Raw genomic sequence first — 57,840 nt, forward strand, 5'->3', positions numbered from 1 at the left:
ACCCAATTAGAGGGTGACAATAAAAAATGCGCACGAGTCTTCCGCGTCTGCAAACAATTATTCGAATCCGGCGAAGGCGCGATGCGTTTAAATATAAATTTATTTTTTATTTAGACAAAAAGGCAGTTTTTCTTACCTTAACCGCTTCAACCTTCATACAACGGATGGACTTAGCAATTGTGTAACTATTTCCTAGTGCCGACGAATTTATGGTCACCATGGGATAAATTGAATAGGTGATAAAAAAATATAAATCTAAAAATAATTAAGGTTGCTCCGTGCAATGTGTGGAACGGTGAAAAGAATCACATAGAACATGTGTGTTCCCAGAGGGGGCAGAGACGTTAGGTGGAGGGAGAGGTACAGGGTGTTAGTGACATCGTAACGTATACTGAGGGGGATGATTCAGACCATGGTTCTGAGTTAATATGAAGTGGAATTTTCCGTTGCAAAATTAATGTTTATTTTTAGTTTTTCTTTTAATTTGTTACAATTATAAAACTTTTGCGATGATTCTACATTCCCGAGAAATGCATTTTCGGTGGTATATAACCTAACCTGTATTGGGCTGGTTTTCTCTTCGCAGGTTGGAAGGTCAGACAAGGAGTCGCTACTGTTAGGTAAGCGGACCCTGTGAAAAACGGGATAATGCTAGGATGAGATGATGATGATGACCATGAACTCTCCACGACAAACTCCTCAGACAAATAGGCGCTTACCAGGGCGCTCTCATTAGAAAATCCTCGTAGCCCAATTTGTCCGGTCTTATTAGTGACTGCCGCACGAAGCAAATGAAAAAAAAAAACCTTTGGAATTGGCTTCAGAAAACTTATAGCCATAAGTATATTTTTTTAAATTATAATATTAGCTATATATTTGTCAAATCTTCAGGTTAGGTAAGCGGACTCCGAAGAAGAAACAGGACAATGCTAGAGAGCTGATGATATTTTGTTGGCAATAGGCACACTCCTACTACATGGGACTTAACCATAGCTGGCGAGGAGCGGGTCATAATACTGTACAGCCATGAGCAATATAATGTACCCACTTTAGGACTCTGTCGCACTATCACATTTGACATTTAATGAGACTTACGGTTTAATTTGACAAAAAAGATAATGTGACATGGTACCAAAGTGTATACATATTAATGCTCGTGACCGTACACCTCTGCTTACCCCTTTCGGTATACAGCGTGATATTGTTTTATACGATCCCGATGACCCGATTACTCTAGCCATAGAGGCAGCCAATCAGCTCGCGACACCAAACACTTTAGGACCCCGATACCGACCCCGCCGGCGTGGTCGACGATTTCCCTCAATCAGCGCTTGTCGCTATCAACCCACTAAAGTCGATTAATTCGTTCAAATATTTTTCCTTTCAGACGACGCCCTGAGTCGAGGTTTGCGCAAAACTGTGCACCCTCAGGCCTGTTGTCTGAAAGCCTTCAGCGCTCCTCATTTGTCTGGCCAAGTAGTTAATGCCATCTGCGGTAAATCTACAATAAGGCACGTCAAAAAAAAAGATGCTATGTTATGTTACAATAAATAAGTCAATGAATGAGTCAGAAATTTTATAGTTAATCTTTTTTATCAGATTGGAGCTACAATAAACTTGACTCATTCTTGCTTATGACCTCATGAAACATTGAAAGATTATGTTTTCATACAAAAACTTGGGTTAAGAGTTATAGTAGTGGGTTTAACGAGGTTCTGCATGGATTCCCTTGTTAGTTTTGAATAGCTACCGGCCTCCGTGGTCCAGTGGTTGAGTGTTCTGCTCACGATCCGGAGGTCCCGGGTTCGAATCCCGGTGGGGACAAATCACTTTGTGATCCCTAGTTAGGTTAGGACGTTGCAGAAGTAAGATGATCCGTGCTTCGGAAGGCATGTTAAGCCGTTGGTTACTACTTACTAATGTAAGTACGTAGTCGTTACTTGAGTCACGTCAGGGGCTTTTGGCGGCTCAATAATAACCCTGGGACCAGGGTTGATGAGGTTGGTCATTCACCTCACAACCCACAAGATAGAAGAAGAATAGCTAATGCTACATTAAGAGTAGATAAAAACAAAAATCGGTATATAAGGTGAAGGTTGCTACTCTGAACCGGCGTGCGCATTTGAACCCATCGATGAATGTGAAGGAAGAAAGAGAAGTGTGTCAGGATCGAAGCAAATGGTATTCCATAGTCTCTGCTAACCCCGGTGGGAAATAGGCGTGAGATTATATATGTATGTAAGTATACCCAATCAAAGAACATAAGTGCAGTCACTGAGCCCAGCGAATTATTTGTAAACCGTGGTGAAATTATGAACCATTAGTTGTCGTAATTATAAAATTTATGTTTTTGTAGGTGCTTTTGGACTATTAAAGAAACGATATCTAACCAGGAGGTCTTAAGTGCAACCAGTTAATTTAATATTTTACAAGAAACTGATTGGACATTTTTTGCTTTCTTTTTTCGTTTCTGTTGTTTTTTTTCCGTTTGTGCAATACATTATTTATGTTATGTTATGTACGTTTACGCTTTACAGCGGATCTCTAAAATGAAACAAAAATAACTTAATACCATAAATCTTTTGGCGTCATTGTAGTAACCTTGGGGTTTGCGAAACAATGGTAACAGATAGAAGAAATACAGATGTCAGGTCAGTTGGACTTCCGGATACTAACAAATGGGTTTCGGTGTAAGAATAGTTGTGGATGAGAGCCTCGTTTGTCCGGCCAAATAGTGAATGCCAAGCAAAACCAATCTGCGATAGAACAAGGCAAAAAAAGGAAGAAGAAATTGATACAAGTGCCCCTATTCCTTTCGCTTCTTTAAATTTATTTGCAGTGGAAATAAGTACTTACAATCAAAGAGCAAAAGTTCAGTCACTGAGCCCAGCGAATTATTTGTAAACAGTGGTGAAATTATGAACCATTAGTTATATAAAATTTATGTTTTTGGTGTATTTGGTCTCATCATCATCAGCCGTATGACGCCCACTGCTGGGCATAGGCCTCCCCCAAGGATCTCCACGACGATCTGGTCTATTACATTATTATTCATCATCATTATTATGGAACAAATTAAAGAAAATATTAACATCGTGTCTTATAGGGAAGTCAAGGAATTGGCCTTTGATAGACTGGAATGGAAAATGCTACACCGACAAGAGCGTGGCTCTTAAATTGATGATGATGGTCTATTACAGAACCGACATGTAACCAGATGGTCATACGTGCAACCAGGTAATTATTTTGCAAGAAACTGATTGGAGTTTTGCAGCTTATCGTACCTACAGGGCTCTTCTCTCCTTCTATCGTGTGGGTTGTGAGGAGGATTACCAACCCCATCAACCCTGGTGTCAGGGTTATTATTGAGCCCCCATAAGCCCCTGACATGACAGGGCTCTAGTAACTAGGGTTTAGAACATACATACATAAACTCATGCCTATTTCCCAACGGGGTAAGCAGAGACTATAGAATTCCATTTGCTTCGATCCTGACACACTTCTCTTGCTTCCTCCACATTCATCAATCGCTTCATACACGCACGCCGGTTCAGAGTAGATCGTATTAAACCTTTTCTAAGGACATCTCCAATTTGGTCATCGTAAGTCCTTCTTGGTCTTCCTCTGCTAGCCCTACCATCAACCACCATCATAGGGTTTAGATGTTAGCGCATAATCATAGTTTTCATATATACAACAATAAATTGGCAACACTGAATATAATAGACAATGCGGTCGAAGGCCGTACAACGTAACAATAAGTTTTGTTAACAATGATTCAAGATGCTTGATATCAGATCGCTATCTTCAAAACTTTGGTGTGGGTCAGAAGATTTGGCGGTGGAGATTCTAGTGGCAAAATAGAGGTATATGACGGTAAGAAAGACATCGTCGCTTCGTAATCTTCTATCCTGTGGGTTGTGAGGTGGATTACCAACCTCATCAACCCTAGTGTCAGGGTTATTATTGAGACGCCAAAGGCCCCTGACATGACTCATGAAATGACTACGTACTTACATCAGTAAGTAATAACCGGGACCAAGGGTTAACGTGCCTTCCGAAGCACGGATCATCTTACTTTTGGACAATCAGGTGATCAGCCTGTAATGTCTTAACCAAACTAGGAATCACAAAGTATTTTTTGTGATTTGTCCCCACCGGGATTCGAGCCCGGGGCCTCCGGATCGTGAGGCCAACGCTCAACCACTGGACCACAGAGGCCGTTACATATAAACTTACATACATACACACATACACATACACACTTAGGGTGGTTTTAATAAACTAATCTCAGCTCAGACTGCCTTCAAGAGAATGCTCAAGTATCTGCTTTTATATAAGAACTGTCACATTGACCCGGGACCTCCAGATCGTGAATACAACGCTCAATCACTAGACCACGGAGGCGGTTACTAGACATTTGTTTTCAACGTATTTTAGGAATAAAATAACATGCAAAGGTGATCGAAGATTCTGACGGACAGCTTAAGTTCTTTACCAACTTTGTGCCGCTCACTCTTAAAACCTACACCATAGCGTTATCTAGTACATAGTAAATTGCAAACGGTAGGCTAGGGGTAAATCGTTTAGACCTTCCATTATATGTGCTGCCGTAGCCTTAACTGGACACTGATGATTTATAGGATTATATACCACATATATTTAAATCATCTAGAAGAGAGGAATGGCGATTACTCCACCGACAAGAGCGCAGCTCGTAAATGAAGAGAGAGATATTTAAACTCTAGAAATTCATAAAATTTAATATAATATTTTTTATAATAATATATATTTTTTTTTAAAAAAAGAACGTCTAGGGCCCTGTGCCGAGGTTTTTCTTGCAGCTTCTTTTCCCCGGCTATACAGGTTGTGAGAAGCTGCAGTAGTTTAGGCGGATGAGACGTTCGTTATGTAAAAATTGACGATTCAAAGTGTAACTATGTTACCTACTGAATAAAGATATTTTTGAATTTGAATTGAATTTGAATATTTTTTTATACTGTAGGTTAGGCTGTATGGCTAAATTCCCTTGCTTTATCTTACGGGAAAATCCGAGAACAAAATTAAAAACCGACTTTGTCTCTTATATGTGACTTTTTGTAATTATTTCTTTTTATTTTGGTGCAATAAAGTGTATTTGTATTGTATTGTATTGTGGATCATCATCTTCCTAGCAATATCCCGTTTTTCACAGAGTCCGCTTACCTAACCTGAAGATTTGACAGGTCCGGTTTTTTACAGAAGCGACTGCCTGTTTGACCTTCCAGTACGAAGGAAAACCAGCCCATAAGTTAGGTCACATACCTCTGAAGTTCATTTCTCGGATATAATGTGGGTTTAACTGCAGACATTAACTGAAGGCTAATTATAAATCTCCTAATTACAAGTAATTACACGTTACAAGTATTACGTGGTTACATGTTATGTGGAGACCTAAAAAAAAAACTTGCCTAACCTTTCACTGTCATAAAATTATGTAAAGTACAATTAACAAACATTTGACGTTCCCAAACTAGGGCTTTTAACTACTTAATAAGACTCTCGTGTCACAAAGAATGTTTTCGCAATTTTTATATTTGTATAATCCTAAAATTAGCAGAAGTCGGTGGTTGGTGGGTGGTTTCTAGTAAGAAACTAAAAAGTCTTCTTCTATCGTGTGGGTTGTGAGGTGGATTACCAACCCCATCAACCATGGTGTCAGGGTTACTATTGAGCCGCCAAAGCCACCACTGACTTTGACTTTATTGAGATTGAATTTTGAATTCATATTTGGAGAATGATAAAAGGCTAACTAAAAATGCCTAAACAGGGATTCAAACTGACAACCTTCGTAGTTGACCGCGTTCCAACTAGATCATCCATAGATCGTCACATAGTTATCACACTAATGTATTTTCCACCACACGATTGTGATCAAGCGATGACAGTGCGCAACCTTCGTTCGTGGCATTCACGCACCATGGTCGCTATTTGTACTATGACATAATTTAACTCCACTACGCATGTAAATATAAACAGTGTTATGAAACATCGGCCCCGATTCCTGCAGACATCTCTTAATTTTACTTTAAGTTATACCTGTCATTTTCTTATCCGCCGAAAAGGAAAGGGACGGATGATTGACAGCTCTTAATTTTAGGAAGAATGAGTAAATAAATGAATAACCCGGGCGAATTTTTAGACGGTTGTTTTAGATTTGTGCTTAAAATTGACGTGTGTTCCATAAATTTTATGCTTGTCGATTACCCGTCCCTTTCCTTTTCGGCGGATAAGAAAATGACAGATATAACCTAAAATAAAATTAGATGGTATATAATTGGATGGTATTAGATGGTGGATGGTGGTGATGGTGATGGTAAATATCATCTCCCTAGCATTATACCGTTTTTCACAGGGTCCGTTTACCTAACCTGAAGATTTGACAGGTCCGGTTTTTTACAGAGGCGACTGCCTGTCTGACCTTCCAACCCGCGCAGGTCATATACCTCCGAAAATGCATTTCTCGGGAATGTGGGTTTCCTTACGATGTTTCCGTTCATCGCTAAGCACGTGATAATCATTTATGATCCCAACATGAATTCGAAAACAAATTCGACAATCATTGGTTTAGGCCTGTGCTGGATTCGAATGTTTACCCCACCTATATAGATAAAGGCAGGAGGATGCAGTTAGAAAGAACAAAATCCCACTGTCGGATTTTACGACATGCCCGAGAAGACAAGCAGCTGATGTTGTATGTTTTTTATTTGCTTCCAGAACAACAAATACGAATATAATAAGCACTTATTTTATATTAGAAAATAAATCAAGTTATTAATATATTCGAGGCTTCGTGTTCCAACGTTTCAAAGCTAAAACATAAAATTACCAACTTAAATTCTCTGTATTTGAGTTAGAAACTCAAATAATAAAATTTTCGGAAGGCCGACTGACTATCAGACAGATCCCACATTATACAACCTTTTGTTTTCAACAATTAATGTTATAATGACTACGGCGCGTTGAATTCACATTAATTTTCGACAAAGCAAAGTTTACTGTTTTGTTAGGTTAACGCCAGGTGCATTGTGTGGTGGTATGACCTTTTTAAATACGCTAAATATTACAGACAGTTTAGTATCATTTACCACTACCGTAGATACAGCGCTTGATACAAAAATGCGGCGAAAACTTGGCGCTTGTTTAGCTATACATTCGTACACAGCGGTATATACATTCAATAAAATCGTGTCAAATTAAGAAAGTACGCATCGTCTTATTACGTATATTAGCGCGTGGTGCTTCCTAAGGCGGTCGGGTTATACTGCAAGAATGTTAAATTGACCTTCAACAAGTTTATCCATGATAATTACGTTGAATAAATGATTCTGATTTCTAAGTCACGTGCTTTCCGAAAAGAACTATCACGAATTCACGAAAAAGCGGATACATATATGAATAAAACTCACCTTTATAAGACACAGGGGGCTCTCTCCCATAACCAGGTCTTCCATAGTCCCCAATGACCACAGGTCTTGACGTGATCACTTCTCCATTCGGCCTCACGACGTAACTCGGCACATTGTTGGGTTTGTCCAACTCATATTCGTACACTGGTTTTACAACTGGTCTGTCATAGGCATCAGTTCTGTTTGGTCTGGGCTTTGAGTTCTTGTGGTCTTCTGCGCCGTAGCTTCCATCAGATCCGTCAGGTCCTAGGTCTCCGTCCGGGCGGTCGTTATCGTAACTTGGTTGGTTATAAGATGGTCGGTTGTCATAAGGGTTGTCTTCAGTCGTGCCATAAGATGGCTTATTGCCATAAGATGGGTTGTTGTCGTATGATGGCGTGTTACCATAAGATGGCTTATTGCCATAAGATGGCTTGTTGCCATAAGATGGTTTGTTCTCGTATGATGGCGTGTTACCATAAGACGGCTTATCATCAGGCCTGGATCCATAAGATGGGGTGTTGTCATAGGGTGGTTTATTGCCGTATGATGGCTTGTTACCATAAGATGGCTTATCGTCATAAGTAGGTTTGTTATTGTATGATGGGGTATTACCATAAGACGGTTTGTCGTCAGGTCTGGGACCATATGAAGGCGCACTGTCATATCCTGGTCGTAATGGTTTATTGCCATATGGTGCCTTATTGGGTTTATCATAAGATGGGCTGCCATAAGATGGTCTGTTGACATCGTAACTAGGTCTTTCATCATATGAAGGACGATTGTAAGACGGTTTATCATCGTAAATTGGTTTTGACGGTCTGTTACCATATGAAGGAGTATCATCAGGTGGTGGTCTTCCATAAGACCCTCCATATCCAGGTCTATCATCGTAGGAAGGCCGATTATCACCGTAAGGTTTGGTATCACTAGGTCTGACACCGTAGCTCCCTTGATAGTCAAACGACTGACTACCATACGAAGACTGTTGTGAAGAATGATAATCTTGGAATTGACCTGAGCTTCCATAAGACGCTTGATTGCTTCCGTAAGAGCCCTGGGTAGATCCATATGATTCTTGACCGATGTATGATGGTTTATTATTGTAGGAAGGTCTATCATATGAAGGTTTCTGATAAGTTTCCTGAGGTTTCTGAGTTGTTGGTGATCCATAACCGCTTGATTGAGATTGGCTTCCATAAGATTGCTCTAAACTAGTTTGACTCGAGCCATAACCAGAACTTAAAGATCCGTAATCTGGTTTCTGAGGCTTGTAATCAGGTGGATCTTGAGAACCGTAGCCCGGCGAAGGTCTTTCGTAAGGTTTTTCTGGTCTAGAATCTTGAAGGCCATAGCCAGAACTTGGACTGTTTTGAGGTTTATAAGGTCTGTTAGAATCTGAAGGACGATTGTAATTGTCAAGTTGAGTTATGCTTCCACTGCCATAATATTGGGATTGAGTACTTTGTGAACTTTGACCGTAGCTACTTTGTCCATAGGTCTCATGCTCGCTTTGGCTTCCATACCCATAATTTTGACCATAACCTTGACTGGAGCCATAAACTGGTCTATCATTCAACGGTTTACTTGGCTTATAGGGTCTGGGCGGGTCATAAATTTCTACATATATAGAATTATCATTATATTGACTTTGACCATAGTTGCTAGCATATTGACTGTTATAATCATAACTTGGTCTGTCATAAGGTCTATAAGGATAGTCTATTGGTCTATAAGGTTTGTATGGGGGTCTTGGTTCATCATTTGGGCGGTAAGGGTCAGGTTTTGTTGGATAATCCAGAGGTTTTGAAGGCTTATTGCCGTATCCAGGTAAAGCATCATCTTGAGGTCTTGAAGGTCTTCTATTTGGCCTTGTTATGTAAATGTACTCTGGCTGCTCAGGCCGTAGCGGCGGAAGATTAGGTCTATGAGGTCTTATAGGCTTTGGACCATAAATATCAGGAATATCATCAGATGGACGCGGTGGATAATGAGGGTCTGGTCGAAGAGAACCAGGGTATTGTGGTCTTCCATCGAAATATAAAATGTCATAAGGATCGTTGTAAGAGTTATTCTGAAATGGCCTTGCTGGTCTGTATGGGATATCTTGCGGTCGATGAAGACCGTAACTTGGAGGTCTATTCAAATCCACCTGAGGGCCGTTATAGTCATCAGGTCGGTCTACGTGGTTCAAATATGGCGGTTTATAAGGCCTGTTAGGGTTATATGGGCGTTCTGGTCTGGTTGTCTCGAAAGGCCGCGAGTCGAGTGGGATGTCGTCAGCTAGAGGAAGTTTAGGGTCATCAACCTCTGGTCTGAACACTGGGCGATGTTGGGAACCTTCTACTTCGTCTTGTAAGGGTTTAAGAGGAGAAGGGGGAGACTGTTCACATTGGAACCTTCGGACGTAGACATCATAGTCAGGGTGCCGATTCAGCACGCCCTTTTCTTTGAGTTCCTTTTCTCCTAAATTGCTGAGTTCGCAGGTAGCGTTGCCTTTTGCTCCGACACTGAAAGGAAAATGTAGAGTAGTTTTTTACTTAAATAATACACGACTTGTCACAGATTAATAAAAAGTATCACAAGTTCACATTATAACTCACTTCAGATTAATAAATGTTACTTAATTAAAAACATAACTTACATGTGTATGAAATGTAGCTACTTATTAAAAAAATGTTTCAATTCAAATCGTGGGAACCAGTATTTCAAATAGATCATTGATATTCAACAATAAGCGACCTCTATCGTCTTGATCCTTTACTAACGATACAACGCCATCTCTTGATAAAGTTCAAAACTAACTCACCCGTAATCATACGCCTGGCACTGTTTGTCTTGCTTGCAGATTTGCTCACACTCCCTGGTAGTTAGTTCGGAGACATTTCGATAGATGGCGTTAGTTGGCAATTGCTCTCCGATGGAAATGCGTTCGAAGCAATCTGTAAATGCAAAGGGAAAACATTTTGGACAATGGTAAGCGAATTTGGATTACTTTATATTCTCACAGCTATTGCAAATGGTATGAATTGCTATGAAACAAAATATTATGAGGTAATTATTGTAGAGATACGCGAAATGTGAAAGACTGTGTGGAAATAATGTTGGAGAATTATGAGAATTTCGTGATGTTGTTTCTGTTCTAAACTAGGAGTAAATAAAAATAAAGATAGATTGCGTTCAGCGGTCTATCTTCCTGAGCACGTCTTTAAAAACAACAGTGGTTGTATCCATTCCACCATGATCATCAATTCTCTAGCGTTATTCCGTTTTCACAGGGTCCGCTTACCTAAACGGAAGATTTGACAGGTCCGATTTTTAAAGGAGCGACTGCCTATCTGACCTTCCAACCCGAAGATGATTGATTGATTGATTGATTGAAGTGCTACCTTTGGAAGGCGTACGTGGGGCCGAAGCCAACCGGTAGAGGCCCCTTAAGACAATTTAATCTAAATGTAATGTTACACCGACCGGCGATTATCCCTATATGCACTATGGGAGTGTACCCAAAGACAATCCCCAGATCGCGTAATACCATTGCAGATTATGGGAACAAAGGGAACTGGAGCTACTGGGACCGGGATACTGGGGCTATGGGGAGTTATTATTACAATTTATTAGTGCGTGTGTGAATGTTTGTAGCAGAGATAGTACTTCGATGACAAATGACAGAAATCGGTGGAAAGGAATGCATGTTGTGCCGCCTACACTAAGAACGAGATAAGGAAGAAAATTCCTAAATTTGTATTTTTCTTGTTTTTGGTTTACCTTCCCGGGTCCATGTGTGTTATTATAATAATATTTTATTTATTTATTATTATTACAAGTTCTTATAGCTAATTTACACCACTATCAAAAACAGATCCAAGAGAGCGTGTTAACGCGATAAATTGTTTTTAATGCAGTGTTAGAGTAGCAACCCAAAAAAAGCGAAGCCTGTGATGGGGTTAGCTACAAATTTCGTCTTAAAACAATGACATAAAGCATTTATAACAACTCTTTACCATATGGTGTGCAATAAATACTTTGACTTTATAGGACAGGATCGATAGATAGATAGAATCTTTAAAAAAACAATCAGGAGATGATGGTAAGGTTATGTTTCATTTGTGCAATAAAGTATGTTATTATTATTATCGTTACTTTTAGACTCATCAAAAGTTTTTTTTTTATAATACCTACCTGTATAATTATAAGATTCCTTCCGTTATGAACATGAGTCATTGTCGTAAATACTTGATTGCGAACGAATACGTCTTTTATTTTGCCCAGTTTTACGAATTTGTTACGCAATCTAACAAGTTTGCTAACAAGATATCAAAATTGGATGATTAAGGAGGACATCCGATGATTATGAGGCTTCTATGTTAGTAAATAAATAGGTAGGTACTGATGTGATCGGATGCCCTTGTTATTTATGGTTTGTCGTTTTCATCATCAATTTAAGAGCCACGCTCTTGTCGGTGTAGCATTTTCCATTCCAGTCTATCAAAGGCCAATTCCTTGACTTCCCTATAAGACACGACGTTAACCTTTTCTTTAATCTGTTCCATGTAAGCTCTTCTTGGTCTTCCCCTTCCTCTCTTTCCTTCTAGCTTTCCTTCTATGATGTTTTTAATGAATTCGTCGTGTCTTATTAGGTGTCCAATCATCTTGCCTCTTCTGTCCTCAATAATTCTCAGTATTTGTCTCTTTTCCCTTACTCTTACTAGCACTTCCTCATTTGTAACCCTTTCTGTCCAACTTATTCTTTCCATCCTCCTCCAACACCACATTTCAAAGGCCTCGAGTCTTTCTCTGTCCTTCTGTGTCAGTGTCCAAGTTTCACATCCATAGAGGGTTTGTCGTTTTACCATAGACAAAACATACGCATTCCTAATGAGGGACTTTTCAGGCTATGTTCACCAAAAACAATATAGATGGCGTTGTACAGCTTTAACGCGATAATTACCTATTTTCTCATTACTCGGGTACATAATTATTCCAAAATACAATTTAATGGCAGAAGCACATATAATATAATAAATAACTGCAACTTGATATTTGGATCACATTGGTGCTAATTCCTGTAAATACCATCTAATTTTAAGTTATATCTGTCATTTTCTTATCCGCCGAAAAGGAAAGGGACGGGTAATCGACAAGCATAATATTTATGGAACACACGTCAATTTTAAGCACAAATCTAAACCAACCGTCTAAAAATTTTACATCCGTCAATAACCCGACACAGTTAAGTAGACAGCACGTCAAACGGATTGCATACCAGCGACGTACCTTTTGATTCGCCCGGGTTGTTCATTCATTTACTCATTCTTCCTAAAATTAAGAGCTGTGAATCATCCGTCCCTTTCCTTTTCGACGGATATGAAAATGACGGATGTAACTTAAAATAAAATTAGGCGGTGTCTGCAGGAATCGGGGCCATTATGTATATAATTATGTTGCTGCCTAAATTGCTTCCCTTTATTTTGGTTGCATTTCAGTGAATTACCTATTTGATTCGCCTGGGTTATTCATGCATTTAACATTAACAGTTGTCAATCATGCGTCCCTTTCCTTTTCGGCGGATAAGAATATGACAGGTATAAATTAAAATAAAATTGGAGGGCACGTTAAGCCGTTGGTCCCGGCTATTGGCCGTAAAAACACCTCCACCAACCCGCACTGGAGCAGCGTGGTGGAGTATGCTCCATACCCCCTCCGGTTGATTGAGGGGAGGCCTGTGCCCAGCAGTGGGACGTATATAGGCAGTTTATGTATGTTATGTATGGTATCTGCAGGAATTAGCACAATTATTATGTCAGTTTTCACTAACACAGTTGGCTCGACCATTATAGACGGCGATACAGCTCACCTATCACGTTGGTCTAACAGAAAGCTCGGTGAGGTGTGGGTACTTAGTTCATCTTGCGATGGATGTACCTTTGACTACCCCAATGGGATACAGTCGTAAGCGTATGTTATCTGTTATAATGTTAGTTAAGTTATCACTAAGTTTAACTTACCTTCGATAGAAGTTCCGAGTTGTGAGTCTATGGATAGAGTTTGTGCCCCAGCCGCGAACAGAACCGGGCACAAGACTAGTATACACCACATTATGAACAAAATATTCACATTCATGCTCTTTTATTCACATTAAATATTCGCCATTTTGTTTTAAAAACTTTATTTATAACTTTAATACAAAAGAGTGTAACTTTTCAAAACATTATTAGAAACAAAACGATCATTTGAATTCCGAATGTCTCTGTTCCCGCGAAAATTCAAACACTAATATTCTGTTGTTTCGTTTTATTTTTAGGTAGGTAAGAATTAAATCTTTAAAAAGGTTTTATGAAGATATTATAGTCTCTTTGAAGATTTTATTTTTAATTTTTATGAAGAATTATTAATTTCAAATTGTTTTTACAATTTACAACTTTTTACTTTTTTATTGTTTTGGGCAAAGGATTTTCGTAGACGTCCGCAAAGTTTTCGTTTTGCGAATGTTGTGGCGCAAAACTCTGGGTGTGCCTAACGACGACACGCTTGGATGAGCAGGTTTACTTCCTTTGCCTCATGTGAACCTTAAAGTCGGTTAATCGAACAGATGGACAGACAGGCTGAATCTATTTGGCAAGAGGGTTCTCTTTCGAACAAAGAAAATCTTGTTCCTTATGTCTTGCAATCATGAAAAAGTAAACTTCATCGTATCCATCTTAGGGTGGTATAATAAACTAATCTCAGCTTCGAGAAAAAAAAATATAAAAAAGAAACTTATTTTTTTTTTTAATTTCATTTGCTCTCAAGATCATGTCAATGTGACAGCTCTTATATAAAAACAGGGACTTGAGCATGATCTTGAGGGCAGTCTTAGCTGAGATTAGTTTATTAATACCACCCTTAGGATTTCGTATCCAAAGTGGCCGAAAGTAGACTTCTGAAAACTTGTGTGTCTGCCCATTCTTTTGTACATTCATACACAAATTCACGCCCGCAAACCCTAATGGACCTGACAGAACCACGTAATCAAAGATAACTGTCTTAGCCCTAGATGGATTGTGTCCTCTCTAGCATGACGGGCAATAGGCTAGTTTCCAACTAGTCAAATCAGTTACTTTTTACTAAACGTCAAAACACGAAATTACTATGGAATTTGTATGAAAAGGCAACCTGTGACGTCATAGAAAAATGTGACAAAAAACGTATTTATGACTTTTAATAAAGAAAAATGTAATAATAAGTGCGTCATTATGTCATGTTTTCAGAAGTCTACTTTCAGTCACTTTGGATACAAAGTCCTAAGATGGAGCCTAACGCGCGCGGCGCGGCGTGGCTGCCGTGCCGGTTTACGGTCGAGGTTAGTATACCCGACATAACATCGACACATATAACGTAATATAATCTTTCTGTCTTACAAAGTTGGTCAACGTACACAAAAGGACAAGGACTTACCACAACCTAAAAACCCCAAGCCGGTTTTATGCCGTCCCGTTATCCAATCCTTTAATTTAATTTAAGGTTCTCATTCGGAACAATAGCTACCACGATAATTACTGACTTATAGGATATAACAAATTGTAATTCTGAAGTATAAAGAGAGACTGCTTAAACTGGGGACTTCGGTTAAACTTGTAAGACACTAACGGCATGAGTCCCTCACCGCGCGCGATGCGATTTATATCGAGGACTTTGACTAATCGACGAAACGAAGGCTATCTACGTGGATAAACATAGCTCGTACGGCTACTGATCTAGGCCATAGTTATATATTGAGGATTATTTTGATAATAAAAACACATAATACTGGGTTCCTATCGCGTTAAAGTCAAGAATATGAGACTCATGTCCCTGATTTTATGTATATTACATAGATATTCTGGATAATTTTTATGTATATTACATAGATTGATTATTATGGACCGACGATCTGGTGAAGGTCGCGGGAAGCCGCTGGATGCGGGCAGCGCAGGACCGATCGTCGTGGAGATCCTTGGGGGAGGCCTATGCCCAGCAGTGGGCGTCATACGGCTGATGATGATGATGATGACATAGATATACCTACCTATTAAAAAGAAAACAAAACCCGTGCCACGGGCGCTGGCCTTACAGCCAAAAAAATGTCACCCGCGACTTCGTTCGCTTGAAACCCTACTATTAAAAGTAAGTAGGTACATAATATAAAAGTTTCATACAAACTTTGCCATCTCTTTTCACCCCCTGAGGGGTTAAATTTCGCTTAATAAGCACCTACGTCCTAAAAGGAACCTAGCAGCTTGTAGTTTCTGAAATTTCGGGATAAGTGAGTCCATGGATTAGAAGAAAGAGACTGAAAGGGCCAAGTGAGCACAAAACGCGCGCCATACAAGTATGAACAAATAATTCATACTTCAACTTTGCTCTCCACTCGTCCGCATCTCATACAAGATGCGCGTATAGTCCGTAAGTGACTCGACCCCTATACCCCGGCGTGGTCGACGACTTCCCTCATTCAGCGCTTATCGCTATCGACCCACTAGAGTCGATTAATTCTTTCAAATATTTTTCCTCTCAGACGACGCCCTGAGCCGAGGTTCGCGCCCAACTGGGCACCCTCAGGCCTGTTGTCTTAAACGTTGTACCGGGTGAGAGCCTTCAGCGCTCCTCATTTGTTCCGCCAAGTAGTTAATGCCATCTGCGGCAAATCTACAATAAGTCACGTAAAAAAAAGTCCGTAAGTGTCTTTTCGCTTTTATTTATAGAAGATTTATCTGAGCTTCATATAATTTGTGGTGTAACATTACCACTTTATAGTGTTATATTATAACTTGGCCTTATCGTTTGAGTTTATAGACCTTTATGAACTTTGTTAGCGTTTTTGTCCGAGTTTTTATTGAAAATCTTTTAAGATGTTATCAAATGATGGTATGGTAACTTGTAAATATATTTCGTTTTCTGTTTTTGTGGCAAATTAGATTGTTTCCTTGGATTTGTAGCTGTCTTAGTTGTTATGAGTGAGTGGTGTAAGGTTTTTTTTGACGTGGCTTCAATAATTCAAAAAAATCAAAAATATTTATTTTTCAAAATTGGCTTACAAAGTTAAATTACATATTACGTAACTAGCTGTAAAACTACTACCACATCGGAATCTGTAACGCTGAGGGAAAGACGTGGCCAGAAAACCTCTCAGCACAGGGCCCTAGTCCTACTGTTTCATGTTTTCCTTTCTTTTTTTTTTAAATCCAGTTTATTGTATAGGTTTATTGTCAGGCTTATTGTATAGATTTGCCACAGGGCAAATGGGAAGCGCTGAAGGCAAGGAAGGTGTAAGGTGTGCTAGTAATAGTGTAGGCAATGAAGCAATTTTTTTCTATGACGACCCCAACAACTTTTTTTTTGGATATTTATAAAGTACTTTTATTTCACAATACTTTAACATACTGCAAAGTTCGCCTGAGGAATCCATGTTGGAGACCACTAGCTTCCATCACACTAATAAGAACTTTATATTTAAATCCAAATCAACATTAAAAATCACTTTGTGATCCCCAGTTTGGTTAGGACATTACAGGCTGATCACCTGATTGCCCGAAAAACTAAGATGATTCCGTGCTTCGGAGGGCACTTTAAGCCGTTGATTCCGGCTATTAGCCGTAAAAAAAAAACACTTCCACCAACCCGCATTGGAGCAGCGTGGTGGAGTATGCTCCATATCCCTCCGGTTTATTGAGGGGAGGCCTGTCCCCAGCAGTGGGACTTAGATAGGCTGTTTATGTGTGTATGTATGTGTGTGTATGTATTGTCTTTAAGCTAACGCCAGCGCCACCTATCTAGAATATTGAGTAATAATATTACTTAGAATTTCGCATGGACAAAAGGAGGACTGGCTATTAAGAATATGAATGAAAAAATGAGAAAAATGAATGATGAATGAATGAATGAGAATGGTAAATTGTAGGGCTGGCAGAGGAAGACCGAGAAGGACTTACGATGACCAAATTGGAGATGTCCTTAGAAAAGGTTTAATACGATCTACTCTGAACCAGCGTGCGTGTATGAAGCGATTGATGACTGTGGAGGAAGCAAGAGAAGTGTGTCAGGATCGAAGCAAATGGAATTCTATAGTCTCTGCTTACCCCGATGGGAAATAGGCGTATGTGTATGTGTGATAAAAATCTAGTTAACAAGTGTAATATATCCAAAAGTAACATTCCTACTTACTAGTTAGTTGAATGTTAATGTGTTTAAGTAGCGATATATACTACCTAATGTAAAGTAAACACACAGCTTAGCCATGAGAAGACTAAGTGAAGTAACTTTCTAAATAATCCAGTCGCTATCTGAAAGTCTTTTGTCGCCATTTTAAGATGAGCTCTGACTGTTGCTTTGTCCGGCCAAGTAGTTAATGCCATATGCGACAAACATACAATCATCATCATCATCATCATCATCAGCCCATTAACGTCCCCACTGCTGGGGCACGGGCCTTCCCTATGGATGGATAGGGAGATCGGGCCTTAAACCAGTGCGGATTGATGGTTATTAACGACTGCTAATGCAGCCGGGACCAACGGCTTAACGTGCCTTCCGAATCACGGAGGAGCTCGAGATGAATTATTTTTTTTATGGTCACTCATCCTATGACCGGCCTTTGCAAAAGTTGCTTAACTTCAACAATCGCAGACCGAGCGTGTTTACCGCTGCTCCACCGAGCTCCTCCACCTACCTACAATAAGTCACGTCAAAAAACCATTTAAAATGATTTTATTTTTTACTCATAGTGACTTTTTACTCGTAGCGCATCTGTGTGTGTGACTGTGAGGTGACTGGTGGGGAGCGGAGAGTTGCCGTTCTATACTTTATTCTGTGACAGAGGCTAACTCAATATGTACACTTTCCTAACAGTTCAATTAAAACCAGTTACAGTTTTCAGTTCCTTTCCCACGTTTTTGGCAAGTGTACATTTGAAGACTGCTAATTACATCGGGTTAATGTACGGAGCACAAAGGTACTTGTGAAAGACTTAATGTGGACATTACGAACGAAATAAAAGTTATAAACTTTGTCATAGCATAACTAAGAATGGTGATTGTAATTTGTGACCCCGTCGGCGTGGTCGACGATTTTCCTCCCTCATTCAGCTGTGAGATGGTGGCTGAGTTCGAATAGGGACCCAGACCTACGGAGTATAACGTAGAATCCTTGCCCGGGTATACGGGTGAAGACCTCAACGGTTGCAGAGGCGATGATGGGAGCCATCGGTGTGGCAATGCAGGGAAAGCCACAGGGACTGTAACCTGGAACCTGACAGTACTATTCAGAGGCGGTGGACAGGAGTCCTAGTACGGCTTTGTGATAGACTACTCTGGGCGCCATCCCACTTGCATCAGACAGAGGCGGCGGAAGACAAGACGGAAACCACTGCCCTATTTATTCCTAAAAAGTAGCATGAAAAATGCTGCACCGACAAGAGCGTGTCTCTTAAATTGATGATTCAGTGGTTATCGCAATCGAGCATAGATTTACTACTTACGGTAGATTGAACATCAGCGCTCAAAAAGTGGGACGCAAAGTTATTATAAATATAGCGACATTGAAAGTACTTTACATGACAGGGCGCCAGGGGCATGGGAGGGTTCGCCCTCCTAATATTTCCCGCCCTGTGAACGTTAATTGCCTTCTAAGTTTAAGCGACCCACTGGGGTCGATTATTTTTTTATAATATTATCCCCTCAGACGACGCCCCTGAGCCGAGGTTCGCGCCCAACTCCGCTGTTTTAAATTTTGTACCGGGTGAAAGCCCTCAGCGCTCGCCATTAAGCCGGCCAAGTAGTTAACGCCATTTGCGGTAAATCTATAGTAATTACATACACATACATAAACTAACGCCTTTTTCCCACCGGGGTCTTCTTCTGTCGTGTGGGTTGTGAGGTGAACTACCAACCTCATCAACCCTGCTGTCAGGGTTATTATTGAGCCGCCAAAGGCCCCTGACATGGCTCATGTAACGACTACTTACTTACATCAGTAAGTAACCGGGACCAACGGCTTAACGCTCACCGGGGTAAGCAGAGACTATGGAATTCCATTTGCTTCGATCCTGGCATACTTCTCTTGCTTCCTCCACATTCATCAATCGTTTCATACAAGTAATTGGGTCTTCAGGATCGTAACGTCCTTCGCTTGCACATCCACATAAATCTTTTGCATTGAAACAAAGAGAATCGCAATGAATGGTATTAGCGGTGTAAAGATGGCTCGGGCGACGCTGGATCATTTATTAAATTACTCATTTTATAAACTTCTGCATAAACTGTAAAGATGGGACGATTTATATCGATAATGGTGCTAATTCCTGTAAATACCATCTAATTTTATTTTAAATTATATCTGTCATTTTCTTATCCGCCGAAAAGGAAAGGGACGGGTAATCGACAAGCATAAAATTTATGGAACACACGTCAATTTTAAGCACAAATCTAAAACAACCGTTATATTTTACATTGGCCAATAACCCGACAGAATTAAGTTGACAGCACACGTCAAACGGTTTGCATACTAGCGAGATACCTTTTTGATTCGCCCGGGTTATTCATTAATTTACTCATTCTTCCTAAAATTAAGAGCTGTCAATCATCCGCCAAAGGCCCCTGACATGGCTCATAATAATCATGACGCCAGGGTTGATGAGGTTGGTAATCCACCTCACAACCCACACGATAGTAGTATTAAGTAAAATTTACAGGAAGATACCTATTTTTTTTTATCCACACCGATTGTTTACAAGAATGTCGATATCGACAAGGCGCATCCCTAGCGCTAGTGGTGACCCGTGAACGTTGACCTCCGCAAACCTCCGATTGATATGCGTTGAGATAACTGAACATCCACTATTCATGAGCTTAATCTAGCTTCCTGTCAAATACAGGGTGCTCTTACAGTAGTAAGTAGTAACCGGGACCAACGGCTTAACGTGCCTTCCAAAGCACGGATCATCTTACTTTCGGACATACCGCGTGAAAAGTGTTTGTCGTGATATATCCCCGGGAATCGAACCAGGGACCTTCGGATCGTGAGCACAACGCTCAACCACTAGACCACGGAGGCGGTCTCATCATCCTATTAATTAAAGTCAGCTAATCTAAAACCGTAAAACGTTGGTGTCATGGTTTGGCGGTCAAGAAACATCGAGATCTCCAGACCAGATACGCCCGGTCAATGAACTCAACTCGAGTTTATTGTTTTATTTAAGCCATACATATTCTTTGTATGCTAGGGAAGTGTTAAGACTTGGTTTTTTTTTTAATACCTAGATTCTTTCATTTGGTTTGGAGCCGTGGTAGCCCAGTTGGTAGAACGCTTGACTCTCAATTTGAGGTCGCAGGTTCGAAACCAGCACAGTCCTAAACCTATGATTGTCGAATTTGTTTTCGAATTCATGTTTGGATCATAAATATACTCGTGCTCAGCGGTGAAAGAAAACATCGTGAGGAAACCCACATTCCCGAGAAATGAACTTAGGAGGTATGTGACCTAACCTATACTTATTAGGCTGGTTTTCCCTTAGCGGGTTGGAAGGTCAGACAGGCAGCCGCTTCTGTAAAAAACCGGACCTGTCAAATCTTCAGGTTAGGTAAGCGGACCCTGTGAAAGCCAGGATAATTGCACATCATCATCATCATCAGCCCAGTACGTCCCCACTGCTGGGGCACGGGCCTTCCCTATGGATGGATAGGGAGATCGGGCCTTAAACCATCACGCGGGCCCAGTGCTGATTGATGGTTATTAACGACCGCTAACGCAGCCGAGACCAACGGCTTAACGTGCCTTCCGAAGCACGGAGGAGCTCTTTTTTTTTGTGGTCACCCATCCTATGACCGGCCTTTGCGAAAGTCGCTTAACTTCGCGCGTTTACCGCTGCGCCAACGAGCTCCTCAATGCACATTTGATGATAACCACTATGACCACTCCCCCCCCCAGGTCCAGGTCCAGGTCTTTGACTCACACACACCACATCATCACTTACCATCAGGTGAGATTGTGGTTAAAAAAAAACTCGGTAATTAAGAGATTATTTTTTTATTTTTTTTTATGACTCTTCGTCTTCTTCTCGGCCTGTTCGCGTTTCCTCTTGTTGATGGGGTTGCGAGGGTCGTAGATGTCGAACCAGTCGTCGCCCTTTGTGGACGCGTCCTTAGCGAGCACCGCGCCTTTGTCTTCAAACTTGAGGGTGTGGCCGAGCCTTTAGGAAATAAATTTATTTCGAATTGTTACCTTCGGAATCGAATGGACATATCGTAGCCTTATAATGAAAAGAAACCCATAAGCGCCTTTTAGAAGAAATATTTCAAATAAAACGGGATAATCCTAGGGAGGTAATGAATTCATTTAATTTAAAGAGGGAGGTGATGAATTAATTTAATTAAAGGACTGAAACTAGCTTCTTCTTCTATCGTGTGGGTTGTGAGGTGTAGTACCAACCTCATCAACCCTGGTGTCAGGGTTACTATGGAGCCGCCAAAGGCCCCTGACATGGCTCATGTAACGACTACTTACTGACATCAGTAAGTAGTAACCGGGACCAACGGCTTAACGTGCCTTCCGAAGCACGGATCATCTTACTTTTTGGACAATCAGGTGATCAACCTGTAATGTACTAACCAAACTAGGGATCACAAAGTGATTTTTGTGATATGTACCCACCGGGATTCGAACCCGGGACCTCCGGATCTTGAGCCCAACGCTCAACCACTGGACCACGGAGGCCGAAACTAGTTTGTCTATTGCGAAGTTTTGTTAACAAGAATCACATCACGTATTTTTCAAATAGGCGTTTACGTCATTTTTCAATGTTTCCCAATGTCCTTCAACTCACCAATCATCAGTATCGACATCCTCATCGTCAGCCTTTGTCTCGCTCTGTCCCGCGGCGTCTTCCGTCCCTCTCTCTCTCTCCTGGTCAGTCTGAGCCTTCTCCTTGATGGCGTGCAGTTTGTTTTTGAACTTCGCTAGCAGTTGAAGTGTGAAATCTTCTCTGTAAAGAGTAGATAAGATACCATATAATAACATTTTACAAAAACAACACACCCTCTCACACACACACACACTCTCTCTATCACACACACACACACACATACACACACACCCTCTCTCTCACACACACACACCCTCACCCACTCTCTCTCACATACACACTCTCTCACATACACACTCTCTCACATACACACTCTCTCACATACACACTCTCTCACATACACACTCTCTCACACACACCCTATCTCACACACACACACACACACACATACACACACGCACCCTCTCACACACACACACACACACACACCTTTACCCTCACACTCTTCCTCTAACACACACACGCACCCTCTCACACACACACACACACCCTCACACACACACCTTCACCCTCACTCTCTTGCACACACATTTATACCCAAAAACAGAGATAAAAGATGCATAAGTCTGTTATCCATGAAATTAGAAGGTAAGAAGGAAAATCTACAGCGCCATATATATTTTTTGGGTGAACTTAGCCTGGAAAGTCCCTCGTTATAGTGGTAAGCTTATTTTATATACAATCAACGAAAAAAACGTATCATATAAAATCATTTATTAAATTCATGGTAAACATAACCCTTAATATTAAACATAATATATCAGGACATTACAGGCTGATCACCTGATTGTCCGAAAGTAATACGATCCGTGCTTCGGCACGTTAAGCTGTTGGTTCCGGTTACTACTTACTGATGTCAGAACGTAGTCGTTACATGAGTCATGTCAGGGGCCTTTGGTGGTTCAATAATAACCCTGACGCCAGGGTTGGTGAGGTTGGTAATCCACCTCACAGCCCACACGATAGATCTAAGGTTATATCAGAGTCAATAAAAAGAAAAACAATAACACGATTTATTACTTTACATAACTATTAATAAATTATTACAAAATGAATCCCTGTCGCACTTTGAATACATTGTAAATTCGGTGGATATAACATCTCATAATAATAATCCATATTTTTCTTAAACATTTTTTTTGGTTTTAGAATCTAATCTACTTTGTACATTTCAAATGTTTTCTTTAAAAAAAAAAGTTCTTAAGACCTCGTTAAATGGCGCTTATCAACTACGCTACTGGACCATTGCCAAGATGCCAATGATAGAAAAAAAACATTTATTTAATTTAGGAAAGAAATTTTGAAAAAAAAAGAAATACCCTCTATTTAATACCTGGAGTAGTAGGCTCTGCACGGCTACCGCGGCGCGAATTATATTGAGCGCTTCGACCAATAGCCGTTTGACGTCCATCTACGTAGATAGCATTCGTATCGTTTATTGGTCGAAGCGCTCAATATAATTCGCACCGCGCGCGGCGCGGTTGTCACGCAGACCCGGCTGGTCTTGCACGCTATTTAAGCGCGACGCGACGCAATAAAATAAGGTCCTTGGTACCGCGACTACCGGGACGTCGGCGATTTTTTCAAGATGTCGCACCCCAAAGGAAATGTCTTATTATTGGATACTGCTTATAGAAGAGCCAAGAAAAACAAAAACCAGTGCCGTGTCTATCAAAACTTACAAGTCTACACGTTCACAAGCTACAAGTTACTCACAAGTACGTCAATATTCTTTATTTGCATACTATGATGGTGTACAAGTTTATAAGTTACATATGAGTTTCACATGATAGACCCTTTCGGGCACAACAAAATAGAAGTATAACCAACAACAACACACAAGTAATAGTAGGACCTCCGGATCGTGAGTCTAGCGCTGAACCACTGGACCACAGAGGTCGTCCTCTCAGCTAATTTCGTTAGACAAACATTCCTCTAAGTCATCTGAATCATTAATTATAGCTTCGTCCCACGGCCCGTATTTGTTATCTTTATATTTCTGCCATTTCACAAACATTAGCGGACAGTATCCGCTTAGAACCAGCACTAATATTACAAAATAACACAACAGCACTTTCGACACCGAATATAGACTCAAAACAGTGAATAATAAAGTGGAAAAGAACAGAAATATAAACAATTTCGTATGCAAAAACACTTTAAACAATTGTGGGCTCAATACGAAAAACAATACGGACACGGTTAACAATATAAACGCATCGAACGGAGTAGACAGTCTTGATACTAAACAGACAGATGCAAATATCGCCGCGTTTATAGACAATGATTTTGATACTATAGCTACAGGGACATCGTAATCGAAAAATATTAAATGTATTAACAACATCATCACCGCCCAAGCGTATATAGTATCTGTACTTACTGTGTCTGTTAATGTGTGTAAAATAGGTGACAGTAAATAACCAATAACTATATAAACTAATACAGTTTTAAAGTGCCTAGGTACCGGAGAGCCTTCAATGCAAATGTATAACAAATAGCACAGACTAGTAACAAATATAGACATATAAATGACCATGTATGTTTGTATCCAATCGTTGTACATATAGACATATAAAACTGCGTACAACACGCAAATGCAAACCCTCAGAACGACCCGAAAAGAGCCTAGAATTGCTTCGTTCAACGTCACTTTTTCCACGTACAAGTTTTTCTTTAATTCCTCAAGGAATTTCGAATCTGTGTAGTTGTCCGGGTAGTCCCGATTCTCATACAAGTTCTTCACCCAAGGTCTCTTCTTCACTGGCCTCTTCTTTGTCCTTTTGCTTCTGCAAACATGAGGTTTTCTTGCGTTAGTCTTCATTATAAATTCACGCGACATACGCCAGGTATGACAGTGGTGATGCAAGTTTGAAACGGAAATGTCTTGTATGGGTATTTCTCCACCAAAAGTTGATGTAGTGTGGTGGAGTTTGCTCCGTATCTTTGGGAAGATATGTGCTCAGGGTAGGTATACAAAAATATTTATTTCATAATAAGTTTTTTTACAAAAGTTTACTGGGGTTTCCTTTTAAGCAGTAAAGTGCTTCTCTTAGGATAACTCCGCTCTTCCCAGTGGGGTATATACGTATACTCTGATTAGTGTGTAACAGACTTATTTTTTGTTTTTGTATTATTATCGTATGTATACGTCCTTTTATAATGATTAATTTCTTTCTTTCTTTATGTCTTTGATTGAAATCGTCAAAATGGAAAATCTTCTATGCAACAAAGATTTTTTATTATATTATTAATCATATTTTTTTCTTAATTAATACTTTTTTTCCTGAAAAATAGCCTTGATTTAAATGTCTATTGGCGACTGAAAAGGAATTGGCCAGGCCCTGAATGTATAAGCCTCGTTTATAATGTTTTAAAAATAGCGCCACTTTTCTAAACACACACAGAAGCGTACTGTCAAAAGTTTCAAATTCTGCCCACTGTTTTGCACTTTTTGGCGCCACTGTCTATGTAATATAGTCTGTGCTTGTCCGTCAGTTTTATTCACATTTTAACACTGCCGTGACTGAATGGGTTTGAAGCCTTTGTCCCTCGCATAATAAACTCCATGGCACAATATCATTCACACTTAACACTTGCAAGCACTTTAAGCAGCAGTAAAAATTGTTTATTTAAAAATCGAACAGAACGTTTTATTTCTTTTAAATTAAACGAGGAACCTTTTTTCTGTTTTATATAGTGTTTTTAGTGTTGGATACTTGTATTTTAATCCTATTTCTATTTTCAAACAGAACTGCACGGTGACGCAAGTTAAAAATAACTAAAAGCTGTTCTAAGTCGGTTCTTTCAAACAAATTCACTATCTCGAAACAAAAAACACTGACTCATGTTTTACTACTACATATTTTCAATACCTATTGAAAATATATCTTATAATGTGATGTAATATGGTAATATTTAGATTGCACGCCACATTCTGGATCGGAAATGGTCAGAGATAAGATACGCAAATACATTTAGTCGTAGGTATGTGCGTATGTTACCGAACAAACAACGATTTCGGTCAGGTAGATAAAGGCTGGATGGTCAAACATCCTTTGCCACCAAATAGAAATAGATACATCTAGGTCGTGTAATAGGTTCCAGATAAGGGGCTTTTTGGCGGGAAACGGGAACGGGACAGTTGCTTTCTTCATTGAATAATATAAATAATTAATACGAAGTGGTGTTTTGTGGTTAATGATCGCATTAAGTTAGTCGGAAGACATTCGCGAGTGTTATTATATCGGAGTATTCAATAAACAAAGTGTATCTGCCTATTTTCGCTTCGTGCCAGGAAGCCGCTTCATAACTCGAAAGTTTATGCGGATTTTTGAGTTAATTCGTTTGGGGTTCGGAGTAGGAGTCTACTCCGAGGGTGGGGGCTTAGGTTTTATCATCATCACCTTTCATCATTTCATTAATCATCAAGAAAAAAATACGTAAGACATGGCTGTATGGGCATAGTTCCCTTTGCCTTACCCTTCGGGGAAAACCAAAACAAAAAAAAAGGTTCCAGATAAATTATGACATTCCGATTACTAAATAAAGACAGATCTAAAGCTAACAAAAAACATTTTCTTTTTTCTATTGAAACACGAAATTACTATGGAAATTGTATTAAAAAGCACACTGTGACGTCATAAAAAACGTGATAAAATGTCGGACTTATTATTAGGTTTTTCTTGATATTTTTACGGCTGCATGCAGGCCAAACACATCACAACAATGTAATCTGAATAATTTTGCAACCTTTTTGTATTTTATGTGTTCTCGCAAACAAATTGATTTGATTTGATTAAAATTCATGTTTAATTTAAATTGAAAAAAGAAAATGTTTTTCATCTGTTTTAAATCTGTCCTTATTTAGTAAGTAATCAGAATTTCATAATTTATCTTTGACCTAGGAAACTACCCAAGTGCGCTTCGGAGGCTACCTGTATTGGGCTGGTTATCCCATTTGCGGGTTGGAAAGCAGGCAGTCGCTTTTGTAAAAAACAGGACTTATCAAATCTTCAGGTTAGGTAAGCGGACCCTGTGAAAACGGGATAACGCTATAGGGATGATGATGATGGTGCACCATAAAATAGAAATATATAGATGAATATCAAAATAATGACATAAGCTAACGACTATATACCAATTGGGGTGAGTAGTCGGAGGTACATCCATCACAAGATGAACTAAGTACCCACACCTCACCGAGCTTTCTGTTAGACCAACGTGATAGGTGAGCCGTATCGCCGTCTATAATCATAATAATATACTTTTCATATTTGCGCTGTAACGCGCATACGATGTGTCACATCCAGCGCTTGATATCAATCGATACTGCCCGCGTCTTATCAGTTGTATAGTAAACACGTGGATTATTGTAGTCTTCTTCTATCGTGTGGGTTGTGAAGTGGATTATCAACCTCATTAACCCTGGTGTCAGGGTTATTATTGAGCCGCCAAAGGCCCCTGACATAACTCATGTAACGACTACTTACATCAGTAAGTGGTAACCGGGACCAACTGCTTAACGTGCCTTCCGAAACACAGATCATCTTACTTTTGGAAAATCAGGTGATCAGCCTGTAATGTCCTAGCTAAACTAGGGATCACAAAGTGATTTTTGTGATATGTCCCCACCGGGATTCGAACCCGGGATCGTGAGCACAACGCTCAACCACTGGACCACAGAGGCTGTTCATTATTGTAGTGAAGAAGTTGTATTGATATAATCAAAAATCCCCCTAGCATTTTCTCGTTTTTCACAGGGTCCGCTTACCTAACCTGAAGATTTGACAGGTCAGGTTTTTTACAGAAGCGACTGCCTGTCTGACGTCCCTACCCGTGAAGGGAAAACCAGCCCAATACAGGCTAGGTCACATACCAAAAATGCATTTCTCGTGAATGTGGGTTTCCTCACGATGATCTCAAAAATACCTATAGACTATAATATAGACTGTGTTAGTGAAAACTGCACTTAAGATAAATTGACGACTCATTGGTGCAAGTTCGATGCCGGGGTTCGAACTGGCACTCCCCGTTTGAGAAGCAAGCCTGTGTACCACAGGACCACGTGACTATTATTTAAAGAAAAATAAAAGATAACTTTACCTTGCTGCTCCTTTCTTGGGTATCTTTTCTTTCATCTTTTTATATTTCTCCTGTTCTTCCACGTATTGTTTGTACATTTCGTTGTCTTCTTCAATGTTTTTTGTCTCTTTCTTCTCTTCTTCTTTGTTCTCTTGCTTCTGCTCTTTGCCTTTCATTTCTTTTTTTAGTTGTTTTATTTCGTTTCTTATTCGGTCTCTGAAAATTAATTATTTTCTTAGAACACATACTGTAAAAGGCTCAGTCTAAAATCTCCCTAGTGACAAAATGAAAACATAAATAGCCTATATACCCTCCCCTGGAACAGCCAGAGGGGGTACGGAGCATACTCCACTACGCTGCTCCACTGCGGGTTGGTGGAGGTGTTTGGGCTAGTACTCAGTAGCCGACGACTTAACGTGCCTTCCAAAGCAGAGCACCAACTCACTCTTTTGGACAATCAGGTGATACAAGGTCCGAGCCAAACAACAGTCTCACAAAGTGATTTCGACACTGTCCTCATCGGGAATTGAACCCGGACCTCCAGATGACGACCACAACGCTCTCACCACTTGACCAGAAAAATTGCTACTATTGTTTGAATAAATTACCAACATACCTTTCCTTCTGTCTTTCCATATCTCTTTCCTTCCCTATATAATACTCTTCTTCTTCACTCTCACTTTTTCTTCTCTTACTGTCCATCTCTTCACTGCTTTCTCTTTTATCCCTCTCTATACTCCGATCTCTTTTCTTGGACAGTTTATCTCTTATGCTGCTCACAGCTGTAGCTGTCTCCTCTTTTCTCTTCGCCATATCTTCCGTCGACTCTTCTGCTATCTGTGTCTTTTCTTCTTCTTCTAGTTCTGTGAGACAAGGAAGAAATAAATGAACGGTACATACTAAAATTGTGAATAGTTTTATGGTTAATCGGAAGCGTAGAATATAGAATAATATTACGTATAGAACGGTAACTCCCTGCCCCGCACCAATTCGTTTAGGGCGCCAACCTCACCCCCTCTGGGTCTTACTTTAGTTTTAAATGTCTTGTTGTTGTGTGTGTTGTTATTGTAATGTGTTGCTGTTGTTTGATGTTGTTGTTGTTGCGTGGGTTGTTGTTGTTGTTGCGTGGTTTGTTGTTGTTGCGTGGGTTGTTTTCTCTCACCTGCAGCAGTCTTCTTGCTCAGCTTGGGGTCCTCGAGCAGGTCGTGGGTGGACTTGGGCTTCCCGCGGTACTCTAGCGCTTCGCCCTCATCCTCCTCCGCCTCCTCGCCGAATGAGAGGAGGCCGAAGTTCCTTTAATAAATAATATGTTAACATAAACTGCCTATATACGTCCCACTGCTGGGCACAGGCCTCACCTCAATCAACCGGAGGGGGTATGGAGCATACTCCGCCACGCTGCTCCACTGCGGGTTGGTGGAGGTGTTTTTACGGCTAATAGCCGCGACCAACGGCTTAACGTACCCTCTGAAGGACAGAATCATCTTACTTTTTCGGACAATCAGGTGATTCAAACCTGAAAAGTCCTTACCAAACAAAGGACAGTCTCACAAAGTTACTTCGACAATGTCCCCATCGGGACATTTTACTATTTATTTAGAGGTTAATAACTGCCTGACATGAATACCTTTACCAACTGTTCCTTATTAATAACAGGCGGGTTAAAAAGGCTTTTTTTTTTGACGTGACTTATTGTAGATTTGCCGCAGATGGCATTAACTACTTGGCCGGACAAATGGGGAGCGCTGAAGGCTCTCACCCGGTACAACGTTTCAGACAACAGGCCTGAGGGTGCCCAGTTGGGCGCGAACCTCGGCTCAGAGGGTAGTCTGAGAGGAAAAATATTTGAAAGAATTAATCAACCCTTGTGGGACGATAGCGATAAGCGCTGATTGAGGGAAATCGTCGACCACGCCGGTGGGGTCGGTATCGGGGTCCAAGGGTTAAAGGCCACATCAAAGCAATTCATCCAAAAGAGTAACATTGCAATTTGTTCTGTTTATGTATTTGTGTAAATAGTAAAAGGCAACTCACTTGACAGCCTTAACTTCCTTCCTCTTCTTCTTGGGCTCGTCCTGAGTCTTGACCTCACTGACCCTCGGGACGATGTCCTCAAACGGGTTGATGAGCACAGTAGTACTCTTGATCTTGTGAGGGTGCTCCGGTCTGTCATCCGGGCCAATCAAGCCTTCGGACAGCTTGAGAACGTTGTAGATAGTTTCACCTGGTGAACAAACATAATGTACATTGTTTTTAGTTTACGCGGTTATTACCATAATTAAAACACATAATAACGGGTTCTTACCGCGTTTAAAATAGGGATATGAGACTCCCGATATTTCGACACTTGCAAGTGCCATGATCACAGGATGACTGATGAGATTGGAGCAACAGTGTCGAAATATCGGGAGTCTCATATCCCTATTTTAAACGCGGTAAGAACCCGTTATTATGTGTTTTAAACATAATGTTATTTTTATTATATGTAGGAAAGGGAGAATACTATGGAAGGATAATGAATGTTAATTTGATTGTTTATGGTATAAATGGAGGATGGTTAATGAATGGGACGTAAGGCAGTTTTAAAAAGTAAGAAAGGCGAGGCTATGGGGCGAGGTATGTCAGGTTAGAGGAAGGGAAGAAGTTTTTTTTGTTTTGTTAAAATATAAGGAGTAAAGAATTTTAAAATATCCCGTTTTATTTCTATATCCCACAATTGTGGGGGCTCGTCCGGGATAAGAGTAGCTTCTAGAGGACTGATTGTAGTTTAAACCAAGAAAAAAAAATTCAATAACAAACCTGTCACTTTTCCAAATATAGTATGTTTATTCTGCAGTTCTGGCGTTGCCCCGAGGGTGAAGAAGAATTGTGATCCGTTGTCATCCTTCCCCGCGTTGGCCATGGCCACCAGCCCGCGCCGGTTGAAGCGGAGTCGAGAATGGAACTCATCCTGGAATCACAACATAACAGTTGCTTAGTGCTGGAGATTGGACAGACCAAAGGGTTTAGAAATGGAAAGTACTCTATGTGGGCAATAACTGATTAAAACAAATATGTGAAGCCAATGAAGTGAAATTAAAGTGAAGTTGGGCTATTAAATAAGTTACTTAAAGTAACTTGCTTTGTTTATTTTATGCATTTATCAACGTACTTATTTGAGATTCGTGCCGAGAGAGCCGTGGTAGCCCAGTGATACACCGCTTGCTTCTCAACTTTGAGTTGTGTGACTTTGAGGTAGCAGGATCGAATCCAGTATAGGCCTAAACCAACGATTGTCGAGTTTGTTTTCGAATTCGTTGAATCATAAATGATTATCACATGGTCAGCGGTGAAGGAAAACATCGTGAGGAAAACCCACATTCCCGAGAAATGCATTTTCGGAGGTATGTCACCTAACCTGTATTGGGCTGGTTATCCCTTCGCGGGTTGGTAGGTCAGCCAGGCAGTCGCTTCTGTAAAAAACCAGACCTGTCAAATCTTCAGGTTTGGTAGGACCCTGTGAGAAACGGGATAATTGTAGTGGCCACCCACGAGCCAACCAGTCGCCCAGGGGGGGTCATGACTCGTAGGGGTCGGATCTGGGGGGCGGGGGATGGTCATAGGACTCAGTGACTCGGTATAATGCTAGGGGGATGAATCTAAAGTAGGTAGCGTACTTTGAAAGGTGCCCCATAGATGGACTCTCCACCAGTACCATCCCCATTGGGATCTCCACCTTGTACAATGAAATCCGGTACCACTCGGTGGAATATTGTGCCTGAAAACAAATGGAAAGTGGTCATTTATGGTCACTATGCAAAATGCTGTGTATAATGATTTATTTACATTCCGTTATAACCTGATTCAGTTAAAACCTACCCTAACTAATTATAATAAGGGCCCTCACGGGGCTTTGCAGACTCAACAAGCACCTAAATATAGAATGAAGCTGACCGAGTGCAGGTTCTTTATGCAGATTCTGTTTAAAGGAGGATGAGACACCATTACACCTGCTGTGCAGTTTTGAGGCTCTCATACACAGTAGAAACTGAACAATGGCCACGTAATACATCCCAAAGAGGTCATGGAGCTTCCTCTCGAAAAGACGCTGGATCTATTCAAACGGATCGGTCTAGAGGAAGATTTTTAAATGTACAGATCTGATCACAATAGATTTTGCTAGATCACAGTGGCCATTCGGGCTCCATCAGTTCAAGCCCTCTCAAACTCAAATAATAATAACCTAACCTAACAGAATAAATAAAAAAACTCCTGCAGCGTATAGAATGATTATTCGATTCAGTGTTTTATTAACGTCATTTTTTAATAGGTGTATTTTTCAATTTCTGTTATAAATTTATCAGATACTTTTTGTTCTTTTCAACAAGGCATTTATGAGGTGTTACGTAGACACAGATAGAACTTACCATTGTAATACCCTTCCATACAAAGCTGTATGAAATTGCGACATGCCTTTGGCGCTTCTTTTGTCCATAATTCTATGTCGATTTCACCTGCAGTCGTCTTTAGGAGAACCTGAAGGGAAATTGATTCACTTAGAAGGGAAAATTGTTAAAACTAAATTAATACTGTTATAGACATTTCTTTTTTAAACTAAATTTTCTTCGTAAAATGCCGCTATTTACATCAAAACATACCTTACATAACCTCAAAAACTGCGATCAATATTCACATTATCGGTTGTTATTTACAGCTTAGAAGTTACTTAAATTATTTTATTACTGTATTTAATACTCTTACCACGGAAAAGGTCGTAAAAACAATTCCATAGTCCCCAATAACAAGTGATTCTTACCTTTCCTAAAGCAGGAGGTTCCTGAATATAAATATTACTCATTTCACGTGTATTCGCTCACCGATTGAACATTAATACTTAAAGTTTCTATATTTACTAGACTTATCGCAGAAATTAATGCATTTTATCATTTATCTGAAAATATAACGCGAAAAACGAAACAACAACAATCAGAATTGTCAATTGATTGTCAACGTCAAAACATTTTTCTGCCTGCTATATAAATTATACCTATGGAACTCAAACCAAACAGCCTACTTCCGCTCAATATTTTTTTCGTATAAAGTGCTTCAATAGCTAAATAAAACTTAAAGTCACAGTTTTTGCTTAAGTTGAAATAAAAACTAAGGTAATTTAAAAAAAAATCATCACTAATTTAAGAGCCACGCTCTTGTCGGTGTAGCATTCCTCTCCATGTCACTTTTTAGGGAAAAATGGGGCAGTGGTTTCCCTCTTGCCTTCTGCCTGAGGCGAGTGAGATGGCTCCCAGAGTAGGTAGTCTATTCCAAAACCTCTTACTGCTGCCCTCTGTCAGGTTCCATGTTAGGTTTATAGTCCCTGTGACTTGCCCCTTCCGTTCCGCATTGCCATAATCTACGGATGGCGCCCATCTCTGCCTCTGCAACCGTTGGTGTGATGATGGACCAATGACAATATTTTTTCGTTTCTGGCCGCGGGACTGTAAAGCGAATGCCATCCGAGGAAAATTGTCAAAAAAGAAACAAAATCTTACATGATCACTCTACAAATAAAACTTCTTTGTGGTAAAACAGGTACACAACCTACACTGGCCACTAAACATCAAAAAATATTTTTGAAAGCCATTATACACAAATTAAATAAAATTTATTAAAAAGAATATTAAATGGCTGTACAAAAATGTTTTCACGGGTCAAAAGCCAGTATTTAAAAATACTAATGTAAGTAATAAAATCTTTTTAGATGATTATTTACAAATAAATGAATTTATTGTGCCAACCTATTTATTGGATTGGAAACCATTCTATTTTAAAAACCCAGAAAATATTTAATACCTACTTTCCTCTCAGCAATGTGAGGCATTTTCCAATACACCTCTAAATAACTTAGTGGCGGAAGTGTTATTGCATTTCATAGAGTAATAAGTATTAATATAGGTTGTATACATAGGATGGGTATAATTTTGTATCTAAAACCTCAAAATAATTATTTTGTGCCTACCGTGCGTGCATATATCTTCCTCTATCGTACGGGCTATGAGGTGAATTACCAACCTCATAAACCCTGGTGTCAGGGTTATTATTGAGCCACCAAAGGCCCCTGACATAGCTCATGTAACGACTTCTCACATCAGTAAGTGGTAACCGGGACCAACGGCTTAACGTGCCTTCCGAAGCACCAAACCTTACTTTCAGACAATCACGTGATCAGCCTGTAATGTCCTAACCAAACTAAGAATCGAAAAGTGATTTTTGTGATATGTCCCCACCGGGACTCGAACCCGGGACCTCCGGTTCGTGAGTCCAACGCTCAACCATTGGGCCACAGATAATACAATAATCTACTTGATCGCAAAATTACTACATAGCGGTTGAAGCCAGGTTGCGTTGCTTGTCTTTTTAACCGACGTCAAAAAAGAAGGAGGAGATCTACTGTGATTTGTATGCCTAAGACCTCTTTCTTTATTTAAATTAATAGATCTCATACTTGAATGGTATAAATCCAAATATAAGGTGATCCTATGATTAATCACGATTTATCTTGCAACTAAGTATCGAACAAATCTGACTTATCGGGGTCGGTAGAGACATATTATATTTGTTCATGTAAGTATCAACCTAAGCTCACGACAATATCCCAATTGGGGTAGTCAGAGGTATGGTTACGAGTCATCATCACCAGCCCATTAACGTCCCCACTGCTGGGGCACGGGCCTTCCCTATGGATGGATAGGGAGATCGGGCCTTAAACCATCACGCGGGCCCAGTGCGGATTGGTGGTTATTAACGACTGCTAATGCAGCCGGGACCAACGGCTTAACGTGCCTTCCGAAGCACGGAGGAGCTCGAGATGAAAACTTTCTTTTTTGTGGTCACCCATCCTATGACCGGCCTTTGCGAAAGTTGGTTAACTTCAACAATCGCAGACCGAGCGCGTTTACCGCTGCGCCACCGAGGTCCTCATCGAGTACTAATATGTATACACTTTGAAACCATGTCACATTAACTTTTTTGACATAATAATGATAGTGCGACAGGGTTCTAAAGAGGGTACATGATATTGCTCATGACTGTAGATCCATCGCAGGATGAATTAAGTACCCACACCTCACCGAGCTTTCTGTTAGACCAACGCGATAGGTGAGCCGTATCGCCGTCTGTAATGGTCGAGCCGACTGTGTTAGTCTTCTCTCGTGTGGGTTGAGAGGTTTACCAACCTCCTAAACCCTGGTGTCAGGGTTACTATTGAACCGCCAAAGGCCCATGACATGACTCATGTAACGACTACATACATACATCAGTAAGTAGTAACCGGGACCAAAGTCTTAACGTGCCTTCTGAAGCACGGATCATCTTACTTTCAGACAATCAGGTGATCAGCCTGTAATGTCCTAACCAAACTAGGGATCACAAAGTAATTTTTGTGGTATTTCCCCAACGGGATTCGAACCCGGGACCTCCGGATCGTGAGCCCAACGCTCAACCTGGACCACGGAGGCAGTTAACAAGCGCTGAATGAAGGGAATAGTCCACCGTGACCACGGAGGTGGTTAAATTAATAACTCATTGGTGCGAGTACGGTACCACTTAGCTTTTTTTTTCTTGTACGAAAATGAAAAAAAAAAAATAATGAGTACCTACAGCTTCGCCGAAATTCAACGATTAATCTTCTCCATAGCCCATAGCTATTCATATACTTACTTATACATAAATACAGGGTGTTAGTGACATCGTAACGAATACTGAGGGAAATGATTCAGCTCATGATTCTGAGTTAATATCAAGTGGAATTTACCGTCGAATTTTTTTTTTTTTCATTTTTATTTAATACTGAAGGGATGATTCAGACCATGATTCTGATTCGATATCAAATGGAATGTCCTGTCGAAAGTCATGAAAATTTTAGTGTTTTTTTTTGTTCAGTTCTATACTTTTGCGACGGAAAATACCATTTGATATCGCTTAAGAAACATGTTCTGAATCATCCCTTAAAGTTTTCGTTACGATGTCACTAACACCCTGTATAGTAGACAGAATAATATAAAGTACAAACAATCAGTGCTGCAAACAGATCTAAGCGGGAAAATAAAAGAAGGTGGGTGGTTTATTTATCGCCAGTGTGAATTAAGACGAATGCTATTGTCTATCGCCCGGGGATCCGCGGCTTATCCTATCCTACCACAGGGGCATGCGGTGTACTGAAAGATATACTATACCAAAGCTATATAATATGGCCATCCTGTCGCTGTGGTCCTGTGGTTCACCTTGCTTTTCATTCGGGCAGCGCAGGTCTGAACCCCAGTACCAGATTTAGAATTATGCTGCTATATTGCTTCTCTTTATTTTGTTCAGAATAATAATGGATGGAAAAGGTGTTATGCCTGGGTATAATAACAAGGGTCATCATTTATACCCATAAACAAAGATAATAGATGCATATGTCTGTTATCCATGAAATTAGAAGGTTAAACGAAGGAAACTCTGTACAGCGCCATTTATATTTTTTGGGGAACAGGCTGGATAGTCCCTTATTTTTTTTCTTATCTTTCATTTCGGACATTTACCAATACTTAGTTAATCTTAGGATATTTTTTTTCATTTTCGTACATACATAGCTCGGGGGTACCAGACTTGCACCTATGGGTTATTATTTTAGTTTAGTTTCCAACTAGACAAATCAATTACTTTTTACTAAACGTCAATACACGAAATTACTATGGAAATAGTATGAAAAAGCACCCTGTGACGACAGAAAAAAAACGTGATAAAATGTATGACTTATTATTACTTACGTTTATTTTATTAACAGTCATAAATAAGTCTTAAATAGAAAAAAGAAAATGTTTTTCGTTAGTTTTAGACGTGTCTTTATTTAGTAATCAGAATTTCATAATTTATCTCGAACCTAGTACACGACCCGATTGCTTCAATGTTACCTTTTTCACACCCCTGAAGGTATAGTATAGGAAGGTATAGTATAGTATTTGACATTTGATTGCATTGCGCACTTACTTTTATATGCGAAAATGTCAAATTGCAATATTGCTTTTTTAGTTGAATTGATTCGATGTGGCCCCTTTAACCCCCCCAGGTAGAGAGCAGTGCGTGGCCAAATAATAAAAAAAATAGCTTTAAAGCTTTTACTGTGTAGCGAGGTTGTTCGTGCAAATAATCATACCTTCCGTCCTACGTTACAGGACTTTCAGTCCGAGTCCGTCCGAGCTCCGACTAACCGGCTCCCGCGGAAATTAAAAAATATAATTCTTTTTTATTGTATCTCGGATTTAAAAAAGAAAGTAAATTAAAAAAGTTATTCTGTACTTTATTAGATTTGAAATAAGAAAAGAAAAAATATTTTGAAATTAAAAATAATATTGTTTTAAATTGGTTTTGGAATTTATAATTGTTTGAGTGAATATTTTTTCAAAATTAGAACCAATTGAAAATAAAAAGTAAGTATTTTGTTTTTTTTTTTTTTGCAGAAAACACGGATTAAAAAGTAAGTAAGGTAACAACCAAATAATTTAAAATGTACATACCTACATACATACACACATAAATTCACGTCTATTTCCCACCGGGGTAAGCAGAGACTATGGAATTCTGACCTACCTAACCTAAGTAGGTAGTATTTTTGTTTTTATTTGTTTATGAAGTAAAACGTATTGATTATTTAATTATTTTCATGTTATTTGCTTCAATCAAACATTCCTTTGAAAACTGGGTAAACTGGGAAAGGTAAGGTACCACGAGTAATGAGAAAATAGGTAATTATCACGTTAAATCTGTACAGCGCCATCTATATTATTTTTGGGGAACGTTACATATATGTTACCACTGTCTTAGGACTTACACTGTATTCCAAACATGAATTCGAAACACAAAGAATTCAGTTTAGAGATCAAGCCGGGATTCGAACCCGCGACATTACGATGTAAGTCACGCCAACAGAGCTACCACGGATTTTTACACAGAATTTAGTAGGCGAGAGCCACGTAAGTATAATAGTATTTGTCGACCCCAGGTGTAGGACAAATGCGCTTAAATTTACCTCACTTACCAAAGCAATCAGAATACTTAATGGTGTCCCAAAGCACATTGACTTAGAGGTATATCATTGCTCGTTCGAGAAATTCACATAAGTCACTATTAGATATCTAAGTTCTGCGTACCACATAATAGAGGTATATAACATAATCTTTACTTATTGTTAAAGAATTGCGCGACTTTTTATATTATAAACTTAAAAACGACTGAGATCAAATATTTTGAACATACTTAATTATTAAGCAATGATAAGAGGCGCTAAAGCAATGCAAAGCATAAAACGTTACCAATATATTTTAAGTCGTCAAAGATTGGTGAAGTTTTACACTTGTGAATAATTTTTATGCTTCTATGCTGTTCTGGGAGCAAATAAAAAACATAGAACACGTTCAGCTGCTTGTCTTCCCGGGCATGTCGTAAAAACCGACAGAGGGATTGCGTCCTCTAACATGATGGACTAATGTTATGGGCGATAGGTTGATCCCTTATCACCATAAGGTTCATCATATCCATCTTAGGAATTCGTATCAACAGTGGCTGCAAGTTGTCTTTGATTACTTGTGGCTCTGCCCACCCCATTTGGGATTACGGGCGTGAGTTTATGTATGTATGTATGAATAATTTTTAAATAATAATAATAATTAAGTATGTTCAAAATATTTGATCTCAATCGTTTTTAAATTCAGAATATAAAATAAAAGATTAGAATTGTGATATTATAAATACTTAACAAAAAATAAGTACCTAATAACCAAATGGTTAGTGGTAGTTTTCGTGTTTTTTAAGTAAGTAGGTACATATTTTTAATAAAAAAATGATCTCTAATAGAAGACTTAAGTGAAACGCTATTTTGAAATAAAAGCTTTTCGAAACCCATTGTCAAATTAACCGTATGCACATGTCTTTGACCATCATCTGCTAGTCATAACGAACGCATTTGCTGTAGTTCCGACGGTCATGTTTAGGACAGTATACTGTAGAAATACGTTATCTTTACTAAGGATAAATATACCGCAAATGTATTTCCTAGACATTAACATCGCACTTGCTGTTGTTGCGTTGGTTATGCTTAGTAAATTAATATTTTAATTCAATAGCTTACTAGTCATAACAAGTTTTTGGCTTACTTATAATACAAAACTTATTTGGATATGTAGAAAACCATGTTAAATACGAAGAATATAGTCATTAGCATATTAAAAAATTAAAATATTTATATCTTTCTTACTAGTTTCTTCAGGAAAGACAAAAAACGAAAAAAAATTTAGGCGCGATTTACTCGAAACATGCCTGCAAGCAAGTGCGTTGGTCTTCGTTAGGACGGCAGCATAATAATTTCGTGTTTTGACGTGTAGTACAAAGTAACTGATTTGACTAGTTGGAATTATAAAATTTAAGTCCTTGGAATGTTGGAGATACCAATTTAATGGTAACACTAATGTAACACTTACGTCACCAAACTGCTAGCAATGGCGGCAATAGCTTGAGCATACCTTGTTTTATTGTACCATGGCACAAACCATGGTTTAATCCATGGTATAAGAAAACCAGGTATGCTCAAAAGTGACATCTAACATTTCAAGGCTAGCCCAGCTGACGTCATCCGACCCTGCGTTGCCATTATGTAAAAAATAAATTACACACGACCCCTTTTTTATATTTACTTTGCAAGGAAATTTTTAACTTTTAGTAAAATTAATACGTGTATATGTGACAAGTAATAGTAATTATAGTATTTTATGCAACAGTTGTATAAGAAGGGTCAAAAAATGCGAGTGGCGTGCGTGAGTTGCGATGTGAGCCTTGGCGAACATCGCAATAAGAGACGCCACGAGCATTTTTTGACCTAGTTATACAACGTTGCATACAATACTTTTTCTACGACGACGTAATTTTGGTGTAGAATTCAATAGTTCTTCATCCATTTTTCCTTTTTATTTTATACTTTTTAGTGTTTTGAAACGAAACACAAAAATTTTCCAATTTATTTTCCAACGCGCGGGAAAATGGCGGCAAATGTATACTTTTTTTTTATAGTATATCTATGGCACCAAACAAAGTAAAGGCGCCAGTTTCCAGGTCAAAAAAAAAAAACAACAACAATGCTTTTTTGGCGACATTATAGTACAGTTACACTTTGTAAACAATGCTTTTATAGGCCATAGAGCGTACACTTTTTCAAAGAGTTTAATTATGTATGTACTTATATTAGACTTTTTGGTTATTTAAATGCCAGATTAAAGTAGAGGAGTAGAAAATAGTATTTTATGCAACAGTTGTATAAGAAGGGTCAAAAAATGCGAGTGGCGTGAGTTGCGATGTGAGCCTTGGCGAACATCGCAATAAGAGACGCCACGAGCATTTTTTGACCTAGTTATACAACGTTGCATACAATACTTTTTCTACGACGACGTAATTTTAAATGAAACAAAAATTATACAAAGAAAAATTTTATTTATAAAAAATATTTTCCAACGCGCGGGAAAATGGCGGCAAATGTATACTTTTTTTTATAGTATATCTATGGCACCAAACAAAGTAAAGGTGCCAGTTTCCAGGTCAAAAAAAAAAAAACAACAACAATGCTTTTTTGGCGACATTATAGTACAGTTACACTTTGTAAACAATGCTTTTATAGGCCATAGAGCGTACACTTTTTCAAAGAGTTTAATTATGTATGTACTTATATTAGACTTTTTGGTTATTTAAATGCCAGATTAAAGTAGAGGAGTAGAAAAAATACATTAAGTAACTCACTTAATTTTCAATAATAAAATTTACGTCCTTGGAATGTTGGAGATACCAATTTAATGGTACTTAAAACTAATGTAACACAATGGCGGCTCATAGGCTTGAGCATACGTTGTTTTATTGTACCATGGCACATACCATGGTTTAATCAATGCAGTCACTTTCTCGTGTCCAGCACATTTGTCAGACAATTTGCCCGAACTCCGTGACGGATTACATGGGTCACTGTTTTGAATTGCTAACATCCCTAATAAACACGCATGTAAATTCACGCCCGTAAGCCTTATACGGGTGAGCTGAGGCACAATACTTGTAGCTAGTTTTATTTATGTATTTATTTATTTAGTATCTAAAGTATTATATTATAGTATTAACGACCTCCGTGGTCCAGTGGTTGAGCGTTGGGCTCACGATGCGGAGGTCCCGGGTTCCATTCCCGGTGGGGATATATCACAAAAATTACTTTGTGATCCCTAGTTTGGTTAGGACATTACTGGCTGATCACCAGATTGTCCGAAAGTTAGATGATCCGTGCTTCGGAAGGCACGTTAAGCCGTTGGTCCCGGTTACTATGTACTGATGTAAGTAAATAGTCGTTACATGAGCCATGTCAGGAGCTTTTGGCGGCTCAGTAATAACCCTGACACCAGGGTTGATGAGGTTGGTATTCCACCTCACAACCCACACGATAAAAGAAGAAGTTTTAAAGTATTTAATACACATAGTCATCACAGGTTCATGCCTATTGTGACATATTTGTAAACAATAAATGCAAAAAAGAAAAAAAGTGCGACGTAAAATAAATAATAATTATAAATGTTTTTGTAAATAAATGTTGATTTTACCATTACCACTCCGGCCTCCGTGGTCCAATGGTTGAGCGTTGGGCTCACGATCCGGAGGTCCTGGGTTCGATTCCCGGTGGGGACATATCACAAAAAAAAGAAAAAAAAAATGTGAATTATCTTTATCTTTTATCTTTCAATATACTTACTTCTATAATAAACTTAGAAATCTGTGTACCACGCGCTTCACATAAAAGACTTGTGATTAAAATTGTGATATTATAAATACTTGACAAAAAATAAGTACCTAATAACCAAGTGGTTAGTGGTAGTATTAGTGTTTTTTTAAGTAAGTACATATTTTTAATAAAAAAAATGATCTTTAATAGAAAAGTGAAACGCTATTTTGAAATAAAAGCTTATCGAAGTACCAATATTTTTTTATTTGCCTTATAAAATTCATTGTCAAATTAACCGTATGCACATGTCTTTAGCTGCGTTCCTTCAAGGCGGGTGTTCTACCCGTCTATACGAACAACTTTTAATGCTAACTACCATAAATAATAACTTTTAGCTAATGACCATTTTACTTTCCAACGAAAAGCCCCGCAAGTACTAAATAGGCTTGTTTTGACTACGTCTTTCCTTTGCCTTCTCTTGGTTATCCTAAGCATAACTATCATATAATATGTGTAGTTACTATGCTGATTACTAGGATTCCACTAGTAATTTTATTTTATGTTTCTAATCATAACCACCGTAAGTGTCAAGTATGATTGTTATGCTTAGTATTTCTCGAGTGTAATCGAGTGTGGCATTCTTAGCTAAATCATCGTATTTGCTTTTAGGTTGGTTATGTCTAGTGTCCAATAGTGTACCCATGAACAGCAATGGCTATTACGTGGGACTTACTTAGGAAACAATGCACTTATGCTAGTTATGCTTAACGAAATTTGTATGATAGAATAATAATTTGAGAAATCGGGTGATTGATACTTGTAGATCTCGCTGCGCTGATTCCGAATATGTTAATAAGTCAAAATACCTAAAAGTGTCGATTGCGTTGGTCTTCGTTAGGACGGCAGTATGGTATTTGTACGAAAAAGTAACCTGTGATGTCGTAAAAAACATGACAAAATGTCGCACTTTTTACTACATTTTTCTTTATTAAAATTTATAAAGAATTAAAAAAAAAATATTGTTAGTCACCTTTAAATCTGTCTTTATTTAATACTTCATCAGAATTTCATAATTTATCTTTGACCTAGGAAACTACCCAATGGTAAGTATTTTTTTTTACTAATCACCTTCCAAATAAAAGATAAACCAAAGCCAAGTTCAGTCGAATTGTATGATAATTGGATTCAATTTTTCTTGGCTGTCAAATATTAAACCCACGTTCATCCGTGGTTTATTTTTGACTTGTAAGATGATAAAAGTGCAAAATTGGCTTGCAAAATAAATTAAAAACAATAAGTCGTGGATAATTTGTTTCTTTTTTTTTTGAGAAGACGTCAGCGCGGCTAACCTTGAAATGTTAGCTGTCGCTTTTGAACATACCTTGTTTTATTATACCATGGATTATACCAAATTCTGATACGAAAGATTTTCTTGACTGTATTTTTTTCCTTTGTAAGTAATTAAGTCATTCTATATTACTTTTGGTACATTTTTAGTCTGTGGTTTTATGGAGAAAGAGTAGATTATCTGTTGTTGATAATTACATATTTTAAAATTAGAAACGCTTATTTAATACATCTTGACCAGGGTTGATGAGGTTGGTATTCTACCTCACAACCCACACGATAAGAAGAAGAAACCTCTTAAAATATTTTATTTTCTCGAAAAACTTTTTATGATAGAAAAAACATTATTTTTCTTCAATTATTTTAAATTCCGCGCGTAATCTGCTGGTCACGTGACATTTTACTCAGTGACGTTTACAACAGATATTTTTCATTTATTATGTGAAAATTAAATGTGACGTCACCCGAAGCTCAATCATGGCCGCCGCATTTATTCGTAGCACAGTGGCCCGTATTTCGGTTCTTATGACTTGTAATCTACGAATAAATTTTATTCGTAGCTTGTAATACACAGATAAAACAATCGCATTTTTATTTTGTAAAAACGAAATATTTAAAAACTATTTTTTTAATCTTCTTCTTCTATCGTGTGGGTTTTGAGGCGAATTACTAACCTCATCAACCCTGGTGTCAGGGTTACTATTGAGCCGCCAAAGGCCCCTGACATGACTCATTTATAACGACTACGTACTTACACAGTAAGTAGTAACCGGGACCAACGGCTTAACGTGCCTTCCGAAGCACGGATCGTCTTACTTTCGGACAATCAGGTGATCAGCCTGTAATGTCCTACCTAACCAAACTAGGGACCACAAAGTAATTTTTGTGATATGTCCCCACTGGGAATCGAACCCAGGACCTCCGGATCGTGAGTCCAACGCTCAATCACTGGACCACGGAGGCCGTTTTTTTAATAAAAAGAACTATTGGATAATTATTGTTAAATGATCCAACATAATAATTTAAGTATGTCATATTTTTATTGTTACAACTGTCAATAATAGTGAAAAACTGTCAAACAAATAGCGAAATTATACACCATAAAAACTATTTCGTATTTAATTCAGCGTTCCCTTTTACAATTACAAATAAATAAATAAAATAAATAAATAAAATTTCTATTTCCACACAAATTATTCACAATTACATTGACAGTTTATATAATTTTGATGGTGGCTATTTAAAAGCAGAACAAATTTTAATGTATTATCAACATTATTTATTGTCCGCGAATTAGAGGTCGAATTCTTAATCCCTTGTACATTTTCCTCTTTATTTTTTGTCCATTAAGCTGTATTCACATTGTAATCAAGGCAGGTAATCAGTGGTAAGCAAAATGTTGAGTGTCAGATAAGTTGACAGATATAAGGAGGCTTATCTGTCTGGCTGAGTGCCGCTTTGATAGCAGATAACAGCTTTCAAAGCTTGTCGCTTTTTATTCTATTTAGATACACAACGCATACTTTTTTCCTAACCTATCATCATAGAATAAGGAATGATACTACGTGTAGAACGGCAACTCCCCGCTCCCCACCAGCGGCTGAGCTAGGTTTACCTCACCCCCCTCGGTCTTACTTTAGTCTTCAATCGTATTATTTTTGATTTCATGATGATCCTGACGTAACAGCTGGATCCATCGTCCTCTCTGTTGGAAGTAACATCCACAGTCTTCTTCTATCGTGTGGGTTGTGAGGTGAATTCCAACCGCATCAACCCTCAGGGTTATTATTGAGCCGCCCAAAGGCCCCTGACATGGCTCATGTAACACCTACTTACTTCCATCAGTAGCTAGTCACCGGGACCAACAGCTTAACGTGCCTTCCGAAGCACGGATGATCTTACTTTCGGACAATCAGGAGATCAGCCTGTAATGTCCTAACCAAACTAGGGATCACAAAGTGATTTTTGTGATATGTCCCCACCGGGATTCGAACCCGGGACCACCGGATCGTGAGCCCAACGCTCAACCACTGAATCTCGGAGGCCGTATATCCACAGTTATATCGCATAGCTCTCTACGTAGCCGGCGGGCACCGAAATCCGTTATACCTTTACAATGACAAACAAATATGAATCGTTTAATATTAAGTATTTTATATTGTTTTACGCCGTTTAAACTATGCGAACAAAACCACAATACAGCCAACTAACGATTATTGCAAAACTTTACTAAATTGGTGAATATTAATAATAGGAATCCACTGTTTCTGTATTGTACTGGTTCAAAGCTGGTTTGGGAGAATTCATTTATTTATTTATTGGTGCTAATTCCTGTAAATACCATCTAATTTTATTTTAAGTTATATCTGTCATTTTCTTATCCGCCGAAAAGGAAAGGGACGGGTAATCGACAAGCATAAAATTTATGGAACACACGTCAATTTTAAGCACAAATCTAAACCAACCGTCTAAAAATTTTACATCCGTCAATAACCCGACACAGTTAAGTAGACAGCACGTCAAACGGATTGCATACCAGCGACGTACCTTTTGATTCGCCCGGGTTATTCATTCATTTACTCATTCTTCCTAAAATTAAGAGCTGTGAATCATCCGTCCCTTTCCTTTTCGACGGATATGAAAATGACGGATATAAATTAAAATAAAATTAGGCGGTGTCTGCAGGAATCGGGGCCATTAAGTATCTAAAGTATTCAATACATAAATAGCCTATATACGTCCCGCTGCTGGGCACAGGCCTCCCCTCATTCAACCGGAGGGGGTATGGAGCATACTCCACCGCGCTGCTCCAATGCGGGTTGGTGGAGGTGTTTTTACGGCTAATTGTCTATGTCTATATAAATAAATAAATAAATAAATAGCCGGGACCAACGGCTTAACGTGCCCTCCGAAGCACGGAATCATCTTACTTTTTCGGACAATCAGGTGATTCAAGCCTGAAAAGTCCTTACCAAACAAAGGACAGTCTCACAAAGTGATTTCGACAGTGTCCCCGTCGGGAATCGAACCCGGACCTCCAGATCGTGAGCCTAACGCTCTAACCACTAGACCACGGAGGCTGTTTGAAGTATTCAATACACATAGGTACATGCCTATTGCGGGCCCCGATTCCTGCAGACACCTACTAATGTTACTTTAAGTTATACCTGTCATTTTCTTATCTACCGAAAAGGAAAGGGACGGATGATTGACAGCTCTTAATTTTAGGAAGAATGAGTAAATGAATGAATAACCCGGGCGAATCAAAAAGGTATGTCGTTGGTGCAAACCGTTAGACGTGTGCTGTCAACTTAATTCTGTCGGGTTATTGGCCAATGTAAAATTTTTAGACGGTTGTTTTAGATTTGTGCTTAAAATTGACGTGTGTTCCATAAATTTTATGCTTGTCGATTACCCGTCCCTTTCCTTTTCGGCGGATAAGAAAATGACAGATATAACTTAAAATAAAATTAGATGGTATTTACAGGAATTAGCGCCAATATACTTAGTTCTATAATAAACTTAGCAATCAGTGTGTCACATGTATATAACATTATAAAAACAATCTATTTTCTATACTTAACAATAACTTAGATATCTAATAGTGACTTCTGTGAATTTCGCGAACGAGCAATGATATAAGTCAATCTGCTTTGAGACACCATTAAGTATTCTGATTGCTTTGGTAAGTGGGACAAATTTAAGCGCATTTGTCCTACATCTGGGGCTTGACAAATACTATATTGCGTGCCTCTCCTCTTAACCTTATGTACCTACGCTAGAAAAGACCCTACATTTTACAGCTTATTCATAGGTGCCTACGTGCCTACATAAGTGATTATCTAGAAGATATGAATGCATGGTATGAACAATCTGGAAACTGATATCAGGCAGCCAAATTACTGAATTGTATAACAATATTTTATTATTTTTTTTAAGAACGTTTAGGACCTGTGCCGAGGTTTTTTTGCAGCTTCTTTTCCCCGGCTGTACAGGTTGTGAGAAGCCGCAGTAGTTTAAGAAGCATGAGTCGTTCGTAATGTAAAAAATGACGATTCAAATTGTTACTATGTTACCTACTGAATAAAGATATTTTTGCATTTGAACACAAAACTGTCCCATTTATAATATTAGTATGGATTTATAGCTAAGTCTATTTCACTTTGTTGCAGCTCTAAAGAAAATGTAACAACTTCCGAAAAAAATCAAAATGAAGTTAATCCTCGTAACGATCCAAGTTTTACTTCTCCAAAACTGCTTCTCTCAAGACCTGAACAGCTTATTCGAGAAGATAAACAATGACGTCATAAAACAGAACAGAATCGCTGCTAATTTAGCTTGGGAGTCTTCTGTCAACCCTGACAACCCAGAATTACCGGACAAGGCTGCCAACTACCAGAGAAACAGAATAAAATGGCAAGACAATATTTGCGCTAAGTTGGTAGCATTGAATAATGATCAGATGCTGAATGACACTCAGAAAAGGCAGACGTATTTGCTGTGCAGAGGACCAAAGTTCACTTTTGATGAAGCTAGGTGAGTTAATTTACACAGAGGTGGATCATAGGCGAGAATTTTTGTTAATAAAGGCGCGGCGTGATTTCACACTAATTTGTTCTGTATGTCTGACTCATCATATTCCTTGACTCAAACTTAACATGATTATGACAATAGATGACTATGTAACACATTTCGAATACCTACCTACAAATATGATGCAAAGTGCCCCATACTGGGCGCCAAAATGCTTCTTACCGTTTTGTTCGAAAAAATACATACCTACCTACATCTTAGTAGAATAAGTAGTTATACTTATATTTTTTTCTCTTATTTAGGACGATGAGATAGCTCATTTCGAATACGTACAAATATTATGCAAAGAGCCCCAGATTGGGCGCCAAAAATTTGTTCTTCAATTTTTGTTCGAAAATGTACAGTGTACATACCTGCATCTTAGTAACTACCTACTTAATTAATCTGAAATCAGAAATCAGAATCATTTATTCAACGTAATTATCATGGATAAACTTGTTGAAGGTCAATGTAACATTTTTGAATTTACGTCATTTCGCAAGGTGTTATGGCTGAGGAGAAGAAATGACAAGAAGCTGCAACAGCAACACATCTTTTAAATCAATGAGTTACATTACAAGTTATTTAATAACTAGAGGAACCCAGCCCTCATTTAGTACCAGACATTTTTATCATTTTGGTAATCATTAATCTTATTAGAAGCTTTTTTACCTTCTCTCTTTTAGGATAATGAGCTATCTATACGAACAACTTCAGTCACTGTATACCGAAGCAGAAATTTGTATCGAAACCTCTGAAGTACCTTCAAAGTCTGACTTATCTGCCGTTGAAGAATCCATCTTGTCTTATTTGACAGCTGTGAGAGATAAAAAACTTTTTGGTGACAATGCAATGAACGCGGCAAAATTTGCCATTTTATCGGAATGGGAGAAAAAAGGTATATATTTATTATTATTATACATGCAAATAATCTTTATTTATTACTTTTAAGATTCAAAATGTAACCATAAAATATACCTAGCTGAAATCTTTGGAAATGAACAGGTTTTTTTGTTTATTTTTTACCTGTAGAAGCTAAGGAAAACGAACTATGTCTGAGTGGAGAAGAAGACATGGAGAGGATGATGAAGTTCTCAAGGAATGAAGAGGTGTTGCGTTGGCTGTGGATGGTTTGGAGGGAGAAAGTCGGGCCGCCAATGAGAGGCCCGTTTAAGAAGTTGGTTGATGTTCAAAATAGCGCCGCTAGACGAAATGGTAAGTTCTCAATTTAATTAAAAATTGTATAGCCCCTAGTAAAATATGTGACATTAAAAGAGCCGTGGTAGACCTGTTGGTAGAACGCTTGCATCTCACTTTGAGGTCGCAGATTCGAATCCAGCACATGCCTAAACTAATGATTGTCGGATTTGTTTTCTAATTCATGTTTGAATCATAAATAAATCGAATGCTCAGCGATGAAGGAAACCAACATTCCCGAGAAATGCATTTTCGGAGGTATATGACCTAATCTGTATTGGGCTGACTTTGGAAAAATTACTTTGTGGTGACTAGTTTGGTTAGGACATTACAGGCTGATCACCCGATTGTCCGAAAGTGAGATGAACCGTGCTTCAGAAGCGCATTAAACCGTTGATCCCGGTTACTACTTACTGATGTTAGTAAGTAGTCGTTACATGAGCCATGTCAAAAGCCTTTGGCGGCTCAATAGTAACCCTGACACCAGGGTTGATGAGATTGGTACTCCACTTCACATCCCTCAGGATAGAAGAATAGTAAAGTAGCGATATTGCTATTTCAAGTGAATTAATTCAATGTGGCCTTCTTAACCCCCCTCCGCAGTGCTTCCTCCTTCAACTTTGCACCGTCTTATATCATTTTTTTCATGTTCCAGGGTACTCAGACATCGGTGCCGTCTGGCGTGACGACACAGAGATTCCCCACCTCAGATATATCTGCAGACAACTGTACCAGGAAGTCAAACCTCTGTACACTATGCTGCACGGCGTGGTGAGGTTCTACCTTCGTAGGCAGTACGGGGAGGTCGTACCGAAGCATGGTCCTATTCCAGCTCATTTGCTTGGTGAGAATTCCTTTGTTCGCAGATTAGAGGGTTTATTCTTCTTTGCGAGTCGATGGCGATCGATAGTATATTTTTGCTGACCAATAATTGGCCACGCTTACGGCGTTAAAATCAAATCAAATCATTGTCAGTGCCTTTGTGAAGGTTTTAACAAAGGCGACATTGATCACCTTATCATCATCACTCATTTAAGAGCCACACTCTTGACGGTGTAGCATTCTCCATACAACTTTTAAGGGGAAAATAGGGGTTTCTTCTGTAGTGGATATGTCAAATAGCAGAAATGCTTTTTATGATGAAATGAATGAATGAGCAATATAATTATAAAGCGAAGGTTGGTGGTAGGGCTGGCAGAGGAAGACCTAGAAGGACAAATTGACTAAATTGGAGATTTCCTTCGAAAAGGTTCAGTAAGATCTACTCTGAACTGGCGTGCGTGTATGAAACGATTGATGAATGTGAAGGAAGCAAAGAAGTATATCAGGATCGAAGCAAATGGAATTCCATAGTCTCTTGCTTATCCCGGTGGAAAATAGGCATGAGTTTTTTATGTAAGTATGTATGTAGAAATGACGGCACTATGTTTAGAACTCTACATTGTCAAATTAAAATATTCTCTCTATCTTTTGTGTCCGCCACAATCGGACAGCGAAACTGGCGAATCTTCTAGTTTAACCATTAAATTTTGCAAAATACTTACAGGAAACCTATGGTCCCAAAACTGGGAATCTTTATCAGACCTGATACTCCCCCAAACGATAGATTTGGATAAGAGCATTAAAAGCCTCAATTGGTCAGTGGAACATATGTTAAAACGCGCGGAGGATTTCTACCAGTCGCTGGGTTTGCCGCCAATGACAGATACGTTTTGGCGGGAATCCGTGTTTGCGCGCGAAAATGGACGAACGCGTTGTCATGGTACCGCGGCGGACATGTTCCAAGATGGCGATTATAGGTGAATTATTCATTATTTTTCAATGTTATTTACTTAAACAAATCAAATAAGTAAGACTTTAACATTTATATTTTTATTCACGTCTTCTGTATTTTTGTATTATAACCCGGGTGCTTTCAAGGTCAGAGTGAACAGGCACCTTCTGGGCGAGCTCGCTTCATCTTGGGCCTTGTCAATGCATTCGGGCAAGTCTGGGGCCAAGAGCAAACCTATCAAAAGTAAAAAAAAATATAATTATACTTATTAGGTTCTGTTGTTTTCCTTGGGGTGCATCCAATCACTACATAGTATAAAACAAAGTCTCTTTTTCTGTCCCTATATCCCTATGTACGCTTAAATCTTTAAAACTACGCAACGGATTTTAATGCGTTTTTTAATAGATAGAGTGAATCAAGACGAAGGTTTATATGTATATATCATCCATTAAATAGTGGAGATATATTGTTATTTTTGAGTTTTTTAATGTGATGTCTTAAATCATTTCATTTTTTCCTCAGCATTGTAAATAAATAAATATAAATGTAAACCGCCCTTTTTCAGGCTGTTGTATTGTTCAGGGGCTTCAGCGGAGGATTTCTACGTAATACACCATGAGATGGGACACATACAATACTATATGGCTTACGAACACCAACCTGGCATATTCCGGGTAAAGTATACAACTGGTTTCAATCACGGAATAGACGAAAGAGGTTGAAAACGACCTAATATGTATTTTGTATGAGAACCGCTGTCACCGGTTCAACTTCCCACTCTCTTTTAACCCTTAAACAGGCCCCGAAGAACTGCTGTAAGAAATAAAGTGTTATATATGGATTTAGGCTTTGAATAGCGGCCTGTATGATTCCTTATCAACACATTCAGAAAAAAAACACTGAAAGTCCTGAAAAAAAATGTGGGAAAACATAATCCCATTGCCTGGATAGAGACTATCCTTTATGTGATAGCTATATATAAATGTCGAATGTTTGTCTGTTCATAATAAATTCTAGTGTTTGATTACTAGATCATTATTATTTTAAATTGTAATTGCTATTACTTATTTAATTATTTATTTATAAATAATTTAATTTAAAAATAATTGTATTAATTTTTTATATTTATAGAGGTTATTATGTGGTAAGTAAATCAAATACTTTTTATTATAAATCCCATTTATTTCACATTTTATTATGAATCCCAAATTAGTATAATTTGTGTATAACATAATCATAATAAATTTGTTTGTAATCGAAATGATGCGTAGTTTTTAGTAAAACAAATATGTTTAAAAAAAACACAAGTAACGTCGGGTGCAAAGGCTAGTATAAAAAAATTGGTGATTTGAACAGGCAAAGGATATATAGCTCCCACAAATAAGTTCGACTCAACAGGCTTTGGTCACATGTTCCCCACATTATTATTTGCCTTGTTTTAGACAATTTAGCAAGAAATCAACTAGAAATAATGCAAATCCTGTTAGGAAAATTCAAAATCTCTAACATATCAAAAAATTGCACGACTTATCTTTCTTTGTTTCGCCATAATCTGTATAAAACCACCACAGTCACTCAAAAACACGTCTCTAACGGACAGACGAAACTCGAATGGCTGTCAGTGTCACTTACGTTCGGATACACAAAGTTTGAAAATTCGGAACCATAGAGTATATATTTACGATTAAATTTTGACAGATTGTGGACTCTTTATTGCCAAAACCTGGCTACAGCATCGAAAAATCAATGTGGGACACATATGTCCGCGGCCTGCTTAAGGGTTAATACTACTACTGCACAGATAACTACAATAACTCTACTGCTTCTCAAATTCCATAGACACTTTACCGACATTGGCATTAACTACTTGGCCGGACAAATGGGGAGCGCTGAGGGTGCCCAGTTGGGCGCGTACCTCGGCTCAGGGCGTCCTCTAAGAGGATTATATTTGAAAAAATTTATCGACTCTAGTAGGTCGATAGTGATACGCGCTGAATGAAGGAAATCACGACCACGCCGGCGGGGTCAGTATCGGGGTCCTGAAGTGTTTAGTGTCGCGAGCTGATTGGCCGCCTCTATGGCTAGAGTAATCGGGTTGTCGAGATCGTATACTAAGTTCTTCGGGCGCCGATACTTTTGTTTTATTACTACCAACATTACTTTGGAGCCGTGGTAGCTCAGTTGGTAGAACGCTTGCCTCTTACTTTGAGGTCGCAGGTTCGAATCCAGCATAGGCCTAAACCAATGATTGTCGAATTTGTTTTCGATTTCATGTTTGGATCATAAATGATTATCACGTGCTCAGCGGTGAAGGAAAACATCGTGAGGAAACCTACATTCCCGAGAAATGAATTATGAGAGATATTATGTGACCTAACCTGTATGGCTTTCCCTTCGCGGGTTGGAAGGTCAGACAGGCAGTTGCTTCTGTAAAAAACCGTACCTGACAAATCTTCAGGTTAGGTTAGCGGACCCTGTGGAAAACGGAATAATGCTAGGGAGATGATCTCTTCTTCTATCGTGTGGGTTGTGTGGTGAATTACCAACCTCATCAACCCTGGTGTCAGGGTTACTATTAAGCTTATTGAGCCGCCAAAGGCCCCTGTCATGGTTCATGTAACAATTACTCACTTACATCAGAAAGTAGTAACCGGGACCACCGACTTAACGTGCCTTCCGAAGCATGGATTATCTTACTTTCAGACAATCAGGTGATCAGCCTGTAATGTCCTAATCAAACTGGGGATCACAAAGATGATTTTTGTGATATGTCCCCACCGGGATTCGAACTCGGGACCTCCGGATCGTGAGCTCGCAGGGAGATGATGACAACCTGAATATGCTTGATATGACTAATTGCTGATTTTTTACGGGATTTAGGTGACAAGGAAACAGCACCGTGTTCGACGTAATTACAAGTACGGTCACGAGGATGTATACATTTTGAAACCATGTCACATTAGCTTTTTTGACAAATTATACCGTAAGTCTCGTTGAATGTCAAATATGATAGTGCGACAGGGTTCTAGAGTGGGTACATGATTGCTCATGACTGTACAACGTGTAATCAAGAGAACAGAAAAAACGCCTGTCAAAAACAATTAACTAAAAACTATTGCAAATAAATTGCTACTGTAAATTGAAGAGGCGTTTCATGTAATACACACAAACACCACCAGCATTTTGATTCTAAACACTACCAGCAATACTTTAATAATATATACGTTTGATATAAATGGGTATATGTATGTATGTATTTATATTTATATATTTCTATTTTTTTTTTATTTATTTTACTTTTATTTCTTTTTTTTATTTATAGTATTTATTATTTTATACTAGATGTTGCACTGTCCCGCACCAAATTGTAATAATGTTTCCTATCCACTGGTTGCCTGGAGGAAATTGCTGCTCAGCAATAAGGCCGCCAGATTGTACTGTATCTATCATCGTCTGTGTTAATTTGTTTTGTATGTTGTGTGCAATAAAGTATATTTGATTTGATTTGATTTAATATACCTTTTATTTTCCCTCTAGCAAGCTAACCCAGCTCTCCACGAGACCATAGGCGACACAATAATGTTCGCAGTGATGGCGCCCCAACACCTTCACAGGCTCGGTCTTATCAATGATTCGATACTCTACACCCAACCTGATGACGATGGGAATGATCACGTAGACTATCCTGACGACGCGATTGAATTTGGACACGACGAACCGGTTCATCGAAGCGATTCCGATAAGGTAATCCGGTTGGATTAATACCAATAAGTTGCTTATTATAAGTATCTTGTATGTATTTTAAATTTTAATACAAATTATATTTGTATAATTTTGTTATCTTCTAAACGATTACGTTGTCTTACACTGCAAATGTTGTGTGCACCTATAATTGGCTTATGTAACAGTCTAAACAAGGATCTCCACGACGATCGGTCCTGCGCTGCCCGCATCCAGCGGCTTTGCGGCCCTAAGGTGGCTTGACAAAAATTGCTGTTTAGCAATAAGGCCGCCTATTGTGCTTATTTTATTTGTTTGTACATGTCCTATACTTAGGACAATAAAGAATCATAAAATCAAATCATAAAAATTAAAAACCAAAAAAAAAATCAAACAAAGAATATAATAAATACTCAATATAATATAATTCAAATACAACAATAATAAAATTAATATACAATTTATCTTTTCTTCTCAGATAACACCAAACGAAGTTCTCCTCTTCAAATTAGCCTTGAATAAGATACCTCAAATCCCATTCTCTCTTCTGATTGACGAATACAGATGGAATTACTTCCAAGGTCGTTTGGGCGATGATATCAATGGAGAATTCTGGAGAATGGCACTGGAGCTTCAAGGGATAGCGCCTCCAGGTGTTAGGGATGAGGAGTACTTCGATATCGGGGCGAAGTTCCATGTTCCTGATAATACACCCTACATCAGGTAAAATGGTTGTATCGAGATATTATCAAATTCAAATTCAAATATACCTTTATTTTTTAGGTAAGGTAGTTTATACATTGTTTTAAGTTTACGCGGTTATTATCATAATTAAAACACATTATAACGGGTTTTTACCGCGTTTAAAATAGGGATATGAAACTCCCGATATTTCGACACTGTTGCAAGTGCCATGATCACGGGATGACTGATGAGATTGGAGTGCAGTAGGTAGATCCATAATTTTCTACGGGCAGACATATCTGTCTACCCTCTTTCTTTGCCGCTTGTTTATGTATTTGATATCGGATTATGTATTTGATATTCCGATATCAAATACATAAACAAGCGGCAAAGAAAGAGGGTAGACAGATATGAAACGGTAAGAACCCGTTATTATGTCTTTTAATTATGGTAAGGTAGTTATCAGTAAGTAGTAACCGAACGATTTATTATTGACTTGACTTCCTTCCTTGCCCCAGGTACTTCCTAAGCAGCTTCCTCCAGCATCAGCTGTTCGAGAAGCTCTGCAAGGCAGCGGTGTACGGGCGCCATGACGTCACAGATGACCTACCCACCACCATGGTCCTCAATAGATGTGATATCTACGGGTCCAAGGCTGCTGGGAAACTGCTCAAGTGCGTTTTGTTTACTTACATAAGTTTTTGATGGAAGTCAATTAAAAGGAAGAAAACTAGAAAGTGAATTGTGAAATGGAATGAGAATTTCGAAATTTAAAATGATTGACGGTAAAAAGGAGAGGCCAGTATGTGCAGAGTTTGCCCTCTGCTACAACTATATCCCAATTGTAGTCAGAGGTCGGCCGTTATGGAGGCGTACAGTGAACACCAAGGTGTTTGACTTCGAGAAGGAGAGACTTCAGAAGCTCGATACAAAACGAGACGAGCTCAAGGCGCGACCACCTGCTGCCATAAATTATAATTATTTAGGAAGAGTGCTGACGTGCATTGAATGCGGTCGTACATTTAATGCTAAGATCGGATATGTCAGTCGCTTGAGAGCACACGAACGAAGCTCTCATTAGTTGTCGAGTCGCTGTGGCCGAATACGGTCAGGAAAGGATTGGATTGAGTTTGAGTCAGAGGTACTTACATCCATCGCAATATGAACCAAGTACCCACGCCTCACCGAACTTTCTGTTAGAACAACGTGATGGGTGAGCTGTATCGCCGTCTATAACGGTTGAGCCAAGCCACGCATTGGTACAAGTTCGGTACCGGGGTTTGAAACGGTACTACCCGATTGAGAAGCAAGCCGATATACAGTGACCACTTGAACATTTTTAAGTCCATTAAATGCGCCATTGATGTTTTAATCCACTTTTCAGAGACTTGATGTCACGTGGGCATTCTCAGCATTGGCGCGAGATCCTGTCATCTACCATCAAAGAAGACGTCATATCTGGATCAGCACTAAAACGATACTACCGCCCTCTATACAAACTCTTGAAACGAATCATTCGCGCGAACCGCATCCCAATTGGCTGGTGAACGGACCAATGAGAACAAAGGAATTTCTTTTAAAACTTACATAGCTTTTGATTTGAAGAAAAGAGGTTAGGCAGATTCCAAAGAGATTTTATTTTTCTGTAGCAATAGTTTTAATATGGAAAAGGAGTTTATTATATTTTTAAATAGGATTTTTCAAATGTGGAATGTTTAATTAGATTGATCAAAAGATTTTGAATGACCAAATAAACTTATACCTACTTAATATTGCATGTGAGTACGTATTTTTTATGCCTAATTAATATATTTTTGGCCAAAATTATCTTTAATGAACAATAGGTAGAACAAATGAGAAGTTTATTGTAGTAGGTTGCGTTAATTAGGTATTTATAAACTCAGTTATACGGGGTTAAAGATGAATCTTAAAATGCTAATCTGGAAATAGAAGCCAGTCTAAGATAATAAAAAATCAATCTCATTTTTCTTCTTGACTTATTTTTCGGATTTTAATCATGAGTGACAACAACACAACTCAACACCGTGTTGTTGTTACCAACAACACAACAACATGTTGTTGTGTATATTTGTTGGTAACAATGAACAAAATGCTTGACCCCTTTTTTGATGACGTCACTCAGACAGTATTTTCATACAAATGTAATAGGAAACTTTCGCTTTGTAAAAAAATATCTTATTCGGCTAAGTTGGAAACTAACCTATTCACTAATATAATAAGGAGTAATTTAAAACTATCTGAATTAATTACCATCGCTAGATAAGGAGAGATAGATTGATAAAGATGATTTCAAAACACGCACTATAATAGGGGAAAATCCACAAAAAAAAAACAAAGTTAAAAAGGTAACAATAAATATATTACATTAATTTAATTTCATTAA

The 57,840-nt window shown here is 38.8% G+C and overlaps 2 protein-coding genes across 4 annotated transcripts; one reads left to right on the top strand and one right to left on the bottom strand.

The window, feature by feature from the left end:
• Window positions 1-21,463: 21,463 nt before the first annotated feature.
• Window positions 21,464-33,702, bottom strand: LOC126378376 (spliceosome-associated protein CWC27 homolog). 2 transcript variants are annotated; one of them, XM_050026686.1, is made up of 10 exons: window positions 33,182-33,688; window positions 32,793-32,901; window positions 32,043-32,143; window positions 31,186-31,336; window positions 30,421-30,610; window positions 29,549-29,679; window positions 29,003-29,249; window positions 28,408-28,602; window positions 22,264-22,422; window positions 21,464-21,630 (listed from the first exon to the last, which is right to left on the bottom strand). In XM_050026686.1, the coding sequence occupies exons 1-10, from the start codon at window positions 33,221-33,223 to the stop codon at window positions 21,468-21,470; spliced, it is 1,488 nt and encodes a 495-aa protein (XP_049882643.1). In that variant the 5' UTR covers window positions 33,224-33,688; the 3' UTR covers window positions 21,464-21,467. The 2 variants fall into 2 exon arrangements, with proteins under 2 accessions (XP_049882643.1, XP_049882642.1); XM_050026685.1 differs by lacking the exons at window positions 21,464-21,630; window positions 22,264-22,422 and adding an exon at window positions 24,056-25,091 and having other exon boundaries at window positions 33,182-33,702.
• A 3,899-nt stretch (window positions 33,703-37,601) lies between these two features.
• LOC126378378 (angiotensin-converting enzyme-like) lies at window positions 37,602-57,131 on the top strand. 2 transcript variants are annotated; one of them, XM_050026687.1, is made up of 11 exons: window positions 37,602-37,832; window positions 47,662-48,025; window positions 48,748-48,959; window positions 49,094-49,276; window positions 49,914-50,102; window positions 50,805-51,057; window positions 51,598-51,706; window positions 54,570-54,776; window positions 55,231-55,475; window positions 55,955-56,110; window positions 56,821-57,130. In XM_050026687.1, the coding sequence occupies exons 2-11, from the start codon at window positions 47,700-47,702 to the stop codon at window positions 56,981-56,983; spliced, it is 2,043 nt and encodes a 680-aa protein (XP_049882644.1). In that variant the 5' UTR covers window positions 37,602-37,832; window positions 47,662-47,699; the 3' UTR covers window positions 56,984-57,130. The 2 variants fall into 2 exon arrangements, with proteins under 2 accessions (XP_049882644.1, XP_049882645.1); XM_050026688.1 differs by lacking the exon at window positions 37,602-37,832 and having other exon boundaries at window positions 56,821-57,131.
• Window positions 57,132-57,840: the final 709 nt, after the last annotated feature.

The sequence above is a fragment of the Pectinophora gossypiella genome, chromosome 26 (genome assembly GCF_024362695.1).
Source record: "Pectinophora gossypiella chromosome 26, ilPecGoss1.1, whole genome shotgun sequence".
In the NCBI taxonomy this organism is placed as follows: Eukaryota; Metazoa; Arthropoda; class Insecta; order Lepidoptera; family Gelechiidae; genus Pectinophora; species Pectinophora gossypiella.

What these genes read in the sequence shown, in the direction of transcription:
- LOC126378376 (XM_050026685.1), bottom strand. Translation starts at nt 33,223, where the DNA reads ATGAGTAATATTTATATTCAGGAACCTCCTGCTTTAGGAAAG. An exon ending in AACCTCCTGCTTTAGGAAAG is followed by an intron (nt 32,902 to 33,181) that starts GTAAGAATCACT and finishes ATTTCCCTTCAG; the next exon opens with GTTCTCCTAAAGACGACTGC. An exon ending in TATGGAAGGGTATTACAATG is followed by an intron (nt 32,144 to 32,792) that starts GTAAGTTCTATC and finishes ATTTGTTTTCAG; the next exon opens with GCACAATATTCCACCGAGTG.
- LOC126378378 (XM_050026687.1), top strand. Translation starts at nt 47,700, where the DNA reads ATGAAGTTAATCCTCGTAACGATCCAAGTTTTACTTCTCCAAAACTGC. An exon ending in TTCCAAGATGGCGATTATAG is followed by an intron (nt 51,058 to 51,597) that starts GTGAATTATTCA and finishes GCCCTTTTTCAG; the next exon opens with GCTGTTGTATTGTTCAGGGG. An exon ending in GCTGCTGGGAAACTGCTCAA is followed by an intron (nt 56,111 to 56,820) that starts GTGCGTTTTGTT and finishes TCCACTTTTCAG; the next exon opens with AGACTTGATGTCACGTGGGC.